This window comes from Chenopodium quinoa, unplaced genomic scaffold, assembly GCF_001683475.1.
Source record: "Chenopodium quinoa cultivar QQ74 unplaced genomic scaffold, ASM168347v1, whole genome shotgun sequence".
Lineage (NCBI taxonomy): Eukaryota > Viridiplantae > Streptophyta > Magnoliopsida > Caryophyllales > Amaranthaceae > Chenopodium > Chenopodium quinoa.
The window spans coordinates 2,030,652-2,092,362 of record NW_018744988.1 but is presented as its reverse complement, the minus strand read 5'-3'; the positions used below and the strand labels follow the sequence as shown (position 1 = coordinate 2,092,362).

The 61,711-nt window shown below is 35.0% G+C and overlaps 4 protein-coding genes and 1 long non-coding RNA gene across 5 annotated transcripts; 2 read left to right on the top strand and 3 right to left on the bottom strand.

Moving 5' to 3' along the window:
* Window positions 1-10,740: 10,740 nt before the first annotated feature.
* Window positions 10,741-11,184, bottom strand: LOC110706523 (lysine-rich arabinogalactan protein 19-like). The gene has a single exon (XM_021884441.1). It carries the CDS (start codon window positions 11,182-11,184, stop codon window positions 10,741-10,743), a length of 444 nt encoding a protein of 147 aa, XP_021740133.1.
* Window positions 11,185-18,393: 7,209 nt separating this feature from the next.
* On the bottom strand, window positions 18,394-37,288 carry LOC110706636 (isoamylase 3, chloroplastic-like). Its single transcript, XM_021884581.1, has 24 exons — window positions 37,140-37,288; window positions 35,852-35,900; window positions 35,688-35,756; window positions 34,858-35,012; window positions 34,432-34,525; window positions 33,291-33,524; window positions 32,234-32,338; window positions 32,015-32,119; window positions 31,563-31,697; window positions 31,023-31,109; window positions 30,178-30,229; window positions 29,402-29,465; window positions 27,724-27,823; window positions 25,898-25,998; window positions 25,605-25,656; window positions 25,404-25,466; window positions 24,697-24,786; window positions 24,544-24,616; window positions 22,525-22,604; window positions 21,229-21,333; window positions 21,051-21,149; window positions 20,405-20,466; window positions 19,492-19,600; window positions 18,394-18,908 (listed from the first exon to the last, which is right to left on the bottom strand). The coding sequence occupies exons 1-24, from the start codon at window positions 37,286-37,288 to the stop codon at window positions 18,798-18,800; spliced, it is 2,343 nt and encodes a 780-aa protein (XP_021740273.1). The 3' UTR covers window positions 18,394-18,797.
* Window positions 37,289-38,754: 1,466 nt separating this feature from the next.
* On the bottom strand, window positions 38,755-51,644 carry LOC110706635 (protein FAM91A1-like). Its single transcript, XM_021884580.1, has 12 exons — window positions 51,416-51,644; window positions 51,121-51,281; window positions 48,330-48,447; window positions 46,892-46,988; window positions 45,848-45,954; window positions 45,094-45,216; window positions 43,714-43,867; window positions 43,135-43,195; window positions 42,668-43,038; window positions 40,678-42,271; window positions 40,036-40,444; window positions 38,755-39,400 (listed from the first exon to the last, which is right to left on the bottom strand). The coding sequence occupies exons 2-11, from the start codon at window positions 51,246-51,248 to the stop codon at window positions 40,198-40,200; spliced, it is 3,000 nt and encodes a 999-aa protein (XP_021740272.1). The 5' UTR covers window positions 51,249-51,281; window positions 51,416-51,644; the 3' UTR covers window positions 38,755-39,400; window positions 40,036-40,197.
* Window positions 51,645-52,742: 1,098 nt separating this feature from the next.
* On the top strand, window positions 52,743-56,644 carry LOC110706634. The gene is made up of 3 exons (XR_002508376.1): window positions 52,743-53,128; window positions 55,545-55,814; window positions 56,165-56,644. It is a non-coding gene; the product is annotated as an uncharacterized LOC110706634 (long non-coding RNA).
* Window positions 56,645-59,916: 3,272 nt separating this feature from the next.
* On the top strand, window positions 59,917-60,917 carry LOC110706633. The gene has a single exon (XM_021884579.1). The coding sequence runs from the start codon at window positions 60,102-60,104 to the stop codon at window positions 60,642-60,644; it is 543 nt and encodes a 180-aa protein (XP_021740271.1). The 5' UTR covers window positions 59,917-60,101; the 3' UTR covers window positions 60,645-60,917.
* Window positions 60,918-61,711: the final 794 nt, after the last annotated feature.

The window sequence follows — 61,711 nt, the reverse complement described above, 5'->3', positions numbered from 1 at the left end:
AAAACTTTTGAGGTTCAGCTGATCCCAAGGGGTCAGAATACTCAAGCCGATGCACTCTCAAACTTGCTAGTTCATCTTTTACCGAGCTGAACAGGTCTGTATATGTAGAAGTTCGTCGAGTAAGAAGTGTCGACGAAGCACCTGAAGTGTGCTGCGCCGACCCAGAGCCTAGTTGGATGGAGCCCATTTTAGCTTTTAAGCTTCGGGGAGAAACTCCTGAGGACAAAGCTTTGGCCTCCAAAATGAAGAGAACCAGCTCTAGGTTCATTGTCTTCAGGGGGGAACTTCTGAAAAAGTCCTTCTCAGCCCCATTGCTGAAATGCGTGGGACCAACAGATGCAGATTATATCCTGCGGGAGATTCACCTCGGCATCTGTGGGAACCACATTGGGGGAAGAACCTTAGCCCACAAGGCATTGAGGGCCGGGTATTACTGGCCCACCATGATCGCCGATGCTAAGGAGCTGGTGCGGAAATGCGAAAAATGTCAAAAATATGCTCCAGTTATCCATCAGCCAGCAAGGGATCTTCAGCCGATCCTTAATCCACTCTCGTTTGCCCAATGGGGACTGGATATACTGGGACCATTTCCAGAGGCTGTGTACCAGAAAAAATGGCTGATAGTTGGTGTCGACTACTTCAGTAAATGGATCGAGGCCGAAGCAGCCTCGAACATTACAGAGCAAACTGTCAGAAAATTTATCTGGCAGAATATCATCACTCGCTTTGGCATCCCGAGAGTATTTGTCTTCGATCATGGGAGGCAATTTGATAACTTACCGCTGAAGCGATATACAGATCAGTTCGGCATCAAACTGGCATACTCAGCAGTATGCCACCCGCAAAGTAACGGACAAGCCGAAGCAGCAAATAAACAGATCTTAAATGCCCTCAAGAAGAGGGTGGAAGATCAAAAGTCCAAATGGCTAGAGGAGCTCCCTGGAACCCTTTGGTCCCTTCGGACAACTGAAAAAGAGGCAACGGGCCACTCACCTTTTGAACTGGTGTATGGTGCCGAAGCCGTCCTTCCAGTGGAAATTGGCTCTGAGAGCCTTCGAGTGCACCATTTCTCGGCTGAGAATGAGCGACTGATGAGGGAATCTCTCGATTTCCTCGACGAAGTAAGAGACTCAGCTCGAGATAAAATGGCCGCCTATAAGCAGAGAGTCAGCAAATTTTATAACCGAAGGGTCCATGCAAGGCCTCTCAAAATTGGAGATCTTGTCCTTCGGAATGCTGCTGCAGTTCAGAAAGGCCGAATCCATGGGAAACTCTCAGCTACATGGGAGGGACCTTATGAAATATATGATGAGCTTCAGCCAGGGACATACCGACTTCGGCAGTTGGATGGAACTGAGTTGAAGAATCACTGGAACGCTGATGTACTGAAAAAATACCATGTGTAAACCCTTCGGGGCAGAACAATCTTTGTAAGTACATTTTGAACTAATGAAAGGCCTTGGAGCCGCCATTTATATAAATATTTACAAACTTTTTATCCTTTCAAAATTTTCTTTGTTCTATCTACTCTTTAAGGGTTTTTTATTCAGCCTCGTCTGAAGCCTTCGCCTTCGGGTAACTGGGTTTCAGATTGCTGACAAAACCTGTCTTTTTTAAAGAACACCGGTCTTTCAGCTGAAGTCAAACTTCAGTAAGACTTGTTCTCCAAAGACATGAGTCCATGGACAATTCTGGGATATTGCCTTAACTGAGCCTTGTATCCCAGAGAGCCATTATCCGAAACATTGCCTTAAGTTGGCCCTGTGTTTCGGGTATCCATTTTTCAAAGATAGACAGAAAATCAAGGATAACAGCAACAGTTGAAAATTTTTAAATCAGCCTCGTCTGAAACCTTCGCCTTCGGGTAACTGGGTTTCAGATGGCTTACAAAACTCAGTCTTTTTAAAGAACACTGGTCTTTCAGCTGAAATCAAACATCAGTAAGACCTGTTCTCCAAAGACATGAGTCCATGGACAATTCTGGGATATTGCCTTAACTGAGCCTTGTATCCCAGACAGCCATTATCCGAAACATTGCCTTAAGTTGGCCCTGTGTTTCGGATATGCGTCTTCTTTAAGAACGCTGGTCTTTCAGCTGAAGTCAAACTTCAGTAAGACTTGTTCTAAAGAGGTTAGTCCCAGAAAGCTAACATCCCAAGCATTGCCTTCAGTTGGCCCTGTGTTTCGGATATCCAACTTTCAGACAGTCAATCTTCAGTAAGACTTGTATCCCAGAAGCATTGCCTTCAGTTGGCCCTGTGTTTCGGATACCCATTTTGAAGAAGTTCAGAAATTGCTTATTTAACTGAAGTCATACTTCAATTTCTGTGGGGGCAAGAAGCACTCAGTGCTACTATGTTCGGCAGAGTTGAAGAAAAGAAACTGTAAAGCATTCAAAAGTAAAGCAACAGTAAAGCATTAATATTTCATGCTCAAAAATTGAGCTACAAGTTCAATAATTCAGTATCGGCAGCCGCCCACAAGCGGAAAATAACAGCTGCCGAAATACGTACATAAGCAAAAAAATAAAACTGCTGTACGACAAGGCAAGCTGAAGCAAAAAAAAAAACAAGGCAAAAAACTCAGAAAGCGGCAAGTCTAAAGTTAAGCACATGATGAACCGCAAGATTCTGAAGACGACTGCCCGAGTTCCTATGCTTCAGCCGGAGGATCAGACTGATCAGCGTTGAGCCCCATGGTGGCCTCAGCCCCAGCAGCAGAAGAAGCGGGCTTTGCACTTTGCCGAGCCTCCCTTTCCCTCTGCTCAGCTTCCAACTCCAGTCTTTCAGCTTCCTCTTCGGCTTCCTCAGCCTTCAGAATTTCAGCTTCGGCTGGAGTTGCATACTTCATGTGAGGGTCTTCGGGATTCTGGACCCACTCAGCACATTTAGACCAGTCCAGTTTCGGCTCAGCATGACGGCAGACTCTTCGGCATACTCGGAATCCGTTTCTGAAACCCATCTCATATTCCTCTTGGGTATAAACACGGACTTTGAGTAAAGCCTCAGCATCAGCCAGCTTCTTCTGGGTCTCCTCCAAGTCTTCCTTGGATTTCTTCAGCTCATCAGCGACTTGGGAGGAGGAACCTTTCAGCTCATTCAGCTCTTGCTGAATTTGGAAAGCCTTTGTCTGAGCCTGGGCCACTTCAACTTTCTGGATCAGCAGTTGATCCTCAGCCTTTTGGAATTTAGCTCTTTGAGCTTCAGCAGCAGCAGCAGCCTCTGAGAGTTGAACGTCTTTGGCCAGGAGCAACTCTTCGGCAGCCATTCGGCTGGCTTCAAGAGCCTCTAGACGCTGCTGCACTTCAGCTTGTGCAGCAGTTCCTTCTTGAATTCGGCTCTCAATGGCAGCCTTGAATTTGGAGACGTCCACTCCCATATGCTCCTGGAGGAATTTTTCCCCTTCCATCAGTGGGGGAAAAACTTCCTTCTCCATAGCATCGCAGAAGGTTTTCAGGGCTTCGGCAGCTTTTTTCCCGTACTCCTCAACCTCCTGCTGCTTCTCTTCAGCTGCTGCTTGCTTCAGCCTAGCAAGCTTAACTTCCTCTTCAGCCACCTTCTTTTCGTGCACAGCAGCGTCTACCCTATCTTGTAGGGTATCTATCAGCTCTACAGTGAGAGTCTGATTGTGCACGAACTGAAAACAGGAAGACAAAAAAAAAATAATAAATAAAAAAAAAAATGTATATATATATAAAAAGAGCTGAATTTCGGAGGAAATGAAGGAAAATTACCTGCATCATCAGCAGTTGGTTAGACCTGGCTGGGTCAGGAACTGATCTACTGGATTCGCCCATCCCAGCAGTGGCCTTCAGCGACCAGATCCTTGCCCTGTCTACTTCGGACATGCCAGCAAAATTGCCGAAGTAGGCTGCAGCTCCTTCTCGGTTTTGACCCCATATGAGGTCCCAGATGTGATCTGGGATTGGAATTCGGGGGGCCGAGAAACCCATTTCTCCAGAATGCAGAGTCTGGAAAGAAGGGAAGGACGACGATGGAGCTTGATTAGCTTTGGTTGTCTCAGCATCGTCCTTCTCAGAGGAGTCAATCACTATGACCTCCTCTTCTTCAGGGGTGAGGACGAAAGCCTCAACCTCTCTTGCGATATCTGCCGTGAAGCCCTCAGCACTGGACATCACGGCATCTTTATTTTCGTGCTCAGCAGCACTCTTCTTGATTTCTTCTTGGACCCCTCCCTTAGGTTCGGGAGTTCTCTGATCCACCTCCATCTCAGGAGGTGGCGGAGGGGTCTTTTGAGGAGATTGGGGTGTTGGCTGGGGAACCCTCGGCGATCCATTGCCTTCCTCAGGTTCCCTTATTGCGACGCCGATGGTCATCGGCCTCTGCTGAAAGTCATGAGGGCCGATGATGGCCATCCTTCGGCGCCTTTTCAGAAGGGGCTGCTCGTCCATATCTGAGTCTGAAGACTCTTGTATTTGATCTTCGGGACGAACAGGAGCTTTGCCTTCTCTGTGTCTGTTACTCTCTTCAGACTGTAACAGACAGGGGGGAAGAAGAGTGTGAGTAATAAAAAAAAAAAAAAAAAAAAAAAAAAAAAGAAATGAAAAGAAAATAAGTTGTCTGAAGCTCACCGAGGTTTTCAGCAAAGCCTCGTCTTCTTCAGCTGCTCTAGCTGCAGCTTCGGCCTCAGCAGCTCTGGAGGACCCTTCTCCTCCTTCGCAAGCCTCAAGTACCCGTGCAACCTCTTCGGCTGTGCGGGCAGCTTCAGCTTCTTCGTTCAGCAGCTGAAACCAAGGGTCTCTCTTCTTCCACCAAGGCTTCTGCCTCTGATACAGAGCAACAGCCTCAATTTGGAAGTGGGAAGAATCCAGATGAACTTCCCTATGCCTCGGCTCAGTGATAGACGGGGCCCGTTCAGTTACAACTCGCTCTCGGTTAACACCAAGACGAGCGTAGTTAATACCAACGTTGGTCTCGTCCCGCTCTGAAAAAAGGAAAGGGAAAAAGTTTAGCTCAGATATGTTGGCACAGCATAAAAAAGCAAAGCGAGAGAAGAAAAAGAGGTAGTTAAAAGCCTCGGCCCCAGCCGAAGAAGCTTACCATCCTTAAACTTTCGGCTGAGGCCAACAGCTGCTAGCATATTCTCTTGGAAAACGTAATGCGTATCGGGGAGCCAAGTCTCCGGGATATGCTGCATTCGACCACTCCCCCCCGGGTTCGGCAGCTTGCCGAAGATATGTTGCTGATCCAGGTTCGGATCCGCCCCGTTATCTGCGGGGGGACCTAGACTTCCCATTTCGGGATCAGGCTCAGCTAAGTACCGGGGAGCGCTGAAGACGCAAGGGTGGCCCGGATCTGTGGGTGCCCTAACCCAAATCCATTGACCTCTCCAGTCCTTGTCTGAAGAGTCATTTGGCCACATGGTCAAGTATTGGGGCCGGGACTCAATCCGATACCACCCAGAACCATGGCTTCCGTGCCCACTTTGAATATTTGGCACTAGCCGATGGAGCTTTCTGAAGCAGTGCAGGTTCGGCACGTATTTGAAGAACTTGCAGACCCATAAGTATGTCATCACCCTTCGGATGCTGGTGGGGGTTAGCTGACATAGGGAAATGTTGTAATGGATCAGCAAGTCTCGGACGAAAACGTCCAAAGGGAACCTCAGCCCATACTGAAGCTGTCTCGTGTACACCCCCACATACCCCGGGGGTGGACGATGGATTCTATCGGATGCTGAGGGCATTCGGCACCAATATCCATCAGCTTCAAAAATGCCGTAATGCAACTCAATTTGCTCGGCAAATCGATATTGATCGGCGTTCTCTACCCACCATGAGTAGGGGCGGTTCTTTATCATGGCCGAAACGACTTCGGCATTCTCCCACTCTGAAAACCCAGGGAGGATATCCCAAAGGACAGCGGGAACTTCATCATCCCGACCAGAAGCGCTCGGCTCATCCGTTCTTTGAGGAGGAGCCGAAGAAAGGGGAGTCGCCCTAATCCCTTCAGCAGGGTCAGACTCCGGCCTTTGACCATTCCAGGTCCCAATCCTGTTCCTAGGATCGGGAATCGGCCTTGCTCTTCTTGGAGCACGGGCTCTACCTCTAACTCCTCTCGTCATAGATTATTTTGAAGAGAAAAGTCGAAAGAAAAGGGGAAGGAGTTCGAATTCGAAGAAAAATAAACTGAAATCAAAGGAATTTACCTTAATCTGAAGCGAAAGTTGCCAATTTACGAGTTCGTAGTGGCAAGTCTCAGTTTCTAAGCTCAATGCTCGGGGAATTTGCGAAGTTTTGATGCGGGTTCTTGGTTTCTCTCTCTCGAAGAAATCTGGGTTTGTGTTGGTGAATAAGTGAGGAGAATGACGCGCCTCTGTTTATATCTCCAGGTACGGGATACGAAGAGTCTGTGCTTTAATTTCTCTTAAATACCCACTAAGTAACCATTAAACACATGTCTTGTGATTAAACTGCCCATTATCCGTCCGACTTCCGCAAATCATTAACCGTTGTTATCTCATTAATTACGGTTTAAATTCAAATTTTTGGATCAATTAAATCATTTACTTCCCTCCTTTTCTGAGTTAAATCAAACCCGACCCGTCATCCTTCCAAATCGGGTCTGGGGGGCAAGTTGTTTGGGTCCAATTTAGTCAAAATTGGGCCTGAGCACTAAATGATCCAATTAAAAGCCCAAGGTCAAGGTTCAACTCTCCAATTGCTCAAAAGTCAAAAGTCAGCCCACAAAGTAAGCCAATTGGGCTAAAGCCCAACCTCTCCATGTATGATGAGGTATAAAAGCCATCATATTAACACATTCAAAAGGAGATTCACATTCCAATTCATATGCTCATTCTTGCATTGAGAAATATTCCACAAAAGCCTCAAGCTACAAACTCTCTTGCATAGTGTCTTCCTTCTACACATTGTACTGACTTTAGCATCGGAGGGGCCTTCCTCGGAAACACCCCCGAGGCTAGTTTACGTGTGTTCACTGTGCAGGAAACCTTCGGCCCAACACAACTTGGATCGAATCCAGTCTTCTCCATTTCAGCGGACCTTCGGCAAGGTCCCATTGTTTTCAACCGAAACACAGAGTATGTATCATTGCTAAAGTGAGAATCAATAATAGTGACAATTTATAAAGACAAAAAAAAAAAATGAATTTTGAGGATAAAAAATCACTTAACATTTGCATTTATAAAGTCACTACCAATGCAACCATTAGTGACCGCTAACAAACGGTCATGAATCATGGTAATATTGCGTTAGATTCATATTTTGTCTTTACCTTGTGTATGTGATGACTTGAGTAAAGACTATAATAGATCTGGTCTACAATAACTTATTGTACGCCCAACCTTCTAGTATATCATACGAATGTGATTATATCATACGAAACATGGAAAGTGATTATATCATCCTGAAACTGTTATGTAAATGTATCACTCAAAAAGTGAATTTATCATTATAATAAAAAGTATCAAATAGTAAATTACATCACTCAAAAAATGATTTTTAAATTTTATCATCCTAAAGATAATTATATAATCTCATTAAATGGTTTAATATGAGATTATATAATTCAAAATATGACTCACAAAAAGATAATTATATCGTCTAAATCTAATATATATATATATATAAAGGGGAGTTTTTTCCCGAATTTTTAGAGAGCCGATCTAATTTTCTCAGCGCGCGGATTATAAATCTTAGTGGTAGCCAATTAAATAAGAGATTATTAATTTCTTTTAGAATTAAATAATTTAAATGCCATGTAAGTAAAATTGGCTAATGAGATTTTTAAGTTTAAATTAATTAAATATTATATATTATCTTTTAATATTAGGAATTTTATCTTAATATATAACAAATTTTAGTCTCATAAATACAAAAAAAAAATTATTTAAAAAAATCAAACAAACCGTGCATCGCACGGGCTTCATCTAGTGTGATTATATATTTATATTATTTGAAAGTGTTAAATTTCGGGTCTACAATAATTTATTGTAGAACGGGTCCATACAAAACCAAACTATCCAGTAAATTGAAGATTTAGGATAAAATCAGCGGTAGATTATGCGACTGGAACTAATAAATTAACATAATCTGAAAATACGACTATAAAGATAAACACAAGAGATTTATATAACTCAGTTAACATGAATACATGATATGACCTATACTTCCACTAGCTGTAGACATTAGAGGGCTACAAGAAAAGTATAACAAACCAATAGAGTTGGGGAATTTCCCAACTCATATATGAAGCCCTCTAAAGGAGAAAATAATTGAGAGACTCCAAAAACATGCCTTACATAAAAGACATTTTAACCCTAAAGAAATGTAGTCCTATTTCTTTAATAGTACTTATTATGAGACCTTTTTGAGTCAAATAATGTAATAAATAAAGGGTACAAGGAGTATAAAATTGATGTTCCCCTTTGACAAGCAATGACTCGTACTCAGGTATTGCCTCACCCAAGCAATAACTACATGGAGTTAAGAAAATAATAAATACACTTTATCGGTGGAAATCCATTATCCTATTTTATCTCAAAGTCTTAGCTTGAATAGGGCAAGGGCTTGCTCTCTTAATTTCAGTTCAGTTCAGTTCAATTCCATTCAATTCAGCTTAATTTTAGTTCAGTTCAGTTCAACTACAATCAATTCAGCACTTAATTTCCTTCTCTCATGGACAATTAATTTCAGCTATATTCAGTTCATTTCAGCTCAATTCATTTCAGCTCAATCAATTCAGTTCAATTCAATTCAGCTGAATTTAATAAATCAGAACAGGCCCTAAATTGATCAGGCTCAACCGAGCTTACCAGCTTACCCCATAATCTGAGCTCCATTTTCATGCAAGTGTTCGTTCACATCAATTTGCATCACTTTTATGTTATATATCCTTGACTTTGATATCTTCTGATAATTGTGGGCGTCAAAAAATGAGTAAATAGACCCAGGAAGACGTCTGTGTGAGCCCAACAAGCTTGACACACGCTGTGGGACACCAAACATGTGCTCGGTCAATTCCCCACCTTCGCTGTAACATACACCCTTCATCATATGCTTCTAGTTGCCCCTTTGTGCCTGCCTCTATCCCATTACCAACATTTTTTTTATCAAATTTTGGTAATTTTACTGTATTTTACAAGTGATTTCATTTGTTGTAACTTTAATGTTTCACACATCGCTAGTTTACCAATTGTCACATCCAGCGTCGTATAATGATTATGGTCCCACATAAAAACTCTAATTTGTTGTATGTAAACATAAAATTTAAATTCAAATTAACTTCTATTACATAATTTGATTTTTTTTTTACAACGAATTTAACTTTGTTACTTGTTACAACAATGTACTCTGTAAAACAGTTTCAGGTTCATTTATAGAGCTCACAGCTTCCAACCACGTTGTACTAGGTCGGGAAACACATTTAGATCAAATTAACCAAAACTGCCAACTCGAATTGATTCAAATCGTTAATGCTCTAACCTCACCAAAACTAACCTAATAAAGTACGTAGTCAAATTTATTACAATCATGACTAACAAACTTAGTTAACACAAATGAAGAACAACATAAAAAAAAAAAAAAAAAAAGTGGTAATATATGGAGAGCTGATACACATATAATTATTGTATGTGGTCCCTACATACAATACCATTAGAATTTTGACACATCATCAAAAAGGGGAGAAAACTAAGAGTTAAATATAAATTGAATTCAAATAAAACTTGGACCCATAATTTTAGCCAATAAAAACATGACAAATTAAGGTTGTATGTAGAGACCACATACAACAATTATATGTGTAGCTTTTACCTAATATATGGCAAAATCAGAGCCATAAATAATGAACAAAGGAATACTTCTTCCTTTCTTTTAGTAAAGTTTATTTTGGTGTTACCATAAATATTCTTCCTTTTGCAGTGACAACAGAATAAAAATACCACAATCGAATTTAAATTAAATAAAAATCCTCGAATTTTCTCTCTCCTCTATTTTTTGCCAGCTACTAAAAGCAAAGTCACATGGGAAACTAGTTGGAAGTTTGGAACCTTGTGCTCTCTATCTTTTCCCTAACACTTGTGTTAAACATGACACCTGTTCTTCCTTGAAAAAAAAAATAAAATAAAGTAAAATTCTTCCATTATCTTTTTTCATTTTTCTTAACCACTTCCTTCCACCGATCAAAAATATCATCTTATAGAATACCAACAAATTTGTACGATTTATTTTCCAACTGAATTTTTTGGATTTTTACTTCGTTAGCTGTCTTATGTCTCTACCCTGTTTTCTAATCAAAACTCGAATCGAATCTCATCTACTTGCTCTCCATATACTACCTCGGATATACTACCTCCGTTACAGATTATGTGCAACGATTAGATATTTTGCCTGGAGGTAGTATGAAAGGTGAAAACAATAATCAGACTTAAAATTAAAGAGAATGCAAGTGAAATTGAAGTGAAGAGAGGAAATAAGAGCAGTAAAAATGAGTAATAATTAACAATAATGATAATGATGGTAATAATAATGATGGTAATAATAATAATAATAATAATAACAAGTAATAACAAATGAAATCTGGGCCGTAAAATGAAGTCTCAACACCGCCAAACACAATAACCACCACCGTCCATCAACCGCCACCCATCAGTTAAAACAAAAATAAACAAATATACGCAAATCGAGGAACTAAAAAAAATAAATAAACCCTAAAAAAGTGAAGAGAGAGAAAGAGATAATCTCAAGATTTCTCGATCTATCTAGAACATCAACACGGTAGCCAAAACAACTGCGGCAGCAGATCCACCAGCAATGGCGGTTCTGAAACCACTTGAGATGTCAGCGGTGGGACCAGCGCTTGGGCTCATACCAGGACCTCCGGCGACACCTGGACCAGCGGCGGCTCCTGGTCCGGCGGCGGGACCGGGACCGGCGGCGGAGGGAACTTCAGCTGGTGGAGATGGTGGTGAAGAGAGAGGAGATGCGGCGGGAGTTGCGGTGGGAGTTGCGGCCATGGTAGGAGGAGTAGCGGCCATGGTCGGTGGAGTAGCGGCCATTGTTGGAGGAGTAGCGGTCATTGTTGGAGGAGTTGCGACGGGAGTTGGTGGTGACATCGGAGATGCTGCAGGAGCTCCGGTGGGAGCTTGAGCTATGGCGGATACCACGAGGAGAGAGAAAATTGTTGCGATGATTGCTCCTGCCATTGTTGATTTGATGAAGTTGAAAATTCTAGAGAGAGAAAATTCGAAGTGGTTTTAGAGAGAAAATTTGGGAATTCAGAGAGATTGATGGAAGTGCGATGAAGAGAGAAAGTGAGGGAGGAAGTGTTTATATAGGAGAGAGAAAAGAAAGAGGGTTTTAAGTTTTAATAAGTTAAAGAAAAAATAAAAATGAAGAGATTAATTTTGTTTATTGAAATTATTTAAATTAAATTAATTAATTTTTTTTGGAATAGAGTTAATAATAATTGTAATTATGATTGTTTCAAAAAAAAAAAATTGTAATTATGAATGTAACTAATAATATACTGACAACTCATCCCATGTTACCTGTCGTGGCCCACAATTAATCCTAGCCGTTTTTATTTTCATAAAATAAAAAAGTTAAATTTCATACTTTTTCTCAACATGTAATCTCAACCGTCCACGTCTAAAACGACTCGTTTTCTAAAGCTGGCGTGTTGATCTGACGGTTGAGAATGTAGGGTGTAGGGTAACTATTCTGGACGTTAAGTTGAGGAGGAAAAAATTAGTTTTCCAACGGTTGGAAATTTAAAAAATAATATTTCAACGTTTGTACTATATTATAGTTTTAAAAAATTATAAAAAGTAAGTGGACCGTTATGATTAGCACGTTGTTGGAGAAATAGATTAATAGACGGTGGTTTGGTGATGTTTGATTATAAGGGGACTACTAATTTTATTTTACTTAATTAGACTAATAACGGGACATAAAAGTTGTTAATATTATACAGATCATATAGTAGTACGACCTTACATTATAAATATAAAAATAAATATATAACACTAAAAATAAAACTTTATATTATAAATATTTGACTGCATAATTAAGGTCTGTATATAACAGAGCTATAATTTCTTACTATCCAGTATATATTTACTATCTTTAATCTCTAAGTAATAACTTACATTTCCCTAAAAAAAAAAAAAAAAAAAAAAGTAATGACTTACATTACTAATTTACTATAGTTTATTGAATGCATATGCATGATCGATTTATATATGGTCTAATTGTGAATTATGTTAAATGAATCAAATTGACACAGAAAATTGCCAACATATAATTACATAATTGTGCTACAAGTTCAATATCCATTTCACTTGATACTAATATATGAGCTTCTTTAGTGATCGTTATTTCATCTCAATTGTCATCAAATACGTACTACATACATATTTATGTACTTGTGCAGTCATAGTATCAAAAAAGAGATTAGTTGAAGCAACAAATTAAAGGTTTAGGAATTAACTAAATATGTTGTCAAAATTTGAAGTAAAGTATGTCTTTTGATTTATAAATATAATAATTTCGTCTTATAAATAAACTATAATCGAAAGGACGTTAGATAGTAGTAGGATAAACATATTATAATCGTTTCAATTCAAAATAATCTTAAAAACTGATTTTATTTCTACAAAAAAATGCAAAATTGAAGATACTAATGATCAAACTAATTAAAGATCGATGTCAATTGAAAACCTATGCTAAATGCAAGCATAGAGATACTAAAATACCCAAATAGATTATCAATTTATTCAAGAATCCTAATGCCAAAACTGAAATCTTATGAAACAATACTAATTAAATGACATACAACTTTAATTAATCATAAACCATCAGATGAAAAGAGGATTATTACTTGTTTATAAAGTATGGACCACTTTGGAGTTTGAACTTACCATAGATAAATTAAATTAGTGATTTACTGTTAAGTTTAAACAAAGGGTAACACATAAGCCAATGTTGGCCGATTGTTAAGCAATACAACGCGCTTCCATAGTAAAAATTAAAATAAATATTAATATAAAGTACTGTAATACTTAGTTATTAAAGTGTGACAAATATAGAAGGAATGCATGTGAATTTGTGTTGTGTTTTTGTGTTCAACTTCCATAGTAATCCTCCACCTCTTAAGTTGCTATTTGTTGTATTCTAAGCCAAGTTCTAGAGACTTGGATCAACCGCGTATGTACTAGGTCTTTTCCCAACTAAATGCCAACAAATTTGCTTTGCCCTTATTATGTTTCTTCTATAGTACTTGTATTAAAATGCTAAGTTATTGTATGTTAGTGTTAGAAACTTTTTGTCACACTGAAAATATATTTGAATAAGCTGTATCAATTTGTTTACATCAAATATAACATTACATTAATCATAAAGCAGATTACATACTAGAACATTAAAGGTAAGACCGTACATCTTTTTTCTATTGGGAACCATATGTTTTCGGAGGAGCAAGATGCTCTTCTTTTATAGCTACTCATCCTGTAAATACAAGGAGTTAGTAAGAAAAATAAGAGAACGTTAAGAACCCCTCCTCGTGAGGGGAATTCCTGACGCATTAGAGGAAATAATATGGTACAAAGTTGAGGAAGTACAAAGAGTAATGTCCATGCTATCATTAACAAGATGACCTACATTTGCGATCTAATTCGTTGCTTTATTGTTTGCTTCTCTATAAATGTGGTGAATTCCATTGTTGAAACCTTTGAAGAAGATTGAGGATTTCAATGATGATGTGATCAATTTGTCGTGGAATGGTTCAAAATCCTTTGACTGCGTTGATTACTAGGAGGTTGTCCCCTTTGATGACTAAATATTGAATCCCATGTTGAAGAGCGAGAAGGATGCCTTTTTGGAGAGTTGTAGCTTCTGCAACAAAAACCATGGCGTTGCCAAGATTGAAGGTGCGAACTGCGATAAGGGAACTGGTGTTGTCTCGCTTTAATGATGACACCTGCTGCTTTTGAGTTGTTTTTGTGTGAACCGTCGAATTTGAGTTTGAAAGAGTTTAAGGGGGTGTTTCTGAGGCAATTTGGCGGAGAATAAAGTGATTGGGTTGGTGGTGGGTACGGGTTTAGCATAAAATGGTATCCGTGAGAGTACGACATTGCCACTCGTTGAACGTGAAAAGTTCGAGGGATATCTAACGGTTCATTTCGAAAATTCATAAGATTTTGTTCTTTCTATATACTCCATAATAAAAAGATAAACTTTTTAGAATGGAGTTGTTCTTTTTGAGGGTGTTTAGGGTAATTAGCATGTCCCCATATGTAAGAGAACTGCCCAACCAACTCTTGAATTGGTTAGAAGATGTTGCCAAATTTCGTAAGTTTTTTTTTGTAGCCAAGAAAAAAGTGTTCGAGTATAATTAGGGTAAGCTAATTCATAATATCTACTTTTAAAATGTACCAACATTTTATACAAGTATAGTTTACTATTGTACTTAGTATTATACATCTAAATATATTTTAACGTGTATAGCTCCCTCTATATAGTTGGCTGTAATTTTGATTTATGTAAGTAGTGTGGATGCTACTTAGATTAGTTGATTAATTAAAATCTTGATAGATGATTAATAACCATTGAGAGAGAGTGAGAAGACTAAGAACAAAGGGCGAAACCTTAGAGAGAGACTTATATTTCTTTTCAATGTAGCTAGAAACTCATACGTATCCATGAGACTTTATAATATATATCCATGAGTCGGGATAGTTAGAAATTCTTATAAAGTACGTACCTATTATAATAGAGACTTTAAGAGTGAGGGACAACTCAAGGGGTTAGAGCTTCCTTTCCGGTTTCAGGAGATCGTAGAATCGATTCTCACCCCGCCCTTGTGGAAAAAAAGAAAATTATAAGAGGGACTTTATTATATGATTAATACATTGTACGAGTTCTGTTACTGTGTATCCATGAGCACTTGCAATAGAAAATCTCAAAAAATAAATGAACACAAAAAAATCAGTACTAATCATCTTATTATAGTCCAATTTAATTAATTAATGTTCAATAAAGATTTCTGGGAAGAGCTCTTCTTTAAGCCTCTACTTTATAAGCCAAATTAAAAGTTGACACCGTCTTTCAAATAATGTCTTTAAGCTTTGGGTCATGGCAAATATAAAATAAAAAAATAAAAGCCAAAACATTGCTTTTGAAAGCAGTTGTAATCTTTCGTGTTCCATGTTTAAATAATCCAATTGATGATGATTCTAATTGGTACGATGTCATTTGAAGTTGTGAAAAAGTTGAGATGATCCAAATTTGAGTTATTTTATATACGAGTACAAAATATACATTCTATTAGTCTTTCTCTAAAATAGAGAGATTTTTAGATTTTACTAATAGACTTCCTGAGATTAGGGCGGAGTGTTCATAATTCGGATTAAAACTGATATTCAATTCAAATCGAATTATCAATTTCGATCGGATCCGAATTTTAAAACGGATCGGATTGGATTGAGATTTTTTGAAAAGTCGGATTTTCGGATTGGATCGGATTGACCTCAATTAGATCCAATCCAAACCGAAAACCGAATTGTAAAATTAAATTTGTATAAATATGGATTTTTTTTGTTTTGAAGTTTAGCTCAAACACTTACTACTACATAAAATAAATTAGTGAGACTTTGTAATAATTAATTAACGGCTTGATGTTGAATCATTTATCTTAATCATGATTTTGAAGACTTGTATTTATATTAAAGCTTTATTTTCATAATCGTATTAGGCACTAAAAGATAATGTATCATAATTCGGATTTTTGGATTGGATCCAAATAACCAAATTTTAATTCGGATTGGATTGGGAGAGAAATTTTATTTTTACATCTTCTAATGATGTTTTGCAATTCTTTCAAAAAAAAAAAAATGATGTTTTGCAAGAGTTTCATTGGCATGGTAATATTTTATAATACGGCTAAGATTTCATTGCAAAATTACATACAGATCTATTGTCATTTCCATAATTTTTGACCGCTTATCAAACGTGATGTTAAGGAACTCAAAACAAATCGGCTAGTTGAAGACCTTGAATTGAAGTGAGTTGGTTAGGGTATCACATTTCCTATTTGGTGTTCTAGTTTAACAAGATTACTGTGTAAAAGTACACACTTATAAGTTAATTAGAAGATATAGAACCTTGTAACGCGTATAAATGTTTGGTCGTAAATGGCAACAAAGAACTAATTAAACAGTTAGGTGAACAAGATAAAATGCTACAGTATTATTATAAGTTTGAATTTAATCCTAATATTGACTGTTTGATAATCAAGTTATACGCGTAATATAATTTGATTTATGTTAAGACTTGGTCATTTCTCACTTAGCAATCATAGGCTGTCAAAGTCTTTACTACCCTTTTTTAGTCCTTCAACAAGACTTGCTTCTTTCTTTTTCTTTTTTCCTTTTTTTTTTTTAATAATATTTGCTTTCTCAATCAATTTTGTTCCTGTTTTTCTCTAATTCTTAAGTTAATGCAAGACCTAGACAAAACTCTCCATGTCATATGATAATTATTGATTAACCTCATTGTAATTGTAATATCGTCGACTAATAACTAGAACTAAAATAAATCAAACAATAGTACTCCGAACTATGTAACATGAGACAATTGGGTGTTTTATCAATTTCACTTGACTAAGACCCATTGAGGATTCTATCTTTTGTTCATTTATAGCGGACTTTTAACACTAATTATTCACTCCTTTGCAATTATGACATACAAATAAGAAAAATATAGACATAGTGAGTTTTACTCATACTACGTATTAGATTTGTCCCAACGCGTACTTTTATAATAATCGATTATTTATACAAACTCTTACACTAAAATTATGGATATGCTTTAAGATGTGTGAATCTTTTAGTAGGGAAAAAAAATTATAATTTTGGATGAATCGAAAAATAAGAAGAAAAAAAAAATCCATAAAATATGTGGAGCACTAGGCAGGAAAATAGTGATGGAAGTGGGACAATGAGCAGCTGTCAAAGGCAAAGAAGAGTTAGGAGAATGTTAAGCAAACAAAAACATGTGACTTGTTATTGTTGTTAAGTCCCACTTTTCTTAATAGTAGTACTAAGGTTTTGTTACATACGTGGATTACAAGTGAGAAATAACTACAGTAATTTACTATTGTATTGTAATTAAAAGTGAATTATCACAAATAATTACAGCAGAAGCAACTCTGTTAGTTTGTTACTGATCGAATGTGTTGAAGCAGTTACATGCATAATATACGGACATCCTGATATCTTTATGAAGTACAACACAATAAGACCCATTTATTAATTTAGGTTCCCTTGCTAAGATCCAGAGATCCAGGATTTTTAATCATCAGACAACTTTGGTCAACATCAGAGTTTGGCACAGAGTTCATGTACCTATGGAGAATTTCTGATTGGTCCATATCAACTACCTTTTTTTTTTTTATTTATTATATTTTTTTAATAAATAAATAAATAAATCATACAAGTATAATTTTACCAAGTATCAATGAATTAATGTTCATAATTTTATGGTCAAATTTTTTTATATCAATGAAATAACTACAGTATTACACAACTCTAAATCGTTTGAATAATTATAAATTCTACACGTATACATATTACTCTTGTATTATAATCGAAAAATGTTACGTTTACACTAGCTTTTGGTTTATTATCTTAAAAAACATTCCAAACATATGCTTGGTCTATTTTTATTAAGCACACAACGGCAAATAAACAATTATTAGAATGCTAAATATATTAGTTGGTTAAAGTTTTAAGTTACATAAAAAAATGGGTCAAAATCTGGCTCTTGCATCTCTCCTTACACCAAAAAATCAATACAATCATCTAATCATTATAAACATCAGACTCAAACGACAAATACAAGCATGTTAATAAACCAACCAGCAATCAATAACTAATAGCCAAACAAAACATGTCTAAACATTTCACTACACCATTAAAGGTAAACATGCAAGTTACTAAATCAGTAGTAATTTGATTCACAATTGAACTTTTTCCCATGAAAGAAAATAAAATTGTGGTTCTCCTCAAAAGCCAAAGGTATCCAGTCTCAACCTCTCATCAGTCACCAACAACATTTCCTTTTTACCCCACAAATATATGATGCTATACAATAAATTAGCCTATTCCAAACCATATAGTACAACAGAAAATATAATTTTAGAATTAAAAAAAGAAGTTGAAAATTGGTGTTGACCTCACTTATATGGTTATATTCCCCATCTTAGAAGGGATCTCAATATCTTGGTGTAATAACAGGTTACCTGTCACCGACCCAAAAGATGCCTTATGTTCACATATTCATTTGGACCACGATTGTGACATTCCCTGTCTTTCCCACAAAAGAACCTTCCAGACTTAGTCATGCAAACCCAGAGATACAAAACAACAATGTCTCATTTTATTTCCCATAATAAGTACTCCGTACTTCGTAAGACCGTAACCATATGTTTACAGTTGGTAAATAGTTTCTCGGGTTTTCTTATTACAGTCAGTAGTGAAAAGAAGTTAACACTTCGTGATTATACAAAATTGTACATAACGGATAGTGTAAGAGATTATATAGGTTCTAATTTATTTAGGCTTGGCTTGTCCACTGGCTTGCTACAGCTGACTGGCTCATCTGATCTCAAGCAACCGGACTGTTGTCTGATGTTTTGCTTGTAGCTGACAGGCTTAGAGTGAAGATAGAGAATATAAATTTCAGTCAAATTAGACCAGATTTTCTCCATTATTGAAGAGAATTATGCAAGTTATAGGTTTGCTGGTCTTAAGGGCTTCCATTACTTTGCTTCAAGTAAAATTGATGAATAGGGAGCTACATTGTATGTGCTTTGAATGCCTGGGACACCCTCAGCTACAAAATCGTCTGGAGATCTGAGATTTGTATCCACCTGAAACAAATCATGTATGAGTACATCAATCCCAGCCTTGATTACAGAAATTTGTGACCCTTTTGGTATTCATCAAAAAAGGCAGCAACAGAAACAGATATACAAGTAAGTTTATATAGAAATTGGCATCATGTCCATGAAAATGCTATGCTTCTCCACCTTTAGGCCCTGAGTATGTGATATTCCTCATAGAATTATACATATGACCTCTTGTAACGAGTAGTGAAGTTTTACAACAAGAAACACTTATTTGTGTCTTTGGAGATCATAATTGCATTACCATGGAGTCATGGACACTGGTATAGGACTTTCCTTGCCAAAACTACAGTTTACTGGTTTTGCCACCACTTATTATTTCCCACCAAACAGGCAGTCAAAGTCCAAAAAAAAATAAAATAAAAAAATGCTGAAACTTGACCGGTGAAGTGAACCTTTAAATTGACTGAGTTAGCAGACAAAACTGGAAATGCTATGTGGTTCAGCACAATTAAAAAAAATCCAGACCAGCATGATAAGAACCTATCATTAAATTTAGTGTTGCAACAATCCCCAACAAGGAAAGAAAATCAAAGAGATTCCTCACCACTCTAAACCAACGTTTATTTTGTGGCGGTGAAGGTATTGGAACTTGAACAAAGAAGTCATGAGCATTGAATGCCAAGTATATATCTTCTCGCTTTTCACTATGTAATCTGCAGAAATTACACAGATTTAGAGACAGCCAGCAACATATAAAAATCTAAAGTAAACCTTAAAATTATGAATACTTCATTTGCATTCAGCGTAAACTTCGAATACATACAAGTGTGAAATGCATGTACAGAAAGGCAGGAAAAGGCCAAGGATCACAGCACGACAAGATGAAGATTATGAAGTGCAAGAGTGGGTACATTACAGTATCAAGATACAAAAATAGTTAAACATATGAATTTTAACATAACACCAAGAACAGAGATTCATATTTGCAAATCCAAGATGACAGTCCAAACTCAGATTTTGAAAGACTTCGTGGTGATGCACAGAGCGACATATGCACATCATCATACCTAAAATGCATGCCCTACTCAGATGAACAAAATGAACATTCACATATGGCTTGGCCTACCTTTCTAGCTTCTTTAAAGCATTCAATTAAAAAAGGATAGATGAGTTCAATCACATTGTCTTAAATAGTACCTACAGCAATCATCTGAAACACTATGTGGTTACTGTATAACTTGGCAATAAGATATTCAGAGACGTCATTCCCAGATTAAACATCAATGGTAGACAAGATATGCATACTAAGTTTAAACGTTCCTTCAGCCTTCTGGGCAACATAAGTCTTATCAATAATAAAATTTATATTAAAGTACATGAGCCAAAAAGATGATCAAGTAATATGTGGCAGTATCTGGTCGGTAGACGTCCAAAAAACAATACGCAGGAAAAAGGCAGCATGCTGCTAAATTATTAATACAGTCTGACTTCAAAAAAAGGTTGGCATAACTTCTTACGTGAAAGCCAGAAATTTACTCTCGCTATTGCTCCAATTGTCCTCATGCCATGTCACATCCTTCTGTAAATTATTAATAAAGAACTTCCAAGTCAGGAAAAATGACTGATATCCTCCAAAATCAGATTTATTTATAAAAATAATAATGCAGCTAAAGAATGCCTAGGGTGTCCTCGACTTATCTAAAAGCATCTGAGCTTGAGTAGCTTTTATGGGATATAAACTTTGTAAAATAAGTTCTTGTCAGGTGAAGAAATGGAAGCTATAGTTTCCATGATTTAAACGACAAGAAACTCGGGTAAAGAATTCCTGCCTATTCTTACAAGATCTTTTGTTTAGTCCTTAAGATCCCACAAATTCCCTTTGAGAAAGACAGGTTTGGTTAAGATGAACTTATGGGTTATGGACAAAAGGACAACAAAATGACGACTTATGGTCTTATGGATCTAACCAAGCTCTTCTTGCAAAACTGCACTCAAAGGGGGAAAGCCTGGAAGCTATATGTGGAAGCAATTCCATGAGCAAGAACAGAGAAACATAATTTACATTATAATCGCGGACAACAAAGGCTATTTTGGTGCAAGAACCATGCCTAGTTGCAAAAAATTGTACAGTAGATACTATATTAAAATGCTGAAGTTGTTTACCTTCTCAAGAAAATTCTCACGTCTGAATATGTCGTGTGTTTTACGAAACTTCACAGCTTCAGAGAAAAACCTGAAGCGGTCTTCTTTCTTTGCATCCAACTTTTCATTGTAGACAAGGGTATCATGTCAGTAAACCCAGTAAATACAAATTAACTAAAAATAAGCGATGGCTTCACACCTTTGTCCACTGGAAGTTGTTAAGGGCATTATCATGGCCATAACTGTTGTTATTTCCAAAACGGGTATGCCCATATTCATCACCCATTAGCATCATGGGAGTACCCTGAATGTATTCAAATAAAGAGAATCAGGACTAACACATGCGTCAGAAAATAGATGACTACATGGCTTCTTGCATAATTTTGGGTGAAACCATCAAAAAAGCCTGAAATTAAAATAAATGGGATAACAAATAGATACAGGGGCAAAATAAATTGCACCTTTCTAGGTGTAGAGCCATGTTTCCCATGTCTCCTGAAGGAAGATATGAAAAAAAAGATAGGAGAGGGAAAAAAAAGGAAGGGGAGAGGGAGCAGTGGGAATCTTCATATCAATTTGGAGTTTTGAGTGGGAGTGAGTGGCAGCCCTGGCGGGCAGAAGGGGGGAGGGGGACAAAAAGAATCAAGGGAATTTAGAGATACTTGCCAGTTAACATCCTAAATGGAAAGCATATATTTCATTTAATGACTGGCAAGACAAATAACTGCTAACTCGTTACTTCTTTATTTTTTTAGTAGACAGTAAATACCATAAACTTAGTTTCACTTCCATACTTCTAATCTTGATATGTTATTCCATAAGAACCAAATTTCTTATAGCAACTTTTCATCACAAGATGTTCTAAATATGCAAGTGGACAGACCAATGTTATCACATGGATAGCTTTACCAAAACTCTAAATTATTCAGTATTATCAGTAATCAAGTTACACCCATTTCAATTAGGCAATTGTGCTACAACTACAAGATACAATTCAACATGGAAAAATAAAAAAATAAAAAAAATAAAAATCAGTCATTAAAACTAGTCATCCAGCAAGTACGCATCTCAACAGCCACGATGAGATTTATGTTAAAATTTAAAAAGCTAATGATTTGATTAAACCTTTTCCAGTTTTTTCCCCAACTAGACTGAAGTAAAATTGGTGTATTGAACCACCATTTTATTACAATAAAAATGTGTACAGAAGACAAGCATTTTAGCACAATCCAAATTTGAACCATACATATTCTTTCCAAGACATACTTAAAAAACATTGAACAAAAAATGGCTTGCAAGTGATTCCAGAAAAACCAAGAAATTACTCCGAACAAAGAGGAATTGACAATCAGGAACCCAATAACAGACACTGCTGTCATTCTTGCAGTTGAGCAATTTCAGAAAGAAATATGGCGTAGCAACAACAAAAGCAAAATAAATAAATACATACAGTACTAATGCAGAGACAGTAAACTCGATCAAGCTGAAACAATACCTGAGATATCATCAAAGCCAAATGAAAGTTTTTCATCTGCCGTGAGCGCAGAGCAATTATATCAGCATCCGTTGTTTCTCCTATGCCAAAAAAAAAATAAAGCAAATTATAGCATCCTACAAAGGACAATCTTAGAGCAATCTTCTACATTAATGCTTTCATATAATATAGCTGATTTCCTAGAATCGCCGTCAACTAATATCCTTCAAAGATGAATTTTCCACACCTGTTGTTTCATATGATTAATACACCCAATTCCTTCTTCATATTCTTGTTTTTCAAGGAGGAGAAAATGTAAGAAAAAGAAAATCATTGGCTATCAATGCCATACTTTACGCTCATGCTTGTCCTGTTGTCCATGCAAACATTCACGAGAATCAATTATAACATCCTTGACTTCCCTTTACGCAGGATAAAAAAGGAATCGGAAGGGCTAAAAGCTAGAGAACACAAGACTTCCACATTCTACCCCCTTAAGGGTTGAAACTAAAGATAAGAGATCCTGACCTAAACTTGTCATAAATTTCTGATCCCACTAAGACAAGACCAGAGTTTTAATCCTCACTCATTTTCTAGGAAGAATATTTCCATGATCATGCAAAGTCAATTGTGGGCCTCTTAGTATTTAACAATGAAATAGACATTTACAAAAGTTAAATAACATTCATGTTACATCTGAGATCCAGCTCAAAACTTTTCCGACAGCATCTATCCTCAATTCTAGGGCAAGAAGGATCAATTTTGGACTGGGATGCTTCACAACCTCAAAAAACTGACACTTTCTCTAGCATAAAAATACCTCTCTTGGGGTATGAAATGTCAATCAAACAAGGGAAATCCTTGCCGATAACAAATATTGTGGTCCAATGGGTATATCACCCTTAAGTTTAGGTTTTCTAAATCCCAATATACATAACAATGGTGGATCCCAAAGACCTAAATACTAAGTATACTGTCATGTTCCCTTGCTGAGAATTATAGACCTTAGCAATTGGGCACTTCACAACAGTGAACGACTTGCTTTCCAGAGTCCAGACCATGAAACACTGTTAGGTCCAGATCAGTGAAAGTGACTTTGAAAGCCCCTCATCCACGCCATGGAGTGACTTAATCGGCATATCACGACTAAGAGATATAGCCTTCAACTTTCGTATCCAGGTCAGCTTCCTGAGTAAGGATGTGTAACCATCAGTATTTTAGAGCATTAGAGGATGGACCAGGAACATAACCAGCACCCAAAAGCTGGAATTAGATCAATTGTTTAAAACAACCAAGAAAATTCCTCAAGAATATGCTGGTACAGTGTGGTCCACTCCTTATCCTTGAAAAGTATTTATGAGATTTTTCACTAGTATACATATGGTAGGAGATTTTTGGGGTTTAAATAAATCCGCCACATTCATTCTAAACTTGTTGCAATTATTCAGCCCAATTCTGAGTATTCTGACCATCCAAGCCCCATGATGCCCTGACATTGGATTTTTAAGATTTTAAATTGGGTCCAAACAGCTGGAGTTACATTCCTAAATATTGCCTTTATTCCTCACTGGTACCATAAGAAACAGTGGGAGTCAAGTCCTGCCTCTTGAAAGTTAACCTTCTATGGCATTAACCCCAGATCACACACATGGCTAGCATTTTAGTTTTTGGGCGATGTTAACTTTTGCCACACACTAAAACCAGCTCAAGTTCTGTTAGTACATAAACTTATAGAGCAAGACAACTTAGCATAAAAAAAATTGTTTTTTTTTTTGTTTTTTTTTTTTTTTTTAAATAGCGCAAACATAACAAAAGACAGCATAAAAATAGAATTAATCCATTTCCATACGTAACAGCCAGCAGCGTGAGAGAGCAAATCTACACATATGGCCTCGTTAGAAAGGGCTTAATTATTCAGGCTACAAATCACTTCTTATACTGGGTAGTTGGCTCTTACAACAGAAAAAGAAAGACCTTGTTGCAAGACAGATGAAACTATAGAGATATGAAAATAACTGAACACAGACAATGAAATCCCACCTTCAAAACCACAGTTCCAACTATAGTTATCGTTGCATCCATCATTGCCTTCTTCTCCATTTGACTCGTTGTGCTACAATACAATTCAATCATATGTCAAGGCTTGTGAAACCATAGCCCAAAAAATGGTCGTGATAAGTAATCGGAAATTACCTTAAAATTGTATGAGACGAGATCATACAAAGTAAATCCATCATGAGCAATTATAAAGTTGATGCTGTGGTATGGCTTCCGCTTGTTAACCTAAATAAGAAGGCAGCAATTAACATCATAAGATACTACATACCAAATGATTGACAACTAGTTTTTGGCTCTGGACAATGCTCCGGGTAGGTACATAAACAACAGTCTTGTGACCTTATGTATGAAAATGATGAACAGTATTTTTTACTAGTTTTCTATCATATATTGCCCTTATTATATTATTTTTATAGGAGAATATGTAAGACTACATAGCGCATTAGTTAAGTCCTAAATATTCAAAATAGAGATCACATATTTGAGCCTTAAAGTGATAGTATGTTTTTAAATCTTTAAATATATGTTGATGACATAAACTATACTCATAGATTAAGGGAAGGCACTATATGACAGTAAGGACTGAATTGGAAACGCATTCTAATATATAATTATAAATTTATTCTCAGACATATAATTATAAATCGGATGAATTACTAGTTGCAAAGGTATACACAATCAGGTTTAAAATGAAAAAAATTTAAAAACAAAACTTAATGATATGGATACAGTGATTCATGTATTGATGGTTCAATACTTCACATATTGATGAAAAAATGTATGCTTTTAAGTTGAAATACCATTACTCAAGTTATGAGCAGGATGTTCTAAATAACTCTTACTCTGTATAGGTCTGCAGATCCTGATACACGAGTTGCAAAACTTCCTTTCAAGCCACAATCACCCTGCATTATACATTCAAACAGTGAGCAGATGCAATACTATTAAAAAAACATATAACTATATAAGAGTAGTTTTTAGCAGCATCCCTTGGAAAGAACATGAACTTTTATAAGGAAACTCTTGTGACAGAAAAGCTCTACCTTCATAAATCTTCTCATATCATCACGATACTTGCCATTCCATTCTGCCCACCTATGTATGAGAAATTCCCAGAGTAGCAATTAGGAGCAAGCAGTGAACATGAAATTTATAAAACAATTATATACCTAACATTCACATAAGATTTGATGCCTGCAGTCACATAGATCTAGTATAATATGTTAGGACATGCTGAACCCCCTCCCTCCCCCCCCTCCCACCTGACCCCCCACCCCCACCCCCCCCCCCCCCCCAAAAAAAAAAAAAAAAAAAAAAAGAAAAAGGAAAAGATTACCTGTCCCAATTAGGAAACTGTCCAACTAGATAAAGACCTCCACAGTCCCATGGCTCTGCAATTATCTTACACTTCGAAAGGACAGCGTCTTTTGCAATGGCCTGGCACAAAGAATAGAGTATCATGATTTGCAAAAGATGAGCAAACTCATATCTAATAGGCTACGCCTTAAATATAAAACCAAATGAGCTATAAAAAGCTTAAGATTTTCATCAATACAATAATCAAGTCAAGTTTAATCCAAATTACATAAAGCATAAATTAAAGATGCCATAAATATCTGCTAATCTGCAAGCTCTTAACGTCTACCCAATATCCCCATTCAGCATGAACCATAAGCAGTGACAGAATCTGGCTATTGCAAGTTTTAGGCAGGCAAATTGATGCGTATTGGTCTAACACTAGCCATAGACTGAAGATATACCATTAGTTCAGGACTGTACCATGCGTCAATTACAAAAGGAATTCGGCAGAAGTACACTACAAAACTCTTTGTTATGTAACAGCACATCAGAAAATTATAACATTCCCTATCACATTTAAACGTTTTAACAGAGAGACATTAATTTATCTTTCTTTAATCTTGCCCCTCTAGGAATTTCAAAACATCAGATTATGGATCAGACGAACAAATATTAGTATGCAACAAAGGAGCTATTAAACCTAATTTGCCATAAGATTTATACATAATTCACTTCCTGAGATTCAAAATATAGTCATATGTTCTATTCATTTGACTTTTGCTGAACTGAAATAATTTTTGCTAAACTTGAATTAGTTTTACTAAAATTAAATAATCTTTGCTGAAATGAAATTATTGCACTTAGAATATTATTACTAATTAACTTTTTATTTACTGATACTGATTTGCTATAATAATATTTCTTTAGTTATTGATTTTCACTGATTAAAACTTATTATTTACTACCTTGAATTTAGATTTGCTGAACTAAACTCTTTTTTTTTTTTTTTTTTTTTTTTTAAATTAACTTATTTTTACTGAAGTTTAATTATTTTCATTGAATATTATTTGATTAAGGTGAAGAGAACAAAGTCTTAGCCATTGTACACATCAAGGATTCGGTTATTTGCGTTAGCCATTTAAAAAAAAAAAAAAAAAAAAAAAAAAAGTGGTAGTAATACTTGTATTGATTTTACAATATAACCTATGTTGTTATATTGATAATATAAGTTGTATTGTTATTGTTAAATGCTACCTCCGTTTTTCTAAGTTCTACTCGGTTATTGTAGCTACAAATATCAAGTAAAAGATTAAAAGAAGATCACACATCTGACTTCTTTTGCCTTTAAGAAGAGAGAGACACAAAGGTTAATCTAATATAATTGAGCCCCGTGTAGTGGGGTTGTAGTCGTAAAAAATGAATGAAAGGTTGTCATAAAAGGAATAATAAAGATTGCAGAATTTAGAAAAACGGATGAAAACAGAGGGCGTACTACGTAACTTGTATTTTGGATTAAAGAAATTGACTATAATCTATTTGTGGAATAGAAATGATTAATTCTATAAAGAATTATAAGTGTTATGGTTGGGTGGGAAGGTTGGGGTTGACGGGGTGAGGGGGGGGGGGTTAGAGATAGGAGGTGCTTTTGTCACCACACTAACATTTGGTTAGCAAGAGAAATCAGATTAATATAGTTTCCATAGATTCTAGGCAATACTTTAAACCTAGAGGAATTGAATGTCCCATGGAAGGTCAACTAAATGCCTATAACCTTCTAACAGCAAAACCTTTTTAGATTTATTACCATAACTAAGCATAAAAAAGTGTTCAAACTTGTGATAATTTAAGCATCAAACAACTTACTCTCACAAGAGGAGGTGCACCAAGAGGCAAACCATCAGTTCCTCGACAAAGCACACTAGCAAGGTCAAACCGGAAGCCATCCACATGGTACTCCTTGACCCTTCAATTGGTGTAGAGAAAAAGGCATAAGAGCTGTTATTAAAGACGTACAAGTAAAGGGATTTATATTCACACTTCACAGACAAGCAAGAGTTCAGTAATCATCTAAAACTAGCCAGAACTCATCTAAGACAAAAATCTAAGATAATAAGCCACAGGGAAACATATGACACCAGAATAATTATCATCTCATATAAGGAAAAAGAGAGGGAAAAAAAAACACACACCAATGGAGAAGATAGTAGATACACATCAATATAACCAATGCCTCTGAAGTTCTATATTGGGGAAGGTAGGAGGGGTGGACCATAGATGTACATAGCCTTACCAGTTACCACTGTAACACAGAGATTACTTTTAACATTGCAATTGACCCTTAATTAACACAATGTTCATTGCTACTTTACGAAAAATACAAAGCAAAGACAAATAACAAACCATTTAATTAAGCCCAGTACAGTCCAACAGCTAGACATTAGTGAATCTTTGAGTCTTTGACAGTTTGACTCCATTTGAAATGTGATGATATATTATATATAAACTGTAAATATATCCAACTAACTTGCTTCCAAGAAAATATCAATCCACATTGCATTCAAGAGCTCTGTATTGACCAACAAATGCCAAAAGAGTTTCATCTCAATATTGATTGAGAAACATAGCTAGAATCTTAACAATTGAGCTTTTTCTAGAATGGGCACTCATAATAAACAATACAAAAAAGATTTATAGATAATACTTCCTCCCTATCATGATGTTATTCTTGGGTGCTTATTTAAAAAACTAGAAATAATGGATAAAGGCCAATAAAGATACACTCCGATTGTTCCACAGAAATTACAACTTTAGGAAGTTTCAATTGGCAAAAACAGAAAGAAAAAAACTAACTAATGATGATTATTCTGGTGTCATATGTTTCCCTATTACAACTTAAAACATTAGTTTATTAAGCTCATGTGTCCCTCCATTTCTCTCCTCATACCATAGGTCCCCTTCATCACATAGGCTCAATTAATATGTCGAAAAAGAAGTTTTTAGTGGAGTTATATTACAAAAGCATTCCTAGAGAGAAAGAAAGTTCAAAAGCCAACTTGTTATATTAGCAGTCAAATGAAACTTCCCAAAGAGTAAAGGAGGACTAGTATTATGAAATGGAGCACATCAATACTAAGTCATCTGTCCATATATAAAAGTCCTGTTACACAGCTACACTGACAAATTCCCTAAATTACCAGTCCTATAACAAGCTTTGTGTTTATTCTACACAACCAAATATATTTTGTTGTTTCTTTACCATTTGTGGGCAGAGAGAGTAGCTAGAATTATTCACCTTTGCACTCAAGAGATGAGTTTGCATGTTTATTTATAGACTAATCCATCCAATTTAAACTAAAGGCATCTACCCCTCCCACAGCATCAGAAATAGGCCACATCTCAAACCTCATAGATCCAGGCAGGTGTATTTCCATACATAAGAATGGCTGACTACATACGGATGAAGTATCATACAAAAAAATAAAAAGATTAGAAGCCCGTAAGTCACATATATAAATGAATCGACTAAATACGTATGACATACCAGTGCCTCAAGCTGTCAAGAATGAGTTCCATGACCACAGGATGATTACAGTTTATTGTGTTTCCTGCAGCCAAGAAAGAAACAAAACCATTGCTTTAAGAGCCAAAAAATATCCATTGGACATGTTTAAAAATATGCATCTGAGAGATCACCTTTCTTATAACAAGCATTGTCAGATGCCAAGTAGCCACTATCTCAAACCAGAAGTAGTAATAAACCAAGTAAAAAAAAGTTGACTCTCAACCTAATGAAGACAGCAGTAAACAAATAGCAGCAGGCCCACATAATTATACATTAGCATCAACACTGCATTCATTAGATATTAATAATTGTCAGTATACTAAACATGCACCATTCACCCCCTAGTATTTTTCCCATCAACCTTTCCAGCGGGAGGATATTTTCTTAAAGCAACTAAATTCAATCAAAAGTTTGCTTAGAGAAGGATGTGTATCACATAAACTAAGAGAACAGAACAATGAGAAACCTGAATCTAAATTTGGAAAACAAAACCACCAAGGAGAGGATTAATTTAAAACAGCTCTAAACACTCCAGTTTGCAGTAATGATGTCAAAGCGATGGCCTTAGAGCAGCCATGAGATCAAATTACTGAAGAACAGATAAAGCAATAATAATACATTACTCTAGGGTTTGAAATGTGAATTTACAAGTTTTATTGTAATACACCATTCATAGTGTAGCTTTATGAATTTTAACATTATTCTCAAAAGCAAGTTACATAAAAACTAAAGGAAAAAAGTGCTGAAATACTAACCACATCCTGAATAATTCATAAATTTGCCATCCTCATCCAGCATGTAATATACCTGAAGACCCGGAATAGACCAACAAGAAAATATAAAGGTTCCAAAAATAATTCAAAAAAGTATGTTTAAACCAAAAATAACAAAGAAGGTTTGATCCAACATATTACATATGCTCCCACAATTTACTAATTCAGCATAGTCTTTCACATGAACTTCAATATTGTGTTTAAAAAGACTACCACAATGTCCTTGATCACTAAAATTTTCTTATCAAACAAATTTCTATTGTTATTTTCAAAGACTCTTTATCATTACCACTAATTAACTAAATTTCAACTTCTACCAACTGTGATGTTATTTTGGCATGACATGGGAAAAAAAATAGAGGAATGCCTGATTTATCTATTTTAGCTTCTACACCTTTATAAATCTGGATTTGCATGTTATCTCAAGGCTAAATTATATAAATGCTACAAGAAGTTCCATCCCAAACTTAGCAAAAATTGCTTCCTTAAAAAAAAAAAAAAAAGAGTAGCAATAAGAGACATAGGGAGACAGAAGGATGGAGAGCTGCACCTTGGAATAATACCTCATTACTTTTACTTGTGTGCAATTGGGGGATGTATTTTAAAATAAGCCTCCTCACAGCACATCTTGGTTAAAGTTAAAGAGGTCATGTAGAATAGTTTGGTAAAAGTTTTAAATGTGTACTATTTAGTTAAAAATGAACAGAAAAAGGTCCATTATAAAATAAATCTTAATATAACATACATACATAAACAAATAAAAAACTCTGTGCCCTAGTTAAAACATCAAAGACAAGCATAGGATGATAGGAGTCTATATCACTCACCTTATTATCTATGCCACGAAAAGAAGTAGTGTAGGGGAGTTTATCATCACCCTCATTTGTATGATTATACACAACATCCAAGATGACCTGGGAAAAAAAATATATATTATCCATGTTATTTTAGACAACTAGTAATAATATCTTATAAAAAACCTCATCCCATGTCACTTCATATTTTTTTATCAATAATAAAATGAAAATTTGTGCATTTACTTCTTCAGTGCATCCAATATGCTTGGAATGCTCCAAAAATGTTTGCTTTTTCAAGGTCAATAGCCTACTCCTTCAAATTTCCCAATAAGCATACAATCATTTTATTTCCCCTTTGTTTTTACTATACTTCCAAATTACACCAGATTGTTTCTTTTTCTAATATATTTATGTTATAATATATATTAGAGATGAGGAGATATTAAGTGGTATTAATTTGAGCATATAAGTAAACATAGTCAAAGGCCACAAACAAAGCAAGATGGAGACAGGCTCAGAGAAGTAAACATTATCAATTTAAAATGAAGTATATCAGTATTGACATCAGACCTCTATTCCAGCATTATGCAAGGCTTTAACCATTTCCTTGAACTCCAGAGAAGCATTAATAGGTCCTCCACCACAGCTTGCGTAGCGACTCATAGGGGCAAAAAAATTGATAGTTGAATAGCCCCAGGTATTAATCTTCCATTTTCCAGCACCAAAAAATTTCCAACCATTAGTGTCATTAAAAATATCATTAGCAACAACTAATAAATTAAACATGCAGATAACCTACACATGAAAGGCGTTTTTTCTACAATCTCAGCTGCCAAGCAAGCAAGAACAAATAAATCAGAAGAAAAAGATTTTGCAAAAAACACCAATTAATGCTTCTACAATCTGGTCAACACCAAAAATGATTGTGAATTTATCCAGTGTTCTTTAAAGAAGGGACATAACATCAAAATGAATGCATAAAACCTTTGTAAGGCCTACATAAAAGAGAGTTGCTAACACACCATGTGATCTCTGGGGTTGGAGCGCCTTTGGAACTCCATCTCATCGAACTCAAAGACTGGAAGCAATTCCACGGCATTGATTCCAAGCTCCAAGAGATGAGGAATCTTCATTTAAAAAAAAAAAAGGGTAACATCAAGCTTTTCTAAAATCTGAATGACAGGAAAATCAAGTATGCAGTATGTTATACAAGATTTCTTTAAGATATCTGAGATCATTACCTTCTCAATAACACCAAGATAGCTTCCCCGTATATCTGCATCAACCCCACTAGACTCATCAGCAGTATATGCACGAACATTCATTTCATATATGACAAGATCATTCTGCAACAAAAATGCAAGAATTAAATCATAGATATAAGCACAATCAATAAACATCAGGTCTTTGTAAAAACAGAAAAATAGCTATTACATGAACAAAAAATGTCGGAGCTAGTATAACTAAGTTTAGATCATTGAACAGATATGTCAATCATCTATAATCATGCACAGAGTATTACAAAGTAATCTTAAAATTGTATTTGTGCCACATGTTGCCATTTAAACATTAAAAACATGCCACGTCACCTATTTAGCAAGTAACATGTATCACCTAGGACAACAAAAAAAAAAAGTGCTTATACAAAGGTTTGAACTAAAGACCAACTAGTATTAATTAATAAGTCTTACCATCTTAGCTATTTATTTATTATGCTTTCTAATGTAAATTTTGCAACACAATAAATTAAACACTTAAATTTTATGGATTTGAAAATTCCAAATGATGACATATGAATGATATGATAATTTTTTTTTCCTGCAAAATTGTCAACAGCTGTTGACATCTTTTGATCATATGGAGTAACTTACAAAACATTGGGCAAGGTTTTCTTAATACAAACAACCAAAAACAATATAGAACATAATTTCTCAAAAAGATGCACCAATAAATAAGTCAGCCTTTCATTTAGAGACATCTCAAAGATAATCATCAAAACAATTCTAAAAAGTCAAAATTGCTCAACTAAACACATATGCAAAGTAGCCACCCAATGCATCACCCAAGCCACAAACTACTTATGTAACCAAATCGAGACTAAACTACATAGCCTAAGTTTCTCATGTTCTAAAAATTAGGGAATTACGCCTTGTAACATGTCTCCGTTCAATAGTTTCTTAAACCAACCATAGTAAGAAAATCACTCTTACCATAATTCCTAAAGGGAAGATCCTACGTTCCTACCCTCAAATAATATAAATAAACAAATAAATACAAAGATGAAAATTATGCCTATACCTCTGGTATGTTTGGATGCACATCATCTTCCCAGTCAAAGGATGGCCCCTCAAAATCGTATGTCCCCAAGAATTTAGAAATCTTATAGTTTTGATCTCCAAAAAGCCGGCGACCTTCAACAAATTTTGCATAGGGATCAATCAGAACAATGCTGCTGTCAAAACGATGCCCTTGTCGCCTATCTTGAGGACCGTCAATGCGGTAACCATAGAGAACACCACTCCGTGGAAGATCCTATGACGTAAAAGGAATTCAGAAGGAACCAAAAATTATATTTAAAACAAAAAATTAAAGAGACACAAATGCAAGTATTAAATTTATGATTATTAAGGTTATAAAAAGTCACATCCTGATGTGGACACAATGATCATTATGCAAGTGCAAGATGAAGTTCAAACTAGAGAAAAAAGAATTCCACTCATCATAGGTTTGCTTTCTCATACCACAAGTCTAATTTTTCCCTCTTAAACCACAAGGTCAAAACCAATGATGTTCATCTCCAATTTCTTTCATTAACTTACATGATTGAGAACTTTGATATTTTCATGACGAGCTTTTACATCAGTATCAATAATAAAGCGAAGTTTGAGATGTTGACAAACTAAATATGCTTCTTGATAAGTAATAGACCAACTAAGTGAATCCTTGTTAAAGAGTAACAAGCCTATATATAACATGATTAAACATGTTACAAGAGGTCCTTCTAAAGGTCCAGAGGTCCCACCTGTTAGACTAAAACAAGCTTAACCAAACCCTGTAATTTTTCTTTATAAAGGTCCAGAGGTCCCAACAAGTCAAACTGTATCCGCTTATCCACTCAGGATCATCCCTATCACAAGATTTCCATCTGTAGCAGATGCAGTAATCAAAGAAGGATGAAAGCCTAGTCACATAGCTTGTAAAGCAATATGCTGAGGGTCTTCCTGAGTATAAATAGACATAACAAAATACACAATAAATCAACCCCCCCCCCCCACACACCACCCTATTGTCATCACCATGTGTTTCCATATCAAAATGTAGCATAGACCCTCTCCCCATCTCTTTACAGTTGGAACAGACCCATAAGTAGGAAAAGAGTTATCAACCACAGGCAAAGACAGAGAGTCCCAACAGAAAATTGGAGAAAATTAGAGATTACCTCAATAAAAATATGCCATATATCTCCAGTCTTGTTCAAACTCCGATTCAGCCTTAATTCCACCATCTCTTCATTTCCTGTATCTAAATCCTCCCTAAGAAAAGATTATCATGTTCAGTAACTATCTCATATTCACTAGACATGAATTAAAGAGAGATCAAATTGACACAGGGGTCTTCACAATAATACAATGCTATGTAGTACGAATATAGAAGTGGCAAGCTGAGAAAGGTTCTTTTTCATTCACATCCTCATAAGAAGTACAGAAAAGGAAAGAAAAGCTTTCAATTACAGTATATCACAATACTTCAACCCTTTGGTTTGCAGATTTTAACACAGGGAGGACAGTCAAAAACCAAGCTACACAAGTTATGTAAGGCCCACATAATCAATACAACAATAACGATAAAAGAGATGCATAATCACCAGCCAGTGGGAGGAAGCAATAAGCAAAGAGTTACTGAGCTTGCATGTTGTGAGAAAATTGCAAAATTTATTCCATTCTCCACTTCTGAAGCTCCCAAAGGAAATGCCTGGCCTGGCAAGATTTTGAACGATTTGCTTGTATTCAAAGCTTCTACCTTTTACAGAAAAATAATACGCATGACAACACATTAAGACATCACACATCAGTATAGATGAGCTACTTTAGATGAATTTCATGAATAAAGCCACAAAAAAATTTCTTCAACATAGAAAAAAAACAGAGAACTCACTGAAAGACAGAATTCCATGATATAGACTGATGATATTCTTATCACTCCATAAATATATGTGTGACGTGTTTACTATGACATGAGCCTTATTCACAAAGTCACAATAAAAGACGACCACCCTTTTGCACACTCCTTAAATACATATATTTACTATGATGTGAATCAATCTATTTATACAGATATAGAGTTCTTGGTAGTAAGCAAGATGATTCCTCTAAGAGTCTAAGTTATCCAGCATAGAAACTTAGCAAGACATACAGAAAGACCTATTGTGAGGGGCACCCATTGCAAGAACCAAAGGAGACAACCAAAAAAATCGCCAAATTCTTTGATTCCATAAACAATTTAGGTAAAACTACTAAAAATGGTTGCCTGCTATAAAATTTGAAACAATAATTTAATAAATGGGACAAAAACACTCTTCAGTTTATTGACAGAGTGGAGATACCCAAAAAAAAACTTTCATAAAGGGAATAAAGAGAGTACCTCTTAAAAATCTATAACCTTAATGAAGCATACGTATGATGAAATAAGATATACCTCAAGCACACACTCTTTGGCACCATGATTAGTGGCGCTCATAGAAACCTGAGTTGTGCACCTCCTTGTCTAACCTATGCCAAAAAAAAAAACCGGACTTATAAGGTATGCTGAAGGAGGATATGAACCTGCATGTTCCTTACATGTGACAAAAAAAAACCTACCCTTGTCATTTGCTGCTGTAGGTTACCTGATCCTGTACTCGATTGAGATCTGTTCATAATACACAATAGTTTTTACATAGTTCATCATTTATTCAAATCATTGTAAAATACATAACCTTAACAAAAGATACTACAGTATTAAGTGACATTCAGCAGATGAGATTACATATCATACTATTTTTAACCCGACAAAAGCCAGCATCCTTGCTTTTGTATAATCAAACCCTTTACTCCACAAGAAAAAGGTGAAAATCAAACTTTGGTGATGATGTAGAAGAATAGTAGTACACATAAAGAAGCATCCCTGAATTCTCCAAAATACCAACAATAAAATTTTTTGGTTTAATCATGTTCATCTAATCATTGTCCTTGACAATTTGAAAGGTTGGAAAGGTAACAAGTTTAACAACAACTAATTTGTATACCTTAAGATCACTGTAAATTTGTTCACTGACAGCCTAATTGATATATAAATGCTTAAGAACTTTCTCCAACAAGAAAAATTCGGAGATGAATTTCTTTTAAAAAACCGGCCATCACCACCCTTTATTGCTTCCTAGCACCTTGAAGAGAACATAAAACCTCCAAATTTGTGCTTTTACCACAATGCTATCGACTTCTCCAATATTGTTAGCATATAACAAAATTAGTTTACGCGTTGTCTCTAGAATTCTAAATTTTGAATGACTAAGACAACTACAATACTCATTGAAATAAAAACGACAATGATATTTTATTAGTTAACCGCAAAGCTTTTTTTCCCCTACATTTCCATTACCATCAATTTACCACTTCAGGAGTTGTATTCAGTAGTACACTTGAAGCGGTAATCAAAACCCATTTGAGGACGGAGTTGCATTACCATGGACATTAACGTGATATAATTTGTCATAACCAACATACATTTTTTTTTTTTTTTACAATGTTACACTTAAAATTCAATGTCATTAGTCCTCATTACCATCATTATTACCACCTACAACAGGTCATAAGAATACTACTTAAGCAATTAAATTTCCAAATGAAATACACCCCATGTCAAAATCATCATAAACCCTAATCATCACTCTTCATCCACCACCAATATTTCCGACAATAATCACATTGCAAATAATCAACACCCGATTAAGCAAATGAAGCGACATAGAAATTCCACTGAATATAAAATTAACCCAAAATAAATCCAACATCAAAAAACATAGAGAAAATCAAATCAAATCAAATCAAATAAAAATCACTGAAATTTTAAAAACGAAATTACATAAAACATTACAACAATAAAATTTACCCAATAGAAGCAGCAGATGGAGGAAACGATGAGAGAGAATTACGATTAAACTGTGAAACAGAGGAGAATGGAGGAAGATGAATCGAGTGCAACATTTTGTAATTGAAGGTGAGAAGATGATGAGATTGAAGAATTTTGGTAGCATCCATGAATTTTGGAGAAAGTAACTACTATTTATGATAATACTGCTAAATATGATAGATATTTATTTCATTGTTATTGGAGAGTGTTATGTGGGGCTTATTTTTTTGTTACTTGATTGATTGATTGATTTAATTGCATGGCGGGTAATTAACGTTTTTCGGAGTTCCAGACTGAAATAGAAGATGGCGAAATGTCCCGTATTTCCCTGCTTGCCACGTGAACGGTTTACACCTCCCACCTTTTTGTTTTCTGTTCTTTCTAGTGTGTCATCATCCAAAATTCAAATGTTTAGATTTGTTACACTGTAGGGAGTTTTAATTTCTAACATACATACATCTTAATGTAATCCTTATGTCCCTTTATTTTTACCGATTTGTTTTTTTGGGTCAAATTTTATAAACTTAAATTGTAAATTATCGTTAATATACAATAGATAATATAGTCTTGAAAATGAAGATAAATGCGTTATAAGAAGCGTCTTGGAGACCGTGAAAAATTAAATAGGGCAATAAAATAGGGACAGAGGGAGTACAAACTTACATATTTTGATGGGCGTAAAATATCTTAAATTACATTTTCTTAAACTAAATAACTTTTGTAAATATCTATTTCATTGTTAAAGTAGGTAAACGGATAAATTAATTCACAAAATTTTACCACTGATAAGAAGAAACGAATAAGTTGTTACGGTTTAAATTTCATAGCTTAATTCATTCGTTTACCTAGTCTAATCACCTGCTTCAAAAGCGTAATAAAAAGTATGTTACAAGTATAAAAAAAACAGATAAGTATATTTTGATGTGAGGTGAGAGTTAGACACATAATACTCCATAGAAAATACAATTAGTGTTCTCTTTATGTACGTGTTCATATTTTGATAGTTTCTCTGATGGCACAGACGACGACTCATATTTTTTTTTGGTAGCTAAGAAGAATTCTCTTCCAAGTAGGGGGGAAATTGGGAAACTACTTGCTTAAGATGAGAATCAAACGCCTCTCACATAGTCACAGGGATGGAAGGAGAGTCTCCAACCAACTAGGTTAACCTTGATTCTCAAAACAACTCACTATTTATGTTATAAATTTATAATGATGTACTGCTATATGCATTAGTAAAGATTAATGTTGTTTTCCTTGTATTTTATGCTTCTTGTGCATATTAAAAAGGTTGGTCTGCATCAAGTATTAGAGATTCAAGCTTCACAGAGGTGATCTATGCATTTCCAATTTCCATTGACAACAAACTCAGAAGCCATTGACTATACTTATTTTTAAGTATACACGAGGGATTATCAGCTTCGGCCTAAATAAATCATCATGTACAAAAAAAGGGTGTGAATTCTTAGTCCACAGTTCTTTTTTTTTTTTCCTTTTTTTTTTTAATAAATCTAAACTGACATGGCAACAATACTACAATAGAGTACTTAATTTTGAAATTGAACTGTGCTCTAATCTAACAGGATCAGTAATCTAGATCAATTCCATGGCAAATTGCAATGGTGACTGAAGATAAATATATTTCCTACTTCAGCAATTTTGCAAAGTATAATATTCATGAATTGTTCACATGATCACATCTATTACAAAGGCAACAAAGCAGCTGATTAGGTTACTAATTTTAGACTTTTAGAGCGATTCTGAGCCCTAAATTATACAACCTTTGATTTTAGATTTCAAAAGATAAAGTCTCAAATCAAACATTCAATTTCAATTGAATCACTCTATATGCTTATTACATAGTATCCTCCTCGAGATTTCTTTTCTTTTCCCTTATGGAAGTTGCTCCAAGGTAGGGACAGCACTTACATAAAACCTAGTACATCCCTGGCTACCTACAACCATGATATGTACCTAGAGCACAGCAGGCTTCAACAATAAGCCCTGTTGCCTTCCTATACTACAAGTCTACCAGCAAAAAAAGAAACTCAAATTTTAATTTAGGAAAAAAATAATTTAAAAAAAAAAAAAAAAAAAACTCTATTTTAATCCTGAATACTATCATCATTAGCAACCGGGTCTTATTTTTTTCAGGTAAAAAGAATCAGTTTTGTAATGCAGTCGCACCTTTTAAAGCTTACATCAACCACATGCAGGGAGAAAAAGCCACCAAGCTTCACCTGCAAAATGTAACCATCACAACGATTAAGCATATATTTAGAGAAGATAATATACAGAACACAGAGCACATATAGCTAATAGAAAGGGGAGAGGGTGAAGAGGAAGAGAAAGCAAAACAATATGGAAAGTCTCATGAAAAATCTTGGCTTAGATAAGCTCTTATAACCACATCCAGATAATTCTTCCACAATCTGTGACTATTGAAGGAGCACTCTACAAATTTAAAATAACACTTAGTCCACTTTTTGTACCCAATCAACATCAAAGGATTTGCAAATAGAATATGAGAGTCATCTGATAGCAGATACATCTTGTTATAACTTATAAGTACAAGATTCAAGTACCAAACTGAGTTTTGCAATTATGTGGTGAGAATTGCTCCATCTGGTAACAATAGTAGCATATAATATTAATGTACAGAAATTTCGCGACATTTCATATGACAGAAAAAAATTATGCTTAAATTTTCCCTTTAACCCAATTTCAAGAAGTGATGAAAATAGGATAAATTGTAGACAGCAGTGACAAAGGGTTTTCAAAAGAAATTATGGTGATTACGAGAGATTTATGGGACATAACAGCTATTGAATCCAAACAGAGAGAGTAATAACTTCAAGCAGTGCCTAGTAGATACCTTAAGATCACGCAGACAAATAATCGATTGCCCTCCAGGTATCAGGAGAAGAAGAAGAAATAATCAGGGCTGATTTATGATGAGGAAGCAACAACAGTCAGCAATGCGGTTTACTGAAGCTATGATCTTTTAGACAATGACAGAAGTCAAGAGCCATGAATCCTATTTAGGTGCTAGAGCAGAGGTTGCAGATGAGGCCTCTGCAATTAGAGCAATTGGTTGGCGAGCCTGGAGACAAGCACCTATCTCAAATGGTTCCAGCTCTGCTCCATCAAAGAGGAGACTTACTCCAGGCAGGATCACATCTTTGCTATCAGCATCATCAGATTCAACTTTAGGGACGTTCGTTAAATTTGATTCTTCAATTGGCCTGGTGGCCGCCTCATAAACGGGAGACAAAGCATATGATCTACACATAAAATTCAAACAGGACATCAGGGAAATTTGAGAGCCCAATCTGATCATATGTTGCCATGCGCACATACATGATGAACCAAAATCACAAAGCAAAATATAAAGCCCTCAGTAAAAGTTACAATGCTACCCAGGGAGAACCTACAAACCAACAGAAGTGGTAAAACCAGAGTTCATAGATAGAGAACTGCCAATAGGCGTAATATAAGTGATGTCAACATTGGTTACCTGAGAATGCTCCCATCAAAGCTAAGAACTTCTCTTCTTGAACGCTGCCTTGACGAAAGTTTTTTCCTCTGGTATTCAGTGGCTCCAGCAATGGGAGATGATGGTTCTGCAAGAGGATTCCATCTTCCACTCGCATAGGTCATAAGTTGACGAGACTTATCCTTTGGCTTCTCTTTCTGATATAAAAGCTTTGCAGCTGGACCTGTGGGACTGTACTCTGCACATACATCACGTAACCTTCTTCTTAATCCATGCATTGCTTCATGGTGCTCATCAAAGGACTCTGTCTGAAGCAACTGTGAAGAGATTACTCTTTTGCACATTTTCTTGCACAGTTTTGGACTAAATAGAGGTACACCAAACTCTACACTTAGTGGGACCCATTCATATCTCTCATCATCAGGTGATAACTGATCTGCATCTGTCTCTATGTAAAGTCTTAATAGGCGGATGTAACCAATGGTCCACAAATCAATTCTATCCACTATCTCACTTATTAGTGACTCCAACCTTGTGCTTTCATCAATGCCTAAACCCAACTCCTCCCCTACATGCACAAGTGAACCATCAGAATTTTTCAATGGCAGCGGGACATCTATTGTAACAATTTTCCCAGATTTATCAAGGTCATACTTGCTGAGAGGCTGCACAAGTACAGCAGAATGCCTAAGAAGTGAATTAAGACAATGCAGAAGAACAGTCCCTTTCACTAAGCTCCCTTCAAATTTTCCCCCCACCCCTCCAACTGTAGATCCATCCCATGACCATATAAGGGCTTTCTCACAGCCCGCCAGGGGTGCAGGAAGTAAACGTAAATATTGGCCCTTCATTAGAACAACAGACAGCGGTCCACTGCCTACTGCAGAATATAGCACCAATTTCATCCAAGGTGTCATGGATGAATGTGAGGGAGGCCCAAAGTGCACAGGGCCTGTTTGCCCGGGCAAAATAGAGGCTGGAGGCAGAGGTACCATGGATAAGACAATATCATAGTCTCGGTGGAACAATCTATCTAAAGTTGCAGGTGCAAGAGTGGCCAAACTTTCACAACGAAGAAGATCCAAACGATAACTCCTTTTTCTTCTGGGAGCATCACTTTCGAAGGCTGAAATCTCATTATCCTCCAAGATAGGATCCAACATAGGCTGCTCATGGGAATCATCTATATGGTCTTCACTGATTAGCTTGGTGTCGGCAGAGCTGGCTCCAGATATTGAACATGAGGGGGAATCTCTTTCCAAACATTCTGAATCTATAATCTTATCCTGAGATTCTATATTGATGAAATTATCACCATTAATACCACTGGCATTGTGAGTCAAGCTCGTTTCAACTGCCGTAGAGGTATCATTGCTTTGTGAGGATACGGTGTCCACCTTATGACCAATTTCTGTGTCTCCAACACTATCAGAAACTCCTCCAGAAAGAAGACATTCTAGAACACAACGGAGGCTAGATGCATGATTTGCAAATTCCTGCAATTCACCTTCAAATTTGGTTCCTTCTAATGTGCTCAAATCCTTGCAAAGATCTGCAATACTTGCGTGACCCAGCTTACCTGCTTCATAGAGCGTTACAGCATGTGATTTCAAACCTGAAACAGGAAACACAAGTGAAAACATGAATGAGTCAGAAATCATATGCACAGTGCTCGCTTCATTTTCTTTTCTTCCTTCCCCTGTTGGCCTAAATAGTAAACACCCTGTAATAAGTTGTCCTATCAATGATATTCCAAGCGTTTTTGTGCCAAAAGAAAAATAGACATACGAAAAGACAAATAAGTAAATGTTACATAAAAGCACAAAAATTGTTTTCTAGAAATCCTATTACAATGGAAAGAATGTGTAAACTCAAGACTGTCCTACCAAATACAGAGCTCTATAGGATGGAATTGAAACTGTTCGAAAACTGGAAAGGGAGGCAGAATGACAAAATGAACAGAGACATTTAGACTCAATGTAGAATGGCAAAGTATGGGGAAAAGTAAAACCTGGTGAAACAGACCCCATCATGAGGTATGAAGTAATATTAGCATCAACAATAAATGCAACACGAGCATGATTTGAAGCTGCTCTGCTTTCTGACCCTGAATAGTCCTGTTGAACACTGACTCCATCCACCGACAAGTTTGCAGAGCCTACACTAGCCCGAGAACCATCTTCATCATCACTTAGAATAAGAGATCCCTGGACATTAGCATCCTGTAGAATAGATGCTGGATCAATTATTTTCTCTGCCCATCCCAATCGACAAGCAAAGGATGCAGCAGATTGCAACTGCAAGAGGTCAGCCTGTAATGTGGAAGCAAGTTCGGCAACAGTTGCATTCTCACTTGAAACAACGAAAACTGCGTAAAGTAACCTACAGGTTGGACATAGATAATAAGGCACTCAATAAATCCAATTTTCATACTAGAGTCAAGAACAAAGTATCTATGTAAAAAGTTAGCTTGCTTACTCCTCAATAGGATCTTCATAGGACTGCTCCCTATTTGAAACAAAGCCCTCCAGCCTAGAAACTGAAACAGTCCATATCAAATGTTTGATGAACAACAAAGTCTGTATCATATTGGTAAGCAATGAGAGCTTTCTAATCTCAGATCAAAATATGCGGGCAAAAGAAAGGGAGGGGGAGAGAGTATTTATCCCTTACAGCAACACTAATAGTAAAGGCTTAAATACACCGGTAGGTTGGAGAAAAATATGAATTGAAAAGACAGCATAACAGTTGCGGACCACAAAATGATATTATTGACAATAAAATGTGGGGAATAACCTCCTAACAGGAGACAGATCAAGCATGAATTTATATGATGGCAAGGCGCACATGCAACCTCCAAGTACAACCCCTCCTGGTTTACAGCAGGGGTTGGGATTGGCAGTCACTACACTTAGGGTGTGCACTAACATTTAATGTACAAAAGGTAATTAAATGATAGCCTGAATATATATGAATAATTACTAATTACATTACCTGACTATTAAATAATTTATGAAACTACATTTGACATCAAAGGCTATCCTGATGAAAATTTACCTTTGAAACGGTCATCTGAATATACAGGAACATCAAAATATATTAGACCCCGCCGGTATAAGCCCTTTATTATGTCAGGATTGAAAAGAACATATGAATTGGCTTCCTCCTTGCAAACTTTATCTATCATTGCCATCTCTTCATCTGAAAGTTTCTGAAAGAATTAAAATAAAAAATTAAACTTACAGAAATCTCCACAACAACAGCATCAACTCAAAATCATGGCACCAATTTCTCTTAAAAAAGAAAAAATAATACTTCCTTCGTTTTCTTTAATTGCACCATTTTTCTTTTTGGGAAGATGTATATTAATCACACCATTTCCTTATGTGGTCTTTTTTTAACTCTTTGGTTTTGTTCACACACAAAATTCCTTACTTACCCTTATTCACATGTTATAACTACTTTTATTACCCCACCTTTTCTATCCGTCATTTGTTTTTTTCACACGGGAACTTTTTTCATGCTCCATATTTTTCACGTGTCATATCCTGGCGCTGTTTTTTCCCTCCAAAATCCCCTGCCCTTTTTTCCTTTTTTTTTCCTTCATTTTTTAGCCAATGACATTAATTACCTATTATAAGTTATGCACAAAATATTCCCCAAATCATAAAATATAATTGTGATTATATTGATTCATATACTTTTCATTTATGTAATTAATATTTTCCATTTTATGCAATTTTAGACTATACATCTAATGTAATTTTAATTTAATATAGGGTTTTCAAATTTTTACTATAGAAACCTAACGTAAAATTAACTTAACTTAGATTAAAAAATATACATCTAAAAGTAATAAAAAAAAATTCCAAGGAAAATTTATGCTAAATTTTTTATTATTATAATAATAATAATAATTAAAGATTATTGTGAATACAACAGGTAAAACATGTACTTCGAATTAGATTATAGCTACTGAAGCGGAAGGTATGACAAGAAAATTTTAGTTTTTTTCTCTACGGGAGATAGGAAATGAATGAGTCAACTTCTCTTAAATAGTTATGTGGAGCAATATTCATTTATTTTTCAATAAATATAATAAATTTATACAAAAATACAAATAACTTAAAATACTATTCAAATTGCGTTCTTTTATTTTTCTATCGACCATTAGTAAATGAGTCGTTTATTACTAATTGAATTATATTTGTTTTTTTTTCCTAAGGGATTAGTAATTTGATTTTTAAACCGTGCATCGCACGGTCACTATGCTAGTTTTCTTAAATCTCGTGCCCAACCCAAATGATGCAAATACAAAAAACAGAGGAAGTAGGACATTACCCACTAAATATAGGCAAACATTAAAAATTGTCACGTGCAAGGACCATCAGATTGCTCAAGAGGAGAGGGAAAGAAAACAACAAATTAAATAGTTACCTTAAATTCTTCAAGAGTAAAGTTGACAAGACAAACTCCCCACCAAGGTTCAATTGGAAAATCCGCCGGTTGTGTCGGTAGAAGTTCTTTTGCAATTGATTTGTTAATTTTCCACATGAATTTCTGAACAGCTCCACATCAATGAAGGAAGAAATCAGAAAATGATATCAGAAATCAAAAAGGTAAGATAAGTGATGTCAATCAAATCTTTGTGACTTTCACAAACCATGATGCCACTAATTGTTTGGATATTATTACATATTTTACATGCACCTTTTGATGATAAATTTTGAATTCTAAGCTTAAATTTCAACTAATTCCTATTCTAAAAGGATTGAAGAGCTCATAACGTCCTGCTAACGGCCCTTAACATTTTTGTTTTGTTGATTATCTTTTTTATTATTGATTCATTGCAGCAAATAGAGTCTAGACAGACATAGACTTTTACTTTTTTTCTCACAGTCGTAGCAGCGATAGTTTGAAAGTTTGATCCCCCGGCAAAATTTTAAATGGGTGGATTAGTCTATTGAGAAAATCTCCATAAAGAACTGGATTCACTTCCCAGATTGACCCTCAAGAAATTGAATTTTTATACTCCCCAAACTAAAGTAATTGTGGATTTCTCCCTGACATAAAGAGAAATATATATATGCAGGGTTAAGGCATCACTAACTGTACATAAATCTCATCTGCAGCATACAATCTGTATCATGATGGATACTCCCAAAAGTAACACAAAGCATTTAAGAAATACCTTAGATCTGCATTTATTCATGATATCAATGAACTCATTCCTTCCGATTCCTGTGATCCGCAATGCATCTGCTGCACTGAAATTCGGTATGCTATCATAAGGTTGCTCTGCAAGAGTATATTATCAGTGATTAAGTCAATTGTAGAAAGATATGGGACTACGAGTACATCAAGCACTATTCAGAATGTAAGTTTTGCAAAAGGTATTGAAATTAAGTGTTGGATGATGCGATTAAATGGGGATAAAGAACAGTCGTGATAAAAATAAATTTGAGAAAAAGGAAAAGGAATAAGGAAAAAACACTAAATCCCATCATTTTACACACCTAGAATAAAGAGAAGCAATAACATCTCACTTAGAGCAACTCCAATGATTGTAGCTAGTGTTTAGAGACTTGGTTGCAATTATAAATAATCCCAAGCTCTAGCTGACTGTTGGAGCTACAAAATGCAATTAGCTTGGCCAATCAAATTAGCTTGTCAAAGCTAGTTTGCTTGGAAAACTTGCCAAAATAGAATAATAAAATGAAATATAAAAAAGTTAATTAAGGAAGTGAGGTTCGTTTATATAATAAGCTAACAACTAGCCATTGGAGCTAAAAAATAGCTAAAATGATAATTATCTTAAAAGCTTATGTGGCATGGCAAACTTATTTGACAATTAGCTTGCCATTGGAGTTGCTCTTATAAGCCTTTGCCAACAATGTTGTTAAGCTGGAGGAGGACCCCGTCCAACTATCCAAATTTTTTTTTTTTTTTTTTTTTTTTTATACCAGGAATCAAGTGTTAATTTCTTAAGTGGCATTTGACTTCTTTTTTTTTTAGTTTTGTGGATTTAAATAAAACAGTATCTTGAGAGCATTATTTTTTATGACACAAAACCAATGCATGATACGAAATGGCCCCATGCTAGAGTATGTGAACAGCTTCCAATGACACATTGGAAAATAATTGCCCATTCAACTTTTTACAAAACTGCAACATACAATGATATCCAATAATAGAAGCCAGCACAAGTTATGTAGACAATGGATAGATCAATTACCACTTTTCATAACCTCAAATATTATGTCACAGTAATATCGGAAAGGTGAGACCCTCATTACTCGACATACATATTCTGAGAGGTGATAAGGAAAAAGCTGCAGAGAAAATACTCAAAGTTAGGTTATTATACGATTCAGGTAAAAACTGGAAATTCCAAAGGGCATGCTAGCAACAAAAAAACCCCATCCTTTCCCTCTCCTCACAAACTCAAACACACAAAAGAAAAGAGAGAGAGAGGGGTTAGGCCCCAATTTTGAAACACAACTATAAAAAGTAGGTAAACCATTCACCAGGAAATATGACCTCCATGAAGTTCCTCCATAGACTCAAAAATTCACCAAACACTTTCCACCATATGAAGACACCAACTTTATTAGCTATAAGAAGCATAAACTATTTAACTTCAATGTTTAAGTCAAATTTCTAAGGTGCCCAAATGTATAGCATACTATGCCAGTATGCCATTTATAACATAGGCATGAAATTTGGAAATATTACAGTTTAGATAAATTGTTCATATTCTTTTTTATTATAATACTGACCTTCCGTGCTTTTATCAGATTTTTAGCTTATACGAAGAAAAAAGAAAGAAAAAGAGTGAGAGTGAAAGAAATATTAGGCAATTCTTTTGCTTTGTTTATAACTAACAACTTACTTTTCATCTCTGGTTTAAAAAGCAGTCAGCTTATATTTTGGCTGTTTCGCAGTTAATGTAATTTTCTTGCTCATTCAGTATTAAATATTTATCTTTTCTTTTTTGCATCCTTCAATAGAACTGGTCTATTGGATATTAATTAACGAAAAAAAGGAACACTAAAGCTAATTGACCTAGCAAGGTTGGGGGGAAAAATACTTATATGGCTACTCAGTATTTCCAGAACACTCAGTTTTGAGTTAATTAGCTTCCGGCAAACTTTATAGAAAAAAGAACAAAATTTAGTATATATAACACACATAAATTAAAAAGAAAAAACAAAACAAAACACTATTTTAAACACTTTTTCGTAGCACACATATGTTTCAACTTTCAACCACTTCAAAAAAGGAAACCAAAACCAGCCTAGTTTAAGTGCTTCATAAATGTAACATCTACTTTTATTGTGGTAAAATAACAGGCTATCTAAACTTTCCCGAAAAAAGTTTAACAAAACAACCTGTAAACAGTTACTGGAGTAACATTGCCCATATCACTCTGTACATGGGAGCAGCAAAGAAATTTATGGTTAACGGTATAGTTTCAGTAGGTTACTATCAGTCACTGCATTAGGACTCATTGAGATGCCAAATGTCGATATTAAACCATGGAGCTTCAAAGTAATTCCAGAAGCCAGAACTCGATAACTCATTATATTGTTTCCAAAAGGCAAAGCACAAGAACAATCCTACACCTTACAAGAAAGAACAAAACTACAAAAAGACATGGGTACAGAACTGACCGCAAGATTTCTCCGAAGATACCGCATCATCTCCTCGTAGTATTCGCTTTCTTTGATTACTTTGCGAGCAAAACAAGTATTCCATTGCAGCCTCTTTTTGATGCAATGTTCAATCACCCTACTCGCAGAATTGAGAATAAATTTAGTCAGCACTTGGATGAATTCAGTTTCACACCCTAAAACTCAATGAACAATATATATTATATTCTCAGTCTTCTTTAGATAAGAAATTTCATAAAGTTAAAAAAAAAAAATTAAAAAAAAAAAAAAAAAAAAAAAAAACAGCATGGAACTAACAAAATTAAGAGGAAGAAAAAAAAAAAGGATTGTCAATCACAACAAATGAGAGGAAACTGCCAAGAAACTTTAAGACAAAGTAATCTAATTATAAATCTAATCTCAGAAGATCTCATTGATTCTTTGCAATTGATTCCGCAGAAAACAAAAGGAAAACTGCCACAACGTTATAAGACAAGCAACTACTCAAACTCAGGTGAAAGCCCGGTAAAACCTTCAAAATCATGGCTTGAAAGAACCATACATTTTCACAAAAAAAGTATTTCAACTTACAATGCAATTACAAGTGACCATCAATCCCTCCACTAGAAGACACATGATCCAGAATAGTGCCTTATTGGGCCTCTGAAACCAGACTTTCTTCAGTTTTTACCTCCATCAACAAAACTGACCTTACAAAAAGCTATGAATCGCTTTTGAACATTGGCCTCTTAAACAAAGTCAGAAATAGACAAAGGTTCTGGATCAGGTATGTTGGTGAATGGCTGTAAATAGAATAGATAATGAAGAATCAACCAACCATCCTCTTACTCTATGAACCCATTGAGGAAGTAGGCATAACTATATCCAACAATATAGTGAGCTCACCAAAACACCCACTAGGATTCCTCCAAAAGTAGAAGATTCAAGGAGAATTGTTCATACAGCCACCCAAAAACATAAATGCGTCATGAAGTGACAACTGACAACTCAATAGACACTGAAAAATGATAACATGAAAAAATATGTATTAAAATAAAAAGGATGCAACCTGACAAAAGATTATTCCAAAAAAGGAACAAATTCCCAAACAAATCCTATATTAAAGGGAAAAAAACACGAGTTATGCTTTTGAAAAATCTGAATAGAAATATTAGAAAACATGACTAAGAGTCCATCAAAGAGCATACCAGTTTTTAATGAGTTCCAACGTAATAAATCTTACAAGATTAGCCAAACATTTTCCCATCAAAGAATTGTTCTTACACACCTGGCTACATAAACTAACCTATGCAGGGTTACAGACCTGCTTTTCATTTAATTTATTGCAACTCTCCCATTGATGTCATCTCGCGCTAGAGAAAAGGAAGTATCCCGTGTAACTTTAAATGTCAAACTCGTCATTTCACCGTAAGTACCCAATACACAAACATCAACATGGGTGTGGATCTTCAAAACTGGCATCTTGGACCCAAAGTATGCAAAATTGCATACACTAAATTTTACGCATATTTTTCTCTCTTCGAAGTTTGAACACCGAATTCTCAAACTCATACCCAAAAGTATACACTCCATTTGGTCTTTCACATGACCATTACAATTCCCTATGGGGTATCTCCTTTCTTTATCCTTTAAACTTGATAAATTAAATCATTAAAGTCTCTTGAATGAAATTTAACTTCCTCATGAACCTAAAAACACTGACATTTCCATCAACTTGTCATTACACCACTCCAAAGATCATGATACAATGCATTCTCAAATCACAAGTTATAACTACATTTGGAGTGTAAACTACATGAGTTGAGCACAACAAAATTCAACTCCAAAAGATCATGAATGGCTCGAACTCAAGTTATTTATTGCAAGCTGAACTTTAAAAACAAGCTTGGAAAAGTTAAAAATTCAACACGAGTTTAAATGAAAATGCTATGATCTGATTTTGAGCGATCCAAGCTCAGTCCCTGCAAGTAGCACCACAGATGATGACCAAAAGAAGGCACTAGGCTTTGATTAAGATATGTGAATACTGAGAAGGCATTTATGGATATTAATATCGAGGTTTTAGTCCTATTAGGAATAACCTAATTAAACTTTGCTTTGTCGCTATTTGTTATAAACTTATAAAATCTAAGTTTTTGTAAACGGTTAGGATTAAAATCACTCAAATGAATAAGTGCTCCAGCCTATATAACAGTAAGGGTTAAAATCACTCAAATGAATGATTGCTCAAATAGAAAGGTATGAACACTTTCTTGCATTTGCTTCGCTTACAGAATTCCGCCACTAATTTTACAATTTTAATACTCCATTAACTCATAAATATGAAAATAGTAGAAATCACATAGAAGCTAGACTCTGAAACCAATGCAACTTCCTCTTCCTAATTGATCAAACTTATATTCCTGATCGGACACTCCAGCAACCCACTACCCACCCCCTTCCTTTTCCAATAACAAAAAACCCTTGCCTATACAAAATTGTGAACCGGCATTATCAATACACGCCACGACTGAAGGAACTAGTACTACGTATATGATAGATCACCTGTAAAACTACCTATATTACAAAATCTAAACAAGTAAATGCAGAAGTTGTAACCCTCAATAACACCTATACCTTCAGCATTGCACAGAATCCGGCACAATTTCGACTTTTACAATGAACTTTTCAATTATATTATCCAAATGTAGCATTTCCAATACAACTTATACAACATAATTTAAAACTTGCACTGAAAATTACACTCCACTAAACATCATGAAATCAAAAGAAAATGAAAAATGAAACAAACCTTCTATGCCATTCCTCTTTAGAAGAAAGAGTAGATTGCAACCTCTTAGGCAAATTCTCCCATGGACACTCCTCCCTAATAGCCTTCAAAATCAATTGCTCCTCAACTGTTGTCGGAGCGCGCAACATTTCAAATTCCTCTCAATTCTCCAAACAATCAACCTAAAAAATCAACCAAATCACCAAAACAAAATCAAAATCCACAATTCTCCATTAATTCTTACAATCAATGAAATCATAAAAACTCAGATCAAACATCGTAATCAAAAATGAAACTGAAAATGAGTCGACATTACCGGTTACGATCGAACAGTTGATGGATCTAAGCGACGAAATCGGAGTTCTAGGGTTTGAATTCAGCGAGATGCGGAGTAGGAATTGAAGACAGAGAGAGACGAAGAAGAAGAAGAAGAGGAAGGTGAATGCAGAGACGTTGAATAGAAGAAGCTTGGTTTGGTATGAGCATGAGGTTCCACGTTGATTTGAAAATGGTCCGTGCCAGAAAGTGTGTTTAGGTCCCGCGATATTAATCAACAGCCGACAGTGTTGCCTTTATCAAGATCTTGATTGTTAATTTGTTGTGGTAATAATCATGGTAAATCAAAATGGATATGAATTAATGTTTTTGGATGGAGTATTGTTTTAGAAGCTTTTGATTTTGTACGTTGATTCGCGTAAAATCGGAGATTGTGGAATACAAGTAATTAATTGTCGTTACGGATTTGTATCTATAATGAGCATTGTTGGATCATTTTGAAATTTAGTCGACTTAATGGGAACACGTAAAGCCTATTTTTGAACGATCAAATCATTGTTTGTTGTGTATGCACTTGTTGCCTTGTTGGTGGATTGAGAAGCCTTTGTACGCTTGTTTGTGATTCTTTTGCCCTCGGTTTTATTATAATAAAGAGAGGTAGAAAAGGTGAGCTCCTCATAATTTAAATCTTGTGGTTTTTACTTTTCACATTGATATTGATAGTGTTTTTTCCACTAAAGTATATATCACGTCTTTGTGATTTTATTTAGTTCATGTTGTTGTTTGTTCTTGTTGTCCATATAAGTTGATTTGACTAGTAAATCACTTGCTTATCATTTGTGGTGAATTGGAGTTCTTGTTCTTGATTAATTATCTCGGAGTTAATTTTTGTGGGTGTCATATATACTAGTCGGATCATAAGATCAAACATATGGTGATTTGTTGATAAGTAAATGTATCTTCTACTCAATGTATTAAATAAGTGTTAGCAAAAAAGTTAAGAAAGGCTTTGACAAATTTAAGATGAGTTAAAAAAAGATCAAAAAAATAAAAGGTTATGCTCACCCAATACAAAATTACAAAGCTACCCTACAATTAATACGAATTATATCCTAATAAGAAAAAAAATGATAAAATTGGTCTTTGAAATAGTCATAATGGATGAGATTTGATTGGATTTTAAATATCACCTTTAAAACTTTAACCAATTAAGCTAGTTGACATCCATACATATATTTATTATTGTCAATGTCGTTCAATATTATCATTATTTAGTTTTATGAAGCACAATATACATGTTTATTAATTGAAAATAAATTCACAATTTTTGAGTAATTCGTTATAAAATTGAAAAAAAAAATTTAATTCTTAAATGCTCCGAATTAAACTTAATTTTCATCCAAGTCATTACTCATGAGTTCATGACACAAGCGTTCAACATGTATAGCGTTTAGCTCTCAAATCTTTATAGCTTCAAATTTCCCACAATTTTCGTTTATAACCTTCCTCTCTTCTCTTGGACATTGTGTTCGAAGCTAATCCTACAAAAAAATGAGTTTATTGTTAGTACTTAGTAAGGGAAGTATTTACTTGAATTTCATCTATCGCAATTTTGGTCATTTTAATATAAAATTGAATCTTCTACTGGAAATTTTATATTTTTCTTAATTTCATACATATTTTGCAGCAATCGAAGAAAGGACATGGAGAAAAGATTGTTATTTACCCAGATAAATATGGGTTACTGTTATTGGTGAGTTTATTTGTTTTACATGTCTGTATTCATTTTTTTTTTCTTCATATTTTCCAGCAATAAGCAGATTGTACACAGAATAATCACTTTTGGTTCGTATAGCTAACTCCACTTATGGGATTAAGGTTTTGATTGATTGATTGATTGATTGCAGCAATAAGCAGATTATACTGTAGTTATTGTGTCTTAAGTACAAACATTGTCACCTGCACTGTTAATGAAGCATTGTCACCTGCACTGTTAACGAATTATCATTGTCATCCCCAATGATCAATGATGCAATAAAGATGTAGCTTTCTAGGAAGAAACTACGAAAGAGAAAAAATAGATCTTTGGTAACATTGGAAACGAAATGGAAAGGAATGCCAATAAGACACTTATTATAAGAAGGGGGAAAGAAATCACTTAAACTTAGCTCTCTTTTGTTTTGTTTGGTGAGGGTATGGGAAATTGCTATCTTAGGTTTTAGAGATGTACTCCGTAACAAATAGAAGGAAACCATTACCCTTTGAAGTGGTAATTGTTAACCAAACACTTGGAAACGATAATGGTTTAATTACCATTTTCAACCAAAAAAAAAAACTGACCAACTATGGTGAGTTGGTGACTTATGAAACACCTTCACTATTTTTTGCCCAAATGATGTTGTTGACTAGATAGAACGTGGAATTTGTAGTGTGCATTATCAAATGCATTAGGCAATACATTTCGTTTAAGAAGTCCCAAAGGATGCTTCATGCTACATGTTTAATTTTAAGAATAAGCAAGAATAGTATGCTATACTATCAAAACATAAATCTGGCCACGGATGGTTCCATTACTTCCATATGTTAACTGTGTAATTTTGGGGAGCCGGATGGAAGTGGGTGGGATGAAAGAGTGGTACGCGGAAATTTTCAGTCATTTGAGTCCAATGAAATCTTGGGTATTCTGCTAGCATTGCACAACTAGTTGATATGTTTGTATGGTGATACGACAAATCTGGAAATTATATAGTGAAGTTGGGGTAACACTTATTTCTTTTCTTCAGAAAATCAGTTAATGGTATGGTTGGGTGACTTGGGTCATTGTTGGATACTTGGATCTGAGAATTTGGAAGAATGTATGGAAGTTTGATACTTTGATGTGACCCTGCAGAGTAGCAAGAGATTCTCTGTCTCTTCTAGCAGCATATGTACAGGTGAGGGAGTTGTGTATAAGCAACTAAAAGATACTTGAAAGTCATTGTTAGCAGGTAGTGAAGCTAATTAACCATAAGCAGAGTGATGGTGAGCAGAATTCATTTTGGTGCGTTGTGAATGCACAATGCACTGTTTCATTGCCTGAAGATAAATCACCATATGTGATGGAATTAAGAAGTCTTTTACTGCTTTTCAGGGTAATGGTTACCCATTGGACATCATTATTTGTAGTGCTTTGGGTGTTGATATGTATGATTGTGTTTACTCCACCTGCACTGCTTGTTTTGGTACAGCCCTTATACTAGAAATTTGCCAAAAGCTTCTGCATACTTATTTTTGTGAAATTCTAATGGGCAGGTATATCGTATGTGCCTCAGTGCCTGTGGCTGCGTACTGACAAAAAATTTCTATTCCTTGATACGTTAAAGAATATGCCTTATTCGATCTTCTCTCTACTATTTCCAACCGAAATTTCCCTAGCAGGGTGTATAAAAACTACAGCACTAAGGCCGAGGTTGATGATACTCGCGGTCTCACCCTATTGATCCTTCCTGTGCTCGTATGGCAATGTTTTTAAATAACCACTTCCTAGCTACTCTGTCCTTGAATTGTAGGTCAAATTTGATTAGAGGTAAATTCTAGGGATTTGAGGTCATTCTTAGCACCTTAACAATCCTACATTTTTAAATATGACATCTTTACCATACCAGTTTAGTTCTCAATAAGAGTATACAAGAGTAATATGGGAAATTATAATTCATCAAAAGACCCAGGGAGTAATTATATAAAAAATCATTTGTAGTTACTAAACCTGGGGATGTCCTTTTACTGTAGGTTGTCAAGACATATACAAGAGCTTTATTCATTGTCGTGTTACAAAAGACACAATAGGCTCAAAACTTACATGATGAAGGTATATGTCTTGGGGGTTTTTCTAGACTAATGTAATATAATGTACAGTTTCTGCTCATATTAGTCATACAGTTTTGTTGATTGGCACATCCTTGAGTATGTAACACTACTTTTTTTTTTGCTAGCCTGTTTACTTTTTGCTATGCTCTTTTTCTTTTTCGGATGGCTCCTTATGATGATTCATGTTAACCGTCCCTAAATCATTTTGGGACTAAGGCTTTGTTGTTGTTGTTGTTGCTGCTAGCCTGTGTACTCCCCTGATGAGTTTGTTGTGCTTGATGAACGTGTCAATTGCTATCTCATCATTTTTCGATTTTCTGCAGGTTTGTGCGCGATAACTGAACTATATTTATTTCTTTTTGTTTGGAGTTTGGAAATATTTCTATGCTCTTGGTGTAGCTTCCAAACTGAGATGTACCTGAGTGGGTCTGCAATGCCATGGAGGTTGCTGAACCAATGTTTTTTCATGCTGTGGATGATCGTTGTCACTTTCCAAGCAGGTTCTTTATAATTAATCATGTGCTCGACAGGACGACAGGTGATGCAACTGCAGCTTGTAATCTTATTGGATTTATGTGCCAATTTTTTACCAGGTACCATACTTAGGAAATTTGCAACACATATATGACATTATTGCCACACAAAACTAATAGTTAGATTTATGTGGAAATTCATTACTATAAGCATATGGCGCTCTTAAAATTTCTCTAGATTCTGTACTTGCTGAAGGCAAACTGTTGTTCTTGGATCATTTTAACATTCAAATTAAATGAATTGCTGTGATATGATTCTACTGCTGTTAAAAACTGACGGCAATTCGAATGTTTAAACTCTGTTGGTTGTGGATTATCTTAATGAGACTTGGAAGAATGGTGCTCATTGGTTTTTTTTTACTACATTTTTTTTTTGGTACTGAAGTATGATTCAAAAGCTTGTTTTTCAGGTGGTGTAAAAGCAATATTATCAAGTGGTATATTTGAGGTGTGGATGATGACGTAGGTATGACTCAAAGTCCATAATCAAGTCTTTAATAAAGAAGGGGGTGGGGGGCTTGTTGCCTATCCCCTTATTTCAGCTATTTGTTTGATTTTAGTAATGAGCACTCATATTTCTTTTTTTCACCTGTAAGGATGAGTTGGGTCGGGTTACTCTGAGGACCCGACCTAAGTCATCCTTACGAATGAAAAGAAGATATATATATATAGAGAGAGGAGGGGGGATATCAGCTTTAAGCCTTCAACTGAGGACTAATCTTTGTAAATAACAGAAGATATTCTCACAGAGAAAATGTATAACTAAACACTTGCTCGGCAATCTAGCTGAGACTGAGATCCATGATTCAGAGTAGACACTTGTATAATATTGTAAATTTGTAAGGTCTGTAATGGATCTACTTAGATAATAAGTGTTGTTATTTGTTTTTCCTCACAATTTGCACCCTCATTTACAGGGATATGCAGCAGATGAAACTGGTGCACAGTTTTTTGAATAGATACAGAAACTCGAGTGAACTTCATCTTATGCACCCCTCCTAGACCAAACTAAACTTTGGCAAAACTGACTAGTAATGAAATTCAGTACTCGTAATTCACTATATCCAGCCTACATCATAACTACATTAAAAACTAGAGTAGACTAATGTATTAACATGAATTAAAATTGACTTGACCCAAACTAAATGATCTCGAAACATAATCTATATAGACAGAGGTAAACATAAAATCACGAATAATGCTTGTAACTTTAGTTTAACTAAGCTGAACTGAACTGAATTGATTGACTTAGGGCCTGTTCTCATATGTTTATTTTTAGTTCAGTTCAGTTTAGCTCCTAATTCTCTTCACTTATAAAATATTCATTTCAGTTCAGTTTAGTTTAATTCAGCTCAGCTCAGCTAAGTTCAGCCTATAAGAACAGACTCTTAATCCTTGCAAAGACCCCTAACTCAAACTAGATTTAATCCGAACATCATGATTGCCACCTATACACCTAACTCAATAAACTAATATTGATCATCAAAACAATATTCTTTTAAGATGCAAACAATTGAATAAAATGATTCCTATAATATCTATGAAACTGTTAGAGGGTGGTGGGACAGTTGTTGATGATGGTACACCATAAGCTACGGCCTACGGGAAAGTACAATCCCCCTAATCCCTAATCCCTATGCCTGCAAGCTTAGCTAGCTGCACTCCCACAGCTAAGCTTTGGCATGTTTCAAAGATACTCAAAAATCTCATCAACTATTCTCAATTATTGTAATATAAATCATTATTATAATTAAGATACTGATGTACTGTAACTAAAATACATACATATTTGGTTGTATTTTAATACTTAAGAGTAGTCATTTTTTTTTGTAATTTTATGCTAATACATTATTAAAATATATGTTTATGAAGTAAATTGCTAGTAGTTAGCAGCTTCTAAGAAAGTGGTTCTCCTGTCGGGACATTGTCTGAATAGATGGCAGATTTCAGGATGGTGTGTGTGAATTAAAGCTTGCTTTTGAGTTGGCTTTGTCATACAACTTGTTGATAATTTTATTTAGAGCACAAAATATATTTTTCAAAGAATATGATTTAATTAAAAATGGTTATTAATCCCTTCATTTATGCCTGCAAATACAATTTTGAAGTCCTTTTTTTGTCTATATTGTAGACTATACATGTTCACATTTCTTAAATCATATCATAAATTGTATTGTATGAATGAATCAAAAGCAATATTCTCCGTAGCATGGTACACCTTACTCTTATAATTAAGCACTTTTCTATTAGTTAAATCTTCTATTTGATTAGGTAACCAAGGAAATATAAATGTCACTTTGAGATATGTCTTTGACTCTAACATGTAATACAACTTCATATCCTACCCTGGCCTGGAGAAATGGACATGAAAAGTGATTTGGCCAAGTTGATTGTATGGAAGCTAGGAAGGAATAATGTCATTACGGAAATCTAAATCTTGTATGACAGCCCATTAATGATGGACTCAATTTCTGTCTCTAATAATATAACATTTTTAATGATAATTTTTTAGTCCGTTAAAAACATACTCAACTTCATACAAAAGACCTAACTCAACTCTTATTTATAAACTAAAATATCAAAACAAATACGTTTTTCTATCTTAGCCAAGTCTTGCAATGAAATAATCATATTCAACTAGTAACCTTTAGCCTACCGAGAAATTTCATCTTTACAATTTTACACCATCATATTAGAAGGCTAATTATGCAAAGTTATTTCACGCAAAATTTCAACCTAATAATAGGACCTTCTCCTTACCGACCAAAAAGCAAATGAAAGAAGATTTCATGGGACAACAGTAATTAGAGACGTGACAAGTTGTAAGTTTGATGTACGTGCATAATTCCCACACACACTATAATCTACGGCTGTATTATGTATTTATAAAATGTACTCGTAGTTGACTTAGTAAACGTACATCCACATGCACGGACACGTATCATCTTTGCCCGTCTCGTGCTCCTAATGTAGTCTTCATTGATTAGTCAAGCCGCAACGCTTTCCACACGATTAATCTGTCAAACCATACTCCTTTCCACCTCCATACGATTTGCGACATCTGTCCACCTTACCCCACCTAAAGTCAAAACAGGCGACCCTTTCGTAATTTCACACACATACATTAACTATCAGGGTTTTTACTCTCACTTATTTTTGCACATTTTTTAGGCTTTGTTAAGGATTATCTAATGATATTTAGATAATATTCTTATATTTATGTATTTTTCATATACTTTCCATTTCCTTAATTAATATCCTTCAATCTAGGTATGTAATTTTAGACTACTACCTAATGTAATTTTAAATAAATATAGAGTTTCCAAATGTTTAATATATGTAGTACAAACCTAAAGTAAAATAAAATTAACTAAGATTCAAAATATACATCTAAAAGTTTTTTTAAAAAATTCCAAGTAAAATTTATGCTAATTAATAATAATTAAAGATTTTGGTGAGTACGATGGGTATTCGTATTAGTTTGTAGCTATATTGTTTTATATTATTAAAAATAAATATATGAAGAATAAATTTAAATAATTTTGAAATTTACAATTGAATTTAAACCCATGGAGTAGATATATTTTTAACCTTTCTTTTAATACATTATATTATACATATATATACGCAGTGCTTTCTCATTTTAATACTTTCAATGTTTTTATTTTTCACTTAAAATACATAATTCTACTCCTTAATATTAAATCTATAACTAATAGTTTTTGATAAGTAAAAATTAAAAATAAATAAATAAATAAACAGATTTATTGAGGCGAATCTAAAAAAAACATTGATGACATCAATGCAATCTTCCTTATATTGGACTGTAAATCAAATTAAGTAATTAAAGTATGTGAATAGTACAAAACTAGTTAAAAAATAATATTTCATATAAAAGGAAAAGCCAATATAATTACCAAAAACCAGTTAAATAATAATTCATATAAGAGGAAAAACCAATGTAATTACTAATGTATTTTAATCAGACTTTTGATTATTGGAAAAGTATAATTATGTACTGACCCACTTACCCCACCTTTCTAACACACTCACTAATCACTATCCACAAGTCTACAACTAGGAAAGAAGGAACTTAACCAACCAACCAAGTAAAAAGTGTCATTTTAATTAAAAAAAAATGTCCTTCCTTCATTTCCTTGATTTCCTTCTTTATTTTATGAAACTACTTAGAACCTCACTTGAACTCTCTTAGAAACAAACTCCCACCTACACCAACACAATACACCTCCCTCTCTTTATATATATACACATAACCTTCACACTTGATCAACTTGAAGAGAAAACAATTACTATAAATAATAAAAACCAAAACAATTACACACAACTATGATGGGAAGACAGCAATGCAAGAAGCACCCTAAACACCGCCAATCCCCTGGCGTGTGCTCCCTTTGTCTCTCCGACAAGCTATCCAAGGTCTCTAACTCCGGTACCGCCTCACGGTCCGCTATCATTCGAGCTCGAGCTCGTGTTTACTATCAATCCTCATCATCCTCCTCTCTTTCATCTAGCTATGATTCTTCTAATGCTTCTTCTACTGGTGCCTCCCCCGTACACCACGTTTTAAGTGGTGCTCGTCATCGGAGGATCGTGTCCGATGTACGAGCTAATGTTGTTGTAGGCAAGGATGGATATAATATTAACAGTAAAGGTGATTCGGTTTTTAGTAAGAGTAAATCTATGGCTCATGTTGAAAAATATGATGATAAAAAGAAGAATATGAAGAAGAATAATGTAAGGAGATTATGGGCTAATTTGCTTCGGTTAGGAAGAAATGAAGAAAAGCGTGATAATGTTGCACAAGTTAATGATCGTAAGATTTTTCAGCCGCATCAACTTCAAAGTTCTAGCAGCATGGTTGTTTATTAATTGATTGATGATTGATTTAAGTTAGATTAGATTTATTGATCGTGTTATTTGGACATGATTAGTGATTTTAATTTTAATTTATTTTTTTTTTACTTTTTTGTGTATAAAAGAAAAAGGGTAAATGGAGGGGAGAAAAAAAATACATACAGCAATCCAAATTACAAAAGAATTGAAGAAATTTATCATGATTTGATGAATATGTACATTTATTATGTGATACAAGTTTTACAAAAGATAGTGATGAAATGAAATTTTGTGGATAATTTGTGTTTATTTTATTATTGTCAATTATTTAATTGTGTGGTTAATGAGTTTGGAAATTTGGAAATGCGTAATATACTAATATATGTTGTTAATTACTGTATTTTTTTGGTTCTTTTTTCTATTCAAAGGTTTTGGTCTAGATTGGCAATGGGATAAGAAAAGCGTTCAAGTGCATGTTGTATGTGCTTTGAAAAGCAAAATAGGAATTTTGCTTAGGGTGTAGTAGCTTGATTTGATTTAATACTGAATTAAAATTTATGTAAGAATGGATAAAGGATTTTTTTATTTTAAATTAATAGTTGGTTTTTGCTATGTTAATGTTATTGCCCGGATTGAGTTTATAGATGAAAATACATATAAATATGCAATTTTTAGTTAGATACTGATGATAGTATATGTAGTTCAACACATACACAAATGCAACTCAATATTCTTCATTGTAATGTAGCTCATTTGCAAATTAAATACTCTGTAGTCGGCCATATTACCTTTTCTTTAACGTAAAGATACATCTGCCTCGCTCTATCATAGATTGATTGAGGAAAGGACTTGCCTCATCTTTATGTAATAAGGTAAAGATAAATTCGCCTCTATCACAGATTGAGGAGAGGACTGATAAAGATAATATCGTATAATATCTCTCATTACAATCCCTTAATTCTAGTTGACAATATTCTTGTATCTCATTAATTTATCTTAATATTTTAGGTGATTTAATTGGTTGTAAATATCCTTAGGCAATATTTTGTTACCTTCATTAGATGAAATCATATCAAGGATATGATACTCTTGTATGTATATAT

Bases quoted from the DNA above. Each gene is read 5' to 3' on its own strand.
- LOC110706523 (XM_021884441.1), bottom strand. From the start codon at position 11,184: ATGGCAGGAGCAATCATCGCAACAATTTTCTCTCTCCTCGTGGTATCC.
- LOC110706636 (XM_021884581.1), bottom strand. From the start codon at position 37,288: ATGGATGCTACCAAAATTCTTCAATCTCATCATCTTCTCACCTTCAAT. The intron at 32,339-33,290 runs GTATAGGCATAA...TTTTTGTTGCAG, and splicing joins TGCATCCAAACATACCAGAG to AATGATCTTGTCATATATGA. The intron at 30,230-31,022 runs GTGAGTGATATA...CCGGGTCTTCAG, and splicing joins TTCGTGGCATAGATAATAAG to GTATATTACATGCTGGATGA.
- LOC110706635 (XM_021884580.1), bottom strand. From the start codon at position 51,248: ATGTTGCGCGCTCCGACAACAGTTGAGGAGCAATTGATTTTGAAGGCT. The intron at 46,989-48,329 runs GTCAGTTCTGTA...TTTTCTCTGCAG, and splicing joins ATCTTCGGAGAAATCTTGCG to CTTTTTCCTTATCACCTCTC. The intron at 43,196-43,713 runs GTAAATTTTCAT...GGACTGTTTCAG, and splicing joins TTCAGATGACCGTTTCAAAG to TTTCTAGGCTGGAGGGCTTT.
- LOC110706633 (XM_021884579.1), top strand. From the start codon at position 60,102: ATGATGGGAAGACAGCAATGCAAGAAGCACCCTAAACACCGCCAATCC.